We start from the raw sequence: 53,397 nt of genomic DNA on the forward strand, positions 1-53,397 counted from the left end.
TGCAATATGAAGCTAAGATTTTAGCGACCGGTACAAGTGTCCTCCATCATATCCCGATACCGCTTTTATAATCAAGCAACAACAAGCTGAAATATGTGCTGAATGGGCAAGGGCTAGAGGTGGTTCTAGCTCTAACTAAGCTTATGTAATATCTAGTATTTTATTTTAATTAATGCACTATGTATTTTAATTTCATTGTCTTTTTAATTAATGCACTATGTATTTTAATTTCACTGTATTTTTAATTAATGAACTATGTATTTTAATTTCACTGTTTTTTTTTTAATTAATGCACTATGTATGTTCTTTCCAATATAATTATTTTCATAGAAATACAATTACCAATAAAATTAAAATACATTGTAATATAGTTCATTAAAATACAACTCATAAAACACATAAGAACTTCTTGGAATTACATAGGAAATGCATTAGGAAATACTAATATACGTAAAATTGAATAGTTCTACTCACAAATAAGCGATGAAACTAAATGCAAGTAAAACTAAACTAGACTTTACTCACGGTTTATCAAAGTTTATTCTACTCTCGAATCTATCGAAATAAAGTTGGAGTAAAAGATTCGTTCCACTCCTAGTTCGTTCGTATTCAATGTTTTCTACGACTATCAATCTTATCCAAAATTAATGAGAGTAATGGTGGGAAATTTATACTACGATGCAAATTATACTAACAAGATATGAATTCAACTATGAAATGTTAAATTTAATCTATGATAAAGAATTGGGGGATTGATTCCACCTTAACTCGACTTAATTCACTAACAAAGAATCATCGTAATCCGAATTGAACTGCTTTCACATAACAATTGGTTCTTCCTAATCCCTAGTTGTTCATGGTAATCTCTACCAACTAACATTTAGCATGTAAAACAATCAAACCCATTCTCATGGTGAACTAATCGTTTTTTAGAATGGAATGGAAATTACGACTATTCTACGTTAACACAAATTAAGCTTCATCAAGGCTTCTTCAACCCCCTCTAATGGAGGTTTAGCCTAGAGTCATTAAACTATCATTTTCAATTGAATTTAAACTATACATCATATAAAGATTCTAACTTTACTAATATAAACTACAATAGTAATGATTTCAATCAAATTTAACAATACTAAAACTAAATAAGAATTTAATTGATAAACTAAATTAAGATGAAAATGAATACTTTATTATGAAACTAATATTTGATTCTAAAATAACAATCTACTTGTTCTAACTAATCTATTGCAAAGTAAAAACTAGATCTAGAACAATAATTGAAAACTAATTAATGGAATGTAAAAATCTAGATCTAGAATTCTCTAATGGCTACTCTCTACCCTAAGCTAATTTCTTAAGTGTTAAGTCTTCTCTATTCAAATGGAGGAGACCAAATCCACAATTTTGTGCATGGGCTAAGGAGTCATGTTTTGGGCCGGAAAATTGAGCCCAAAACCCAATTTCTTCAGTCCATAGAGGCCTTTTCAGCTAAATTTTGCTTCAACAGACTTTTCATCCACTTCTTCTCCTTTGATTGGGTCAAGGTGTGGACCATTGGAAACATATTTCCGAGCCGGTCGTTTTGACATAAGGTACGTCCAATTCCGAGGTTTGAGCCCAAAGATACGGTCTTCGGAAGTTCTGCTAACTTTTGTGTGATGTTTCTGCCCGCGTTGACTTTGACTTTTCAGTTTTGACCGGGCTTTTTAAAGGCTTTTTCTTCTTGAATCTTGGCCTTTAATCACAAAACTCCTTAGCAACCAACCCTTGCTCCTTTATCTCGCCAAAGTGACACATTTTTGCACATAATTGACTCCAAAGCCTGAAATACATAAAAACACGTAATCAGCATTAACTCTTATTTATTACTCGCATAATTGGTCTAAAAGTATTATTGTTAAGAGGTTAAAACTACAGTTTTGGGCTCTTATCAAATACATAGGAAATACATTAGGAAATACATAGGAAATATTTTGGAACTTCATAGTTCACATTAGGAAATACATAGGAAATATTTTAGAACTTTATAGTTCACATTAGGAAATACATAGGAAATAATTTGGAACTTCATAGCTCACATTAGGAAATACATATGAAATACACTTTCATTTCCATTTTAATTTTCCCCTCCTTCTCCCTCTTCTGGATCCGATCAATTTGGATCATAAATTGGTACCGGTACTGCTGTTTCTTCAATACCAGTCCAATTAAAAACATGCTCAACTAAGTCCTTTTGAAGATTAGTATGTATAACTTCATTTCTGATTTTATTTCTTGCTTGAATCATCTGATATACAAAATGATAACTATCATCTTCCTGAAAGAGCGCAGGTATTGTTTCTTTCCTCTGACCTTTCTAATTCCACACTCCACTTGCACGTTCATTCTCAACAATCATATTGTACATTATAATGCATGCCTTCATTATGTCTCTAAGAACAACAACACTATGACAACACGCAGAAGCCTTAATAATATGTCATCATGCCTGCAAAACTCCAAACGTCCTTTCAATATCTTTTCTTGCAGCTTCTTGATGTTGAGTAAAGATCTTTTCATGCTTATTTATTAGATAACGAATGGCTTGAACAAATGTGCCCCATTTTGGGTAAATACCATCAGCAAGATAATATCCCATATCGTAGTCATTACCATCACATTAAATACAACAACAGGAGCCTCACCTTGCTCTAATGATTCAAAAACATGAGAACGATGAAGCACATTAATGTCATTATGCAAACCTGGTAAGCCGAAGAAGCAATGCCAGATCCAAGTGTTTGTCTGCAACAGCTTAAAGTACCAAAGTTGGTTCCTTCTTGTACCCTACATGTTGTCCAGCCTATCCAGTTGGACAATTCTTCCACACCCAGTGCATACAGTCGATTAATCCAAGCATTCTAGAAAACCCCTTGCCGCATTTTCAGCTAATATCCTAGCAGTGTCTGCCTCAGTTGGTTGTCTCAAGTACTCTTCCTCAAATGCCGTGATTATTGCCTTGCACCAACGCTTTATAGATACAGCTGCTATGGAATCTCCAATTTGAAAATACTGATCCGTTGAATCAGATGAACAACTAATTGCTAATTGTTCAACTGCAGCTAATCTCTTCTGCAACCCAGAAGTTGCTTGCTGACCCAATCCATCCATCTTGTCTTTGAAGTAGTCATCGAATCCAGCAACAGTTTTCAACATATACGTAAAAAGCTCTCGACTCATCATGTACCTTCGCCTAAACTTATTAGGAGACCACCTACAAGGTGTTGTGAAGTAATTCCTCAGTATCTTTTGTTTACTGAAATCACCACCATCTCTAAACGTTCTCTGCCCATCACAGATCCACCACATTTGTCTGTATCCACATCTTCAATGGCTGCTTGAGTCATTAATGCCCCAGCAGTGGATAATAACTGCAACCTCCTCCTCCTCCTTCTCCTCATCATATCATTATGTTCATCTCTTACTTTTTCCATATAGTCATCTTCAGCGGAAGTACCAGAAGACGACCCGGTAAAACCATAAGACGAACTATTACTACTAGATCCTCCCCATAAATGTTGGTTGAATGCAATTCTATCTTCTCTAGACATTTTTTCAATTTTTAGCTTGGTTGTGGGGAAGAAGATGGATGTTTGTTTGTTTGATCTAAAAAAAAGAAGAGTAAAACGAAATATGAAAGGTAAGGTCACATGTGATAGTTAGATTTTGGTCCACTCTCTAATTGACAACATATTTTATCAGATGTTTGTTCACTCTCCAAGTGACAACACAATCTATCCAAATGTTTATCCAAATGTACCCTCAATAATTCCAATTTATGGGCCACCATCAATAATTCCAATCTATTGAATGAAGAAAAGGCACAGTGGCATGGACCTATTAACCAGACATGATGTTACATTCCGTCTCGGTTTAAATTATCAGACGAGATGTTACATTCCGTCTCGGTTTACACCATACAATATTCCTGTCAAAACCAACCCTGAAAAAATGAGTGATATTCCTGAAAAAAATCCCATCAGAACCAAGACATAGGAAATGAGTGAAATGCAACTTATATTTCCTGAAATAATTTCTGTCAGAACCAAGCTTGAAAAATTAGTGAAATGCAACTTATAAATCCTTCCTGAAAAAATTATACATTATACTTTGGAAACATACTAACTTATAATTCCTGAATTTTTTTTGCCATAACCTCATTTGTTTTATTGACATATTCATATCCAAAACCTGCTAATATACTTTGGAAATAATAAATAAGACAAACAACAATCCTGAAAAACACCCAAGTCTAACACAGAAACTTGGTAAAAAAACTAACTTATAATTCCTGGAATTTTTTTGCCATAACCTCCTTTGTTTAATGACATATTCATATCCAAAACTCATCAATATAAACCTGCTAATAAAGAAGTCGTTACAAACAACAATCTCAAACGTCATATGACAAGTAATGGTGCACAGTTATTACAAACTAGAAAAAAAATATCTACTGAGACCTCCTCCCCCTACGAGAAGGCTTGGTCAAAGAGCTCTCCCCTTGGTCATTGTCACCTCTCTGGTTGAGGTTGAGCTGAAGGTGTGGCATTTCCAGAATTCTCCAACTCTTGCACACATCTCTGAAGTTGCAAAGTTCGATTTCGCTCTTGCTGTAAGTACTCAAAACTTTGACGAGAGGACTCCATGAACAACACACACATGGCATAACTGAGAGAGTTGTAGTTAAGGAACTCCGAACAAATGCATGTTACATGTTATAGTGAATAATAATAACAAATCATGAATAAATTTAAATCATACTAACCATGGCTAACTGCTCAAACTGTTCTGACAAATCTGTGACCAATGCGGCATTTGCTGGTGGAATAGGTATGTTCATCTCTTGCCCCTGAGAATTAATCATGCTCTGGCCAAAGGTTAGACTCATCAAATATTTGTGGAGTTCTTTGTGACATCTCAATATCATGAAACACCCTGGGCTGTGACTGTGGCAACTTCACTCCTTCTGGGAAATGAATGTCAAGCTTCAATGCTTTGGAAGTAACCCCTTCAAAATTGGTGCCCCGGTATAACGCACCTAGCAAGAGACCTCAACCAACCCTCTTCCAATACAAGTTATAGTCTCTCGTAAAAATGAAAGCTGCTGCGTCTGGCCAATCATTTGGGTTTTGCTCTATAGTGTGCAAAAGTTACAGGAAAAATATCAGAGGCTGTCATATCTATGGGTGGTGGGTAAGGTATAACAATCTCTCCAGATACTTGACGCCAACATCTGTCCCCAAGGTACCATGCAGTTATTGACCCTACAAGTATCACTCGCCGCTGAGAAAGAAACCTTGCTCTATGACACATATAGGATAGTCTACGGTACTCAGTGTTCTCTGGAACATCTGGAATATCCACATAAGGGGTCTGAAATATGAAGGACTCGGCCCAGGATTGTCACTCAATTCGGGTAGCTTCTAAAAGCTCAATTTGTTGACAAGTGTTATGAATATTATGCGATAGATCCCCATACCCCCTCTGCCTACGATGAAGCCCCCATGCTTGAATACGTGGAATCAGGTCATGAGTCTCATTCTCTTCCAACCTCTTCAACACAGGATGCATCACACGAAAATGTTCGTACCACAAATACTAAATCAATAGATAAAATACAATATCAATATATATAAAACATATCAACATTAATAATTAGATAAATAAATGAAATGAAACAATAACTTAATAAATAAGACTTACTGGTATAATCCAAACAAAGCCGCACAAATTGCCTTTAGCGGCTTTCGTCTCAACTGCGAGGTCTAGACAACGGTAAAGGTATGCCAAGATGAATTGACCCCAGTCATAATCCCACATCTTCTCTACGTTTGAGACAGCGGCCATCCACCCGATACGTAAAAAACTATCAGCGTATCCGAATAATACCGCAGCAACAAAGTAGAAGAGGTAGCCACGTACATATTCTTGGATCGACTCCTCACCAATACGATAGTCTTTCGGCTTCTCCTTTAGCCTATTCAAGTATCTCGAAGTAAACCAACTCATATTTATAGCTCCTCCCTTAAACTGCTCAGCCGATAATCTTAAGAACCCGTCTTCCTCATCATCTTCTACCAAATCAAAACCTTCAAAGAAACTCATTGTCGTAGTAAAAACCTCCAAATTTGCATCAAAAGGAATGGCATCTCCATAGCCAATTGGGATACCCGTGAGCATTGTGAAATCAAGAGAGGTAATCCCAAACTCACCCCATGGGAAACGGAATGTGTGGGTAGATTTCCACCACCACTCAACTATCCCAAACAACAATGCTTGATCATTTTGTCCCAAATTTGAATTCAAAAAGTTCCCAAATGGTGTGGCGGCTATAATGTTGGTAACCGTGACAAAATTAGGATCCGTTTTTTATTTCAAACAACGTCACCATGACATAGCATTTGAAAGTGCACAACACACTTTTCATAGGTGTACTTCCTACATTCATATTACACACAATACAACAAACTATTCAATACGATATAATTTCAACTCAATTTTTTTTAACACAATGCAACAAATTCAAACTAATTACACAACAACAAACTTGATATAAATTAACATAAAAAATAATAATTAACATAAAAAAAATCTAAAACTTACTTGAGACTCCGCCACTCTATTTACTACGTGTTGGACCGATGTCGACGCTAATGGTGGGTGTTCCTCGATTTCACAACGCGGTGGAAAATTAAACCCAAGTTCAATTTCGTCCTCCTCGCCCACATTTTGCGTTCTTGACGACGATCCTTTTTTCCCTTTTTTTTTAGATATTTTATAACTTCCAAACCATCTACTACGCTCTTCATGTGGTGAGGTTGGTGGGGAATCATTAGGGGGTGGAGAAGTCATTAGGAATTGAAGAAATTGAAAAAAAATTGGCAATGGAGGCAAGAAAATCGCGATGGAGGTGCTGGAAGAAAGTGAAAATGGGCTTGTTTCGCGTCTGTGATATTTGACTCACCAGACAGGATGTTACATTCCGTCTCGTTATAAAAACCGAGACGGAATGTTACATTCCGTCTCGTTGTAAAAGCTCAGACGATATGTTACATTCCGTCTCAATCAAAAAGCCTCCAGACGGAATCCAACATCCCGTCCGAGATTTTTTTCACCTTTACATTGTGCAGTTTCACCTTGCTTTTCACCAAAACGGTGATAAGAGGGGGGGAAATTGCCTACATGGAGGTGATAAGAGGGGCAAAAAATTCACTTCCATTGGGAATGCTCTCAGTCATGAGGTGGAAGTTGGTATTTCCCCTCCCCCCTTCTTGTTTGACCAAGTTCTTGAAAGAAAATGGAAGGGAGCATTCTGGAATCAATTAGGGTAGAAATCATAGGCGTAATGTCCCTGGTCTCAATCTGTATGTTTCTAATCGTTCTCTTAAGTGCGTTTGTTATGATGAAAACACTATGGAAAGGAAAGGAAAATAAGAGTGGTCCACCTTTTTCATAGTTTTTAAGGTGTTTGTTTACCCATGGAAAGGAAATTAGCTTTTCCATATGGAAACAAAATCACACTACGTGAAAACAACATTTTTTTGACCCCCAGGCCGGGCAAGAATGGACGGTTAGTACATGTCAATAAATTATTTGACGGGTTTTGTGGGAATTCACAGTAGGTAACCATCAAGAAATTGGGAAAAACAATTGGACGGTCCAAATAAGTCAAATTATTTTCCCCGAATTTCCCCATCGAGCGCGAACCCTTCCCCCCCAATTTTTTCCCTACTCCAACTGCTCTCCTCTTTTTCGCGAACCCTTCCCCCCAATTTTTTCTCTACATCCAACTGCTCTCCTCTTTTTCACTGAAACACCTACCGTTTTTTCTCCACCAACAGCTTGAACGACTTCTTCTCTCTAGAACAGGAAGCTCCTTTCTCTACAATATATTCAACCAAGAGTATCTAGAAACGTTGGTAAAAACCATTCTTTGTCTAAAATACCTTCCTTTCTCATTTTTTTTTTTTTTTTTGTTAAACCCCCTTTATAAGTTTGTGAATTTTTGCAGATGTGTTGGAGCGAGCTTTGCAATATTTTCAGTTGATTTCGATCTCTTAAAGGTTCAATATTTTTTATTGTTTTAAATAAATTCTTGGCATTGAGAAACAATATGCGTCTTGTTTATAAATTAGTATTGTTTAAAGTTGTGATTTTTCATTGTTCTATTATCATCTTTGTCTTAACTAATATATTGTATAAAGTTGTAATTATTTTCATTGTAATACATCGTATAAAGTTCTATCTTAACTATTATCATCATTGTGTAAATTATTGTTATAGAAAGTTGTGATATTTTGTTCTTCACTTCTAATGCTCTCTTTTAGTTGACTGCACTTCTTCTTGGTTGTTGTGTTGGTTTTCGTGTAAGGCTGTTGTCCATTAATTTTGTAATTCTGTATTGTTTCTCTACGGAGGATGGCTCCATTGATAGTCACTTTTTCAATCTTGACTGTTAGTAACACTCTCACCAGAGAGTCAAACTTTGTGGTTTTGATGTATAACCCAATTAGTGAAGCCAAACATAATAGAGAGATTGAACTAAGAGAAGCCTCTCTTGTAGACACTATGGAACTAAGAGACATTATAACGTGACGATTAGTAAGGGGGGTAAGTAAGGTCGGTCACTGGTCGATTAACGTAACCTCATGGTTTTATATGTTTGATACGATTAGATACTTATTAGCTTGCAATTGATAATTCATGAATAGTGGACTGTGATTCTTTGAAGTACAAAACAAAATTATTTATGATTGATAAGGGACAAAATCACCTCTCTGCAACTCTTAAATATGTTAATTTTTAAGTCTTAATTGATAATTTTTAGTTTGATTGTTTAATACAAAACTATATATAAGAAGCCTTTGTCCTCATTTTGTGTTTTTTATTTGCACATTGTATATGTAGTTGGTCTATGCTTTATATACATTCGGTTCGGTGGCATAGAGAACTGGTAGTCTAGTACATTTACCTAAGTTGATCTATCAATTTTTTCAGTGCAAACGAATGATGTAGGATGTGCAAACCAATTGAATAGGCGCTTAATGATCTTGTGAGAGTCCAATCAGAGCGAGACGCTACCATTATGAGTCTGAGTTTAGAGCACTATTATTAGTAAGGGGGCCGGTAATCCGTGAACGAACGCCTATTCAATTGGTTAGCGTGCCTGAAGGCTATTCTCCTGTAATAAGGTGGCGCCTTACTATTAGCCCGGCCGGGCAGCCCGCGACATCACCGATTCGATTGAATAGTAAGAACTTAGGTCCTTCTCGCTAACGTGATAGACACAACTAAGAAGCGTCTAACGGAAATCAGATTAGAAACCCGCCGCTATAAAGTAAAAACCCAATAGTCGGTTAGTGCCGGCTAACTAGGAAAGAAAGTAAAAGTCTGTTGCCTAGATGGCATGGCCCCAATGAGCTAATGAGGACTTGACCTATGGCGGGACTCATTGGGCGGCTCCAAATAATCTACTTGTATGAGTAGCCTCACGCTTAATGCAAACAAACGAGTCAATTCTCGTAGCCCTCTTGGTGCACGCTTTAGGCAATAGCCGTACCTAACGCCGGACTTAAATTGTCTCCTACTAGCGATAGTCGGTTATTGGCGGGAGAGCCCTTTTTCGCCTCTCATTGTGTAGGGGGCCTCCTTAAGCGCTAAACTCTTAGTCACAGCCAGATTTCAGCCTCCTGTAAGTCAGTAGTTAGAGTTAGCCATTCAGATTTGGCTATTCATATTCATCGGGAACGCATTACCATTCAGATTTGGCAACTATAAGCTACGATCGCTCAGACTTCTTCATCGGCGAATCGGTGACGAATCGGGCGAGGGCGGTCTTGATCTAACGCGATAGCGGATTTCAGGTCGGCAATAACGGTATGGCGGGTTTAATAAGGACCAAACTCACTCATCCAGGACTACTATAGTAGTGTGAATCTTCTTCAAAAAGAGACTCAAATCCGTAGGTTAAGAATCAGATGCCCGTCACTTGAATACAAAGCTTATTGCGTAGTTGTTTAGACGCCAGGAATGACATTTTTTTCAGGCTTATGAAATTGGCCTCCTTTAATAGTCCAAGAAGGAAAGAGAGTGCGTTATTGATTCCACCAAGAGGCAACGCGGCTTCTACTAATAGTAGTTGCCGGCCGAATTCGATCAATCTGGTGGAGGCTGCTAAGGGTAGGAAGGCTAGTCAAGTGGCACGCGGTTCTTTCTCACCGCCGGCAAAGAGCTAGCTCCATCTAATGAGTGCTAATTCAATATATCTTGCTCTAAACCTCCAGTCAAGTAGCTACATGTTTCCGACTGCCAAGAACCAACAAGAGCTACCTCATCCAGTCTTTTCTTTCCTTGCTTATCTGTCCTTGCTTCCCATCAGAAAAATCTGCCAGTCCTGCTACCTCCATGGACGTATAATATTCGTTATTACTCCATTTTTGGGCTTCGAGTTCTTTAACACACCTCGTCTTAAAGCTGGGGTACTAGGCGCGCGACAATGTGGTTGTTGTTGCATATCTTCTAGCTTGGCAGTGTCATAGATTCTCTTACTACTATGCGCACAACATGTTTTATTGTAAAATGATGCATAGTTCTTTCTTTTGTGCAAATGTTTTTGAAAGCATATTAAATGGATGGTATAAGTTTAATTAACTTGTCTTCATGATATAATATCACTTGCTTGAGTATATAATACATATATATGCGCGCATAATACTAAAAGTCACACTTTTTCATTAATATGCTACCTTATTTGGTTAATAGCTTATTTGTTTGATAAAGATGTCTACGATGCTGCCAATTAGTAAGACATGGATGAAGTTGCCAACATTGTCTACTGGATTTATCGAAGGTGCTCGATCATTCATTAAATTTACACAAGATAGTTTGGGAAAAGAAATTGATTGGTACTGTTGTCCTTGTGTGCAATGCCAGAAACCTAGAGAAGAGATCGGTGAAGATATTTTTTCCATCGATTACAAAGGGTATGGTAACCTCTTATACATTGTGGGTGCAACATGGAGAGCCTTTTTCTAGAAATGATGTAAATGTTGGTGTTGGTGCTAGTACCTCGACTATTGTCAACGATGAAATTATATTCCCAAGGATGGTGGACATGGTGAATGATACATTTGGACGTAGTCATCCAAATGATTTAGAGGCATGCCTGGATGAAGTTGATGATAATGATGATGCTCGTGATATTAATAGTTCAGAAGATGATATTCAAAGTAATTTACCTGAGGATAATCGATACAAAAAATTAATGGATGATGCATTACTGCCATTGTATCCTTTGTGTCATGGCGAGGATACGAAGTTGTCAGCTACAATTGAGTTGTTGGGCATGAAGGCTAAACATAGGTGGTCCGACAATAGTTTCACAAATCTGTTGGAATTTTTGAAGAGGATTCTACCAGATAACAATACGGTGCCCGTGAAAACATCAGTGCTAAAAAATGATAAAGTCATTGCGTATGAAGTGCGAGGTTATCCATGCTTGCCCAAATGATTGTATTTTGTATTGGAAAGGCAATGTGGATAGAAATACGTGTCCCACTTGCGGTGTAAGCAGATGGAAACCAGTCGAAAAGTCCAAGCCAAGGGCTAAACCTATTCCACAGAAGAAGCTTAGGTACTTTCCTATAACTGAAAGGTTGCAGAAAATGTATAGCGTGCCATGGCTTGCAGAAAATATGACTTGGCATGCAAACTCAGTTGAAAACTCAAGTGATATGCGTCATCCAGTAGATTCTTCTTGCTGGAAATCAGTTAACTATCGGTGGCCTGATTTTTCTGGTGAGAAACGAAATGTTCGATTAGGACTAGCTACCGATGGATTTAATCCTTTTGGTAACAAGAACAGTATTCATAGTACTTGGCCTGTGATGATAGTACCTTATAACCTTCCTCCATCTTTGTGCATGCGCAAAGAGTTTGTCATGCTAACACTACTCATTCCGGGTCCAAGTAGTCCAGGAGATGATATTGATGTTTACTTGCAGCCACTTATTGAAGAATTAAGGAACTTGTGGTTGAAGGGAGCTGATACATATGATTCGTACAATAAAAAGATGTTTAACATGAAAGCAATTTTATTGTGGACTATTAACGATTTTCCCGCATTGGGCCATCTTTCGGGGTGCAAGACTGCTGGAAGGTATGCTTGCCCTGTTTGTAGTGAAGGGATAGATTAGAGATGGTTAAAACATGGGAAAAAATTTGCGTACATGGGGTGTAGAAAGTTTCTAAAAGACAAAAATCATCCTTTTAGAACTCAGAAATCCCAATTTAATAGAAAGGAAGAACATGATGAGCATCCTCCTCGTTTGAGTGGTTCAGTAGTGAAGCTGAAAATGAGTCAAATTCTGACTATATATGGTAAGGTGAATGGTAAGAAGAGGAAGAGGTCGCAAGAGAGGTGAAATTATTTGCTTGGTCAAAGGATTCTATCTTCTTTAAATTACCATATTGGGAGGTACTTACTTATTTTGTCCTTTTTTTTCTATATAGTATTACTATAATTCTGTATTCCATCTTGCTTATGATAACATCATAACATAAATGTTGCTTGCCACAGTTCCTTCCTATTCGTCACAATGTAGATGTGATGCACGTGGAGAAAAATGTAGCAGAAAACCTCCTTGCCTTGATCATGGACGCCCCCAAATCTAAGGATGGGATGGAAGCCCGTAAAGACCTAAAGGCTATGAAGATAAAAAAAAAAAAAACTGTGGCCAGTGGAAAAGGATGGGAAGTTATCATATCCTAAGGCACCTTTTGTCTTTCCCCGCTCGAGAGAGAGAAATTATATGAGAACTTTGCACCAATTGAAAGTTCCAATTGGATATAGTGGAAATTGGAAACACAATGTGAGCTTGAGTGATTTTCAGTTGAAGAGCCTAAAGTCACATGATTATCACATTCTTTTTTACAACACCTATTGCCGGTGTTGATGATGCACGATTCAAGAAGCATAAGCCATTCGTCAAGCTATTCGGACAGTTTTCATTGTTCTTCAATGTCTTGTGTTCAAAGGTTATTTGTCGCGTGGAGCTTGAAAATATGGAAAAACGTGTCGTGGAATCATTATGTGTATTTGAGAAGTACTTTCCGCCTTCCTTTTTCGTGTCCATGACACACCTTGTTTTACATTTGGCGGAGGAGGCTAAAGCTTGTGGACCAGTTAGATATCGTTGGATGTATTTGTTTGAGAGGTTAGTGAAATTTCTTATACAATGATTTCTTTATTTTGTTATGCTCGATATTGATTAAAGGTGACACAGGATGATGAAAACATACAAATGGTATGTTGGGAATCAGAAATTTCCAGAAGAGTGCATTACAGAGCAATACCTCAATGAAGAAGCAATGAGGTACTGCATGGAATATATCCCATCGAGTAAAAGAGAAATTCACAACAAAAAACAAAGGGATGCTTTAAATGATAAAAGTGAGTGTGGTTACCCTATTGATAAAAATGGAAAACACTACACACTTCCAAGTTTGCAATACCAGCAAGCACGCAAATGGGTTTTGCGAAAGTCGATTGAAAATGCTAATTGGGAAAGGTATTAATTATTTGATATTCTCTGTTTTCAATTTTCAGTTAATATATGCATGTGTATGCTTTTAATAATAATAGTTGATTTGGTTAATATCACAGCAAGTATGAGACGTACATCCAAAGCTTCAAATCTAAGGGTAAAAATCGTAGGGATGCATCAACAAAAAAGGAGATGGACTACATCCCTTGGCTAAGAAAGCAACTTGAGAAAGAAGAGATGTCTAGGTTCAAGAGGCTTGCTGATGGTCCATCCTTTTCTGCCAAGTCATATAATTCCTTTTCAATAAATGGCTATGTGTTTTCTACATACGATTCAGAAGTAAATATGACAACTCAAAATAGTGGAGTCTCAATGAAGGCATTTACCAACTTCAGGGCAAGTGCAAAGGACAAAAACTTAGTAGAAGACGAAGCCACTTATTATGGAGTCGTCAAGCAGATACTTGAGTTAGATTACCATGACTTTAAGGAAATAGTTTTCTTTTGTGATTGGGTGCGTATTGAAGATAAAAGAAATGGTTGTTATGTTGATCCAGATACGAACCTAGTTTTTGTAAGTCTAGAAAGGTGGAAAAGAAACTCAAATGAAGATGACGACCCATTCATTCTTGCTTCTGAAGCTGCTCAAGTTTTCTACTGTAAGGATCTTAGTAGAGATAGTTGGCATGTCGTCTTGCATGCTCCTAAGAGATTGAACCATGATGTGGATACTTATGAAGACGCCTTAGTCTTTGAAGCAATGGAAAACTTAGATGGTTCAACCGCTTTAATGGGTGACGTTATGGAAGACGATGGAGTTTCGTAGAGAGTGAAACCAAAGTTAGATTAGGGTGCATGTTATGTACTTGTTTTTTTGTGTTTGTTTGCTGGTTTTGGTATTTCTACTTGTGCATTTCTTTTGTTCTATTTTCTGCTATTAGGAGGTGAAAAGTGTCTAGATCATGTTTTAGATATTGGATGATACTTAATTTTGTACGAGTCTAACTTTTTGAAATATATTTAATCTTGAATGGTATGATCTTTTGTCTAAAATCAGTTTTCTTTTGTTATCCTAGGTTAGACTTTTACTAACATGCCTGGAATTTCGTGATTTTATTATTTAGTTTGGATTCAATCATGTCACAAAGCGGATCTGATCATGAAAGTGACTATGAAGAAAATGACTCACGTACCAAGAAAATGAGTCACAACATGAAGAAAGCGAGGCCCGAACCTACAGGTGAGAATATGATCATTATTTGTTTCATAATTGATGTCGTTTCATAATTGTATCATTTGGAAATTGTATTTCTTGTAATCTCATGAATTTATCTAAATGTTTAGGTCCAAAAACGCAAGTTCAATTCAATAGTAAGGGGCAACTTGTTGGTCCTGGTTCTGCACAATTTGTCTCTTTTATTGGTAGAATGGCTAGAATGCATTGTCCACCTACTTATGCTGATTGGCCCATTGTGCCGGAAACAATCAAGAAACACTTGTGGAAAACCGTCACAGTAAGTACAACATACTCTGTTGTTCGAATTTCTCTGGAATGTTTTTAGATGTTTGCTGTCTTTGGATGGAGTGGTGTACCTTTTTCAGCAAGTACACTGATGCTATTAAGGCTATCAAGGCAATGGTATGATGCCCCAGGCTAATGCTATGTGAGGTATGTGTTCCATGAGACCAGCAAGGCCGCTGATCTCAAAAAGCCCTTGGTTTTAGGATAGCAAGGGCTGCTCAGGGTGACATGTTTGCATTGTCATTGTCCTTGAGCAGCCCATCAACATTCAATACAATCCTGACTCATTCAGATCTCACTTTTTCGTATAAAGTTTAATTTTATTTTCATTTTTCATTCTGGTATCATATTTAAGGATAAATATGATCTGTCACCTGATCGTGAAGCTGGTATTTTGTTAAAAGCTAACATATCTTGGAAGGGTTGGAAATATAGACTTCGCAAGGTATATGATAAATTTGAAACTAATGTTGCACGTATGGAAACCTTAAACATACCAAAGCGTACAAAGAAAGAAGATTGGGAAAAATTTATTGAAATTTGCTCGACGGATGAGGAGAACATAAAGCGAGAAAAAGGCAAGTTGTCTAGGGAACATATGAAGTTGCCACACACATCTGGTAGACACGGATGCGCTAGGATTGAAGAGGAACTGGTATTTTCTATTTTTCGCTAATATTTTCTAGATTCACTGCAATACTATTTTATGCTTATTGGGTTTGTGTATTCGTTTTAGATTAAGGAAAGTCCTGATGGTATCGTCACAAGAACGCAACTATTTGTGGCTACACATACAAGTAAGGATGGGTCGTGTCCTTTTCCTGCTGTGAAGCCTTCTCTAGTAAGATTTACATTTTAGTGTTCTTTAAACTTTACTTTACGATGAAGCAATCATTTGATTTCTAGATTGGTGTGTATGACATTCATTGTTGCTTTTAGGATGAAATCAAGCGGCTTGTGAGCCTGGACCCCTACTTGGGAAACAAAGATTTAGATAATGATGCTGTGGCAAAGGTATGCTTGATCTATTGTTATTTATTTTTTGATTTGCATTGCCTAATGAATAACCACTTGATACGTATTGTTGAAAAGTGCCTTAAATGTCATAGTACTGGTCTTAGAACATGAGAAGAGTGTGGTCAACTGCATTCTGTTCTCGAAGCATGCTCCTTCTAGCCAGACCAGTTACATTTTCTCTGTAAGCCCCCTTTGTGACCTCAGTATGATAGATGAGGTCCTCCACCTATTTTAGTAAAACATCAGGTCATAGGAGACATGAGAATGAATAACTACTATCTTGATTAGTTTAGAGTTTACGCATTTACTATAGAATCAGACGAGATCTTGACGCCCTTGACATCCTCTACTTTATCAGTAGATGCTCGTCGAAGAAAAACGAGGTACAAACCAACAGTAATATCACTTAAGCTCCAATCTTGAATCCCAACTTTACTTCGTTGAATGCTTGCAATAATCTCTGAAACTGATCGAGTACTTGTTGGTATTTTGCTTCCATCGCCGTTCCCTTGGAAATGTACATAAAGTCAGTCTTTAGTTAATTGTTGAGTTCTCTTGAACTAAGTGTGCTACTTGTTGTGGAGTTCTCTTGCTCTTCTGGATCCATGTAGAATCGTGCACGGAAGGCAGCCAGATGAGCATAGTATGCAGGAGGCACTGCGCATGAAACAAGTAATCTATTCTTATCTGTGAATTATCATAATGTTCCTAATAAAAGATTGAAAGATTAAGGGGGTAAATCAGCACACTTAGTTCTTTAGATGGATTACAGAACAAGTTAGAGTTATATTATTTATATGCTATAACAATCAGATGAATCAAGCAAGGTATAGGTTGAGACTTTCAAGATTCTTATAACCTCATGCAGCAATTGCACTCTCCTGACAAGTCAGTATCTAACTGTCCTTATCTTGAATCCTAATCGACTGATTGGCGAACATCATAGCTAGAAACAATCATTCACTAAATTTCGAACATAAACTTGTTTCATAAGACTTTTGACTGTCAGAGTAACCTGTAGCAACAAATTATACAAATTAGCTCGACCAAACATTGAGTAAATCTAGTAAATAAGAAGAAAGATTCTCAATTATTTAAAAAAATTAGGGGATAATTATAGGTCATGTTGCAGACATTATGGCAAGTGTCTTGGAAAGTTTAGTCGATAAAGCATTACCTACGGAAACAGAGCGAGTGCACCGCGCATACCTGCGATCGCCAACTTAAAAAAAGTTATTATTTCTTACATGAAGATACAATATTAACTTGAGTGGAAAGAAATTTGCGTAGAGCTTACGTGTAACAGAGGTTGTTTGTAAGAGACTGTATTTCATCTGCAGTGAAATTATTCTCATCCCAGAGAACATGATAATGAGCTGGGCGGCCTTATCTGATCTGGTTGAGTAGTCTGACTTCGGCACCTCACCTGCAGTCGAAATCTGGCCTTAGTTTAGAGTTTGGAGGCAAGGGCGCTAGCGTGTGCCACTTGAATACTGGACTCCTAATGGTCTGAGTTATGTCGCAAGTGCAGTAGGTAGACCCTTGGATACGGATGCTTTGCAATGCATTTCGCAGAGAACCAGCTATAACGCCGTTAGATTAGCATGTCACTCCTAACCACAAGTCATCAAAGCACTATGCAACGTACATCTGTTCGGGCCTATATCCCTGCTCATGGCTAGATCATTCTTTGGGTACTTTCACTCTGGGATGTCGCTTTCAATTGGCTTACGAGATCTCTTCTCCTTCGGTGCTCCAATCAGGAGGGGATTGTTTCTAAGTCAGATGACGAACGGAAGGGAAGGCGCAAGGTTCGTTTCATTCCCAGCCTGGCATAGACATAGAATCTTAAAACCTTCCATCCAGACAGGAATTGGCTCCCCCCATCGTAGATGGTTCAGCCAAGCCCGGTGCCACAAAATGCTTGAGAACTACGATGGGGTCGAAATGCATTTTGTTCTTTGTATTCAATAAGTATTGCATAACCGAATAATTCCAGGAGGAGCACACTACAGGGAGGGTTTTTAGTCGATGAATCATCACTTTTTTTTTTCGGCCCTTCTTTTTTCCGGGTCTGGATTTGTAGCGTCGTTTCCGTGGTCGACGGGGAAGAAAGAAATGAATGAATGTTCTTTTTGGAAAATGTATAATAATACACCTACCGAGACGAAAGCCAAAGGTTCGTCTCGTAGGTGGACGTATCGAACCGAAAAAAGATCTCAGATTGACATCTTGATACACTGATTTACCATAATAATAAATAGAGTCAATGGTGACTCCGCCGTGGGAAGAGCCGCTTGATAGGGGGGCTTACATTCACCAGCGCAGACTACAAGTGCTCCCCAAACCGTGCTGGATAGTAACCCATCACACGGCTCGCAAACCCAACCTGTGGTGGATCCCGGGGGACAAAGTAAAAGCGCTTGATCCTTTGCCCCATACTTGGAGATGCTCCTCCCCGCCGATCAAGCAGCGACGCTGCTCGTGATAGGCGTTATATAATCGTGCGGTTTCTGGAAATTTAAAACCCGATTTCCTCCATAAATTCGCACGATTGATAACCCTGATTGATAACCCCGTCTGAAAGCACTATCCTCTTCGTGAAAGCGAGGGATACAATGTGTTTTCACTTCCGGAAATAACCTTAGTTCTTGACCTTCGGCTTGGTTACCCGCAGGAGTTACGAGATTTAAGTAGCTGCGCTAGCCAGTGCGCTCCTTTCCAAAGTCTCGCGCCAAGAGCGCTGCTGTAACCAGTTCTGATCTCAAAGTTCCCTGCCAAATAATTTACGCACAACAAATAAGATTTGCTAGACTCTCCTCTCCTACCTCCCCACTACTTCAAATATTTTTATATCGATCAAATTGATAACAATAGCAAAGATGAGCCATTCCCTTGGAAATGTACATAAAGTCAGTCTTTAGTTCAAAGCAGGTTCAAGGGCTTTAGTTAGCCAAGCAAGTTCTAAATTCCATTTGTTATCGGTCAAATCGTCTTCATCAGAAGTGTATTTACTGATGATACCTAGTACTAGTATTATTAAATGATTGTGTTAATTTTCTCTTTGATTAGGTTTATGGTCGTGATGGAAAGGATCGAGTTAGAGGACTAGGAACTGGTGTCACAAAGACTGTTATACATGCCGCTGCTCCTTATAAGAAAATTACAGATGAAAATGTCAGACTAGTGATGCAACGTCTTGATGAAGAGTCGACAGCACGTAAGATCCTTCAGGAAAAAATGGAGGTTTATGTGCATGATCATTCGGAGCTCGGAAATACTTCTCAGGTACTTAAATAAAGTTGGAAGACTAGACAAAATCTTGATCTATATGTTGGTTCTTAAGTTATTCAGTTTAAGCGTGCGCATCTTCCCTTTGAAATATGATTGTTTGTTGGTAAGAATCTTGATCTATTGTTAGGAACTTATCGCACCGCACTAAGTCATAGAACCAACAAAAAAGTAATAGCCCAAACTCACATATTTTCTCCTGGTTTGAAACACCGCATTATATGAGATTATTCCATGACATCAAAAGCACACTTTCTCATCTTCTTATACTACTTAAGCTTACACCAAGTGGACTAATTTCTCCGACCCAGCTTTGTATGGGATAAAACGACTGCATTTCAAATCCACTTTATTGGGTGAATGTAAAAGAACATTGAGTTGGGTGAATTACTGATAGATGGGCCTAGGCCCTAGGTGGAATAGTTTAATGGGGTTTGGCACTTTGGGCAGTCCCCTAACTGTTTATATTTCAAAATGATATGTCCTACTTTATTGTTCCTCAACGTATGATAGCATAGATTATCGAAAAAAAAACGTATGTTAGCAGTTGTTTGCCACTTTGCCTAGAGGAAGTTACTAAGAAGTGACCTGCGCCCTGTTTCAAAAAGAGCTGCCTGCCTAATTCCTGCCTCATGGATATGAGCACCAGTTGTCTATTTTACTGCATCAGCATCAAAAATCTTTTTTAAGTTTGTATCACTTTGCCATATTGACTGCTAGTGCTAGTGCTGACTTACTGTACTAGTGTATTGCTGTAAGAGCTAGTGTAGTGCTGACTTACTGTACTAGTGCTAGTGCTGACTTATTGTCTTGGCATGATGTCTAGCGTTACTGGCCACATGTTAGATGACCTTCAATATAATCACAAATGTTGATAGTTTGTTGTGTGCATTTGTACTTAGATTATACTTTTCATGTTGCAGGCAAGACGATCGCCACATGTTTCACCATTCACGCGCTGTCTTTTGAAGAACTTCAGAAAAAGAACTGTTGCACTTGGAAGTGTGTCTAGTGATGTTATATCTACTGATTCATATAGCATAACAATAGACGACATCTTTGATTGTACAGCTGAGTTGTATGTTGGGGAAAGAACACTTGCTGATATTTCAATTGGAGATACAATCACATGGCCCAAGACTTTTGTCGAGTCAATTTGATGTATGTTGGTTCGCTTTCTTTATCCACCTTAGTTCATTTTTTATATGCTATTAACATGAAGATGGGTATATATGGAGTAATGGAAAATACTCATGTATGTAATGAAACGTGAAATATTTTGGGGTTTTGAAGAATGAAGTGTCGAAGATGTTTGTATAAAAACTACGAAAAAAACTCTTGTACTGATACTTGAATTGCATTCTAGTAATATTTTGAGAAATGGAAGTGTATGTTTTGTAGAAATATTGAGTAAGGTAGTGTATGTTTTGATTGTAGTGTTATTTGATTACCTGATGAATGTATTTGGGTTGGCAATATTTGATTTTTGCAGGTGCAACGAATATATATACGCAGTTTTTATTTTTGTAGCATATTTTTTCCGAAAAAAAAAAAAGGTGTTCCCAAAAAATTGACGGCTTAAAACTATCAAAAACAAATTGACAATTCTAAAGTCAACGGATTTCCCCCGTCAAGAAAAACAAAAAAAACCAAATTTCAAAATAAATTTGGGCGTAATTGACAGGTGAAAAGAACAATTTTGACAAACATCACCCGTCAATAATATTAAAAATAAATGACGGTTTGGAAATGTCAATATTAATTTCGCTATTTGACTGGCATTAACCGTCAAAAAAAAATACCACGGGGGAAAACTTGACGGGTGTAATGACAGTTGATATTCGTCAAGAAAAACATTTTTTGACGGGTTCTGCTCGTCAAAAAAGTGTTGTTTTGACGTAGTGTCATGGAAATGGAAAAGGTTTTGTGTCCTTAGCTAACCCCTGAAAATTTTGTGGAAAGGAAAGGAAAGGAAATAGATAACTAGGGACTTACTACTAACACACCCATGACCCAACAATACAATTATTCCTTTCCATAGCTTTTGCAAACAAATATGATTATTCCTTTCTCCAGTTTTTACTTTCTTTTCCCCAGTTTACCAAACACATACCATTTAAAATTATTTCCTTTCCATTTCATTCCATAGTGGACCACTCATTTTATTTCTTTTCCTTTCCATGAGTTAAAATTTAACAAACACACCCTTAGTCTACTCTCTCTCTTCTCCCACACCAGTCTCCACCCCAATTCGAACTGCTGCCAATTTAGTCTACCTCGAAACCCCTTCGGACTCCACTACCCAGAAACTCGAAGGCGCTTTACTAAATGTTGCCGTCTTCGTTGACTGGTGAGCATGGAATGTTTCTTAGTTCTTGCTTTCCTACGTACTTGTTTCATTCTCTTTACAAATGGAAACGAGCAAATGACATTGGCTAAATTTTTCATTAGAAAGGAAGAAAGTGTGGGGCAAGAAGACATTCCATCCCATTCAAGCGTGTCATGTTACATCTGCAGTTGCAGAATCTCTGTTCTGTCATACTGGCACTTGAATATGCCTTTGGCACTCATAAAAATTATTCCGTGCAAATGAATTTTGGAAACTTTTGTAACAGCCCAAGTCGAGTCCCTTTTTCATATCATTTTCTCTTTTAAAAAAAAATACAAGGCTAAACAAATTCAAATTGGAAAGTGAAAATGTTACAACATCTTCAATCGTTCTCTAATCCCAGTTTTAAGGACAAAGCAGTTAAACGATCAAATTAAACCAAAGCATGTTCAGAGGATGTGCATGTTTTGCAATTCAATCACTATCGATCAGGTATGTTTAAAGATATTTTTTATCTGCATTTTCGTTGAGTGATTGGGTACATTGATTCCATAGTGGTTGATGTTCTCAGGAGTCTCAACTGTTGGATCCTAGTAGAGAACAGTGTTTACATTGGGTCACAAAATCAGTCCGAAATCAAAACATAGCTAGTAGTGGTTGATGAAGGTTGGTTTTTTTTTGGGCCTTGTATTGGGAACTCATCAAATCGGATTGGGCAACCCCCCAAAAAATATATATATTACAAGTTTTCCATCAAAGCCCAGGCCCAACAACTAATCCAACCGGTCTCGCCATAACAAACTCCTCGGGTCGTTTAAGTGGACCTCACCATGTAGTTTGAGCGTACACTCAAATGACCTCACCATGTAGTTTGAGTATACACTCAAGTGGTCTGTGCGTGTCATTTGAGACAAAACTCTTGGTTTTTTACTAGAAGATATGGCGGGGTCGTTTGGGCAATCTCCAGGACAACATGGCGGGGTCGTTTGGGGACTCTCTTGGGCGACATGGCGAGGTCGTTTGGGGACTCTCTTGGGCGACATAACTGGGTCATTTGGACTTAAATAATTCAGTTTGTTTGTCACGATGTTCATTTTAAAAATCAACTTCCACTTAATTAATCCAAACTCGAACTCAAACTCAAAAACAACTTCATCAAGCTTGGGCAAACTCGAACTCAAGTTTAATCAACCCAATCTTCCACCCAAACTTCAAAAAAAACATCAAGTTTGAAATCATCAAATTTAATCAACCCAATCTTCCACCCCAATCAAGTTTAATCTTCCACCCAATCAAATTTAATCAACCTAATCAAGTTTAATCAACCCAACCAAGTTTGAGTATATACTCAAACGGGACACGACTCGAATTGGGTAAAATCGCCAACTTCAATTCCCATTGTTGATTCACAACTCAACACTCGAAGTACGAACACGACAAAAAACTCGATTTTTTTTTTTTTTTTTTGGTTCAGTCTCGCAAGAGAGATGATACCGGCTACAAAAGGTTTGAAAAAAAATGGTAGCTGGTATACGTGGGGCACGACAAAAACTTCGATTTTTTTTTTTTTGGTTCGGTCTAGAAGAGAGATGATACCGGCTACAAAAAGGTTGAAAAAAAAAAATGGTAGCTGGTATAATGGAAGTGGGTATTGGGCTATTGTTGTTGGACTTAGTTGTCGGGCTTGAGCTGGAGGCTGCCCAATGCAATTTGATGAGTGCCCGATTAAATCACATTTCTTTTTAGTTGGGGGGGGATTGGAGTCTGCCTAACACAAAATGGGGTCCGTCAATAACAAGACTCTTTTTTATTAGAAAAGTATTGTAAACTACCTCCAACCACCATGAAGTCCATGAGGCACAATGTTTTTGTGGGAGGCACCATTAATACTGTTGAAGGAATTATCACTGTCAGTCAGCTTGCTATTGTAATGGCAGTTGGTTTACACAACATTCTTTCTAGGGTTTCTCTTCCAATGAAGAGCACTTCCAATGGTCAAGCTTTACTTACATTATTTGGAGAGATTTTTGTTGCAACTTGATGATCACTTTCAAACAACTTTAGTTTCAAAAATAATTTTGTAATAATTGTTATGTTATCCAATTACCTATATTTTCCTTATTAAAAATGTTATGCGTTATTTACCTATTTCCAAATGCTTTCAATGAATTAATGAATTTTTTTTAAAAGAAACTACTTTTCATCACTAAATAAGTTGTTATTTTTTAGCGCAATACACTTTTTGAGTTGCCTACTTTTCAAATCTCATTTTCTATTACAATAGACTAGGTATTACCCGTGCCTACGACACGATTTGTTATGAAGTGTTTATTATGTTGTTTATGGCATTAATCTTGGTACATCGTAGCCTAGTATTTTCATGTGTGGTAATTTGTTAGGACCAATGCACTTGATACAAAAAATTAACATTTAATTTGCATCAATATCGAGTCCTGTGTAAACAATTAAAGCATCAAACAAATATACCAATTAGTAAATTTTGCAATGGAAGAACACATTTGCATCTTGGATAGGATTGTGTGATCTTGCTTGCATCTTGAAGTTGGAAATTCTAACACCATCTAGAAGTGTATCAAGTTCGTGTCAAAATTCCACAACAAAACTTGGTCACACAATAAAGGGACTCAAAAAATGACAAAATTGAGTTTATGAACATATGCAACGAGTGCCTTAATAGCCCTGAGATATCATTCGATTTTTACTTAAGGCACTTAAATCTAGACATCCTCTCCACATGCATATGACACTACCATTACTTTTGACCACTTGAAACACCATCTGCAGTCGAATTAAGGCATGCCCACCCAAGGCTACGACCACTTGACACGCCTTCTCCACTAAAAACTTAATTTTAGTGCAGGCATCATAACACATTTAGAAAATCTTAAAACCCTCACATCACATTCACCTTCTTAGAGATTTTTTTTTTTTTTTTTTTTTTGAAATATTTAGAAAGTTAAGGCAGAGGCACACCGGTTGCATTGAAAGACCCATAGCCCGAAGGCTTACATTGCCCGAAGGCTCATCAACCCCAAAAGAAACCTAGCTCAAAAGCTCTCGTTGATGCGTCATTTTTTAATAGACCCAACCGCCTCCATTTTGTCCATAAATACTTGCTTTCGCTCCACCCATCGTAGCAACACTCTGTCTCTAGCTCGAAGGCTCACTTGGCCCAAAGGCCCATCACATAATTACACAATAAATAACTCACAACCAACACTTGGTGGGATTCGAACTTGTAGGTGAGGGGTACACAACCAATTAAGCTAGAAGCTCTTGTACCTTCTTATTAGAGATTGAAACCCACATAAACAGTCGTTGGAAAAATAGAAGTGCAACACAAGAGGCAAAAGGAAATAAATTAGTGTTGTACTATGGCTCTTACAAAATTTACCGAATTGAATCACATTTTGTATTCTATAGTTTGAATTAGAATCAACAACCTCATTTTGGCACGAGGCAATTTGCAAAAGTTGAATTGCTACATTCATTGTGTTTATCTGTAATGCACACAAATTTGAAGTTGTAAGCACTAATGTGGTCAATCATCATCATCATTTTTACTTTTTTGATCAGTTGAAACTCCGCTAATAAATTACAGTAACATTACCACTCCCTTGCTCCTAGTCCACATCCTATATAAATTTTTGGCCCATTTTAATTGCCAACTTTGTAGTCATAAGTATAAAATGCATGTGCAGAAAAAGAAAGAAAGAAATGCAAGCATAAGCCTCAAGTCCACAAAAGTATTTCTATTCCCAAAAGTCTTCACCACTCCCATTGCACGTTCTTCTATTACTACTTTGTTGCCTGCAATGCAATGCAATCCATATATGTTGAAGGTTTGTTGGCTTTGTAGCCTAAACACTTAAGTTGCTACTTTCACAATCCTAGTGATCCGAGCACAACAAGCCATATTTTTCTGTTTAATTTGTCAATAATACCATCAAGGTTAACCTTACAAAAATCTAGATAGAGGATGAGCAATCCATTCTTCCAGTTGAGGAATTTCAATGTTACCCATACTGAGGTAACATGCCCATCCATACTACAATAGTTCACTATGAGAGAGCCAAAAAATGAGCTTGTAAATGGCTTGCAAAGCGCCAAAAAAAATCTAACTCATCCAAAAGAGTATGCTCCTCAATTCTTCCTCCCAGCAAGTCCTAAAAGGCAAGATAATATACATTAGTTCCTTTATCTAACCCCTTCAAGAATAGATCGAGTTGATTCTTAACCCAAAACATAATACAAAGGCTGTAAATGTATGTGACTGTAACACGTGAGTTTATGGAGTTTACTGGAGTTGGCAGTTTTTAGAGCACAAATCCATTATCTGTTAAATAGACATACACCATTGCTACTAAACGGAATAATCCAACCTGACTCGATGAATCCTCCTTGAAGCAAGAAGCAATAATCACTATAGAATACAAATAAAACAAAAATCTAACATAGTTCTGTTTATGAAAACTTGAAAAACAAAAGTCCAACAACATAGTTAGGAATTGAAAAACAAAAACATAGTGTGTGTGTGTGTGTGTGTGTGTGTGTGTGTGTGTGTGTGTGTGTGTGTGTGTGTGTGTGTGTGTGTGTATATATATTGGCCAAAGTGCCAGATCTAATTAAGGTTATCAAAGGTAGGAATTGATATGACTTATATTGGAAGGTGGGGAACACTCGCAGACGGGTTACAGTTTAAGATTCTCCTTGTCAATATGGACAACCTATTGTGGCGATAATGGGAACCTGTGTTGGTCACCCTAAGTGGTGATCTGGTTTAACAAAGAAAACATTAAGATTTTAAGGTTTAATCAAGTGTTAAAAAGATGGCAACACACTTACACATAAAGCAAACACAAAAGTGAAATTCTAAATCTAAAAACAATTGAACAGACACTAAAAGGTAGTTTATCAAAACATCACATTATCTATTTGACCAAAAAAGAACCAACCAAAGAGTAGGTGTGGGCACACAGGCCTCTAAACTCCCTACCGCCCAAAAAATAAGTTCAGGTTTGTTGTCCCTATCAACACAAAAGTCCACATTTAATGCAACACTTTTTAACCTCAAACCACCATTCAGGAAAAAAGTGTTATTAAAAAGCAAATTTTGTATATGCGTCAAGTGGATCAAAGTTGTGCTCGCATGGTTGAAGTAGTAATGGAGCAGATAGTAACCTTAACTAAATCTTCTTGGTAAAAAAAAATTGTAAGGCATCATATTAGTATATAACAGCCAAGAAAAAACCAACTGTTTCTTGGGAAAATGAAATGAGTGGCTTTTAGGCATTGTAGTAGTTGCAGTGACCTTTGCACTCATATTTGAAAGATTATATGTGTCCACCAATACAGACCACCCACATATTTCCCTCTCCACGTGTTTTGTGGAAAGAAAAGAAGCAATCCTTCATGTACGTAATATTAAATAAATGAATTATAATTGAAAATACAAAAGATGATTGAATAAATGAATTATAATTAAAAATACAAAAGATGTGAACAACTTAGAAAAGATGTACAACCTCTTGATGGTGATTACAGACCAAGAGTGGTTTGAACTTTTTTTGACATGGCGCATTGTAGGATATATGTCATACATAATAAGCATATTCATCAAGAGCGATTATTGGGAACATAATAACTAATACGCAACTCCACAACAAACATGGCGGTGGTAGTTTTGAATATATATAATTCTTTAAAGCGGAATATATTTGTGAGCTAATATTCTGTTTTAGAAATATTTGCTAGAGAAGAGAGGGGGGGTGTCGAACAGAGACATTTTGAGTGTTTGGCCTTGAGTTTATGTTTTTATATCTGTTTTAAATATTATGTCGAACAGAGACATTTCTAATCAATATGGGAACCAAAGGTTTGGACTTCCTCGTGCAATCATATATCCATGCTTCCAAATCATGGACAGCTGAACGACTTCAAGAACATGCTGGTTGACTATACTCTTGCAAATTTAGAAGGTATAAGCCTAACGAACGTAACACTTCAATTCATTGTTAAGCTTACTTGATACCTAATTTTTTTGCAAATTTAGAAATAAATATAGGTATAACCCTAACGAACATAACACTTCAATTCATTGTTAAGATTATTCATTGTGAAGATTACTTGATACCTAATTTTAATACTATGTAAGTTGTTTACATGTATGCAATAAACAACACAAATACACAATATTATTTAAGTTCATACAAATTCATCAACCACCTTGAATGCAATAAACAACACAAATTCGCATCACCAATTTATAATTTGATAAACAATATACCAGGTAATTAAAGTGTAAAATATTTGAATTCAATTATATACTGTCTAAAGTATTAAATCAGCGAAGCACAAAAAATAAATGGAATCCTTGTACTTGACTACTAAAGAATAATGATGTGCTCAGTCCTCCCAATGGGTAACGATGAAGAATTTTCCGCAGAACTATGAATTCCAGTCAAGTGGGCAAAATAAGTGACAGAGGATTACACAAATTCTCACATACGAACTGCAATACCATCAAAGAAAAATGACAAAACAATTATCAAACAAAAATCAATAATAATATACGATTCAAAGGAAAAACAACACACACTTAAAGTTTGTAACACCAAAAGTGGTTTTAAAGTGAGATAGAAAAAACTAAAGAACTTTATCAATGTACAACACCAAAAGAAAATCAAGCGGAATGGTCAGAAGGGGTTACCATAAAAGTTAGAAAGATGATCGATACCTAGTGTTTGGAGGGAATATCGTGTATCTTTGCTGAAATGAATGAGGAAGTCTTCTCAAATTCGCGGCATTGGCTATGCCATTTACTGTTTTTTCAGCGAGACAAAGAGAAAACCATCTACCACCGGCTCTTGTTTTTTTTTTGTTGATGCGAGTCTTGGGGATTAAGCCTACTTCTGAAGGCCACTAAATTAGATAAAATTAGATAATGGCGTTTTTTTAAGTATGGAAATTAAATAATAAATTAATTCACCGTTATAAATTAATTAGGACTAAGAGTTAATATGGTGAAGTGTGCTTTAATAATATAATCGATGCATGTGAAATCATAAATCACACCATCGAGAATGTATCTTGACTAGTTGTAAACAAAAGTCCGTCATTCTTAAGAAGTACTATATTCATGAAACATAACCGCAAGCAGACTTGACAGGCAATCAAAAATAGCAAAAATACATAGGAACAGTAGAGAATACTAAAGGACACCAAATGAAAATTCTACTAACTGACATGTCACGAACTTGGCAGGAAGTGCGGCTAGAGCTATTCACTGGGAAATTTAGAATTCAGAAACTCCAAATCCTCCATAAATAGTTGCAGATTTTTGGTTTTCAGCAAGAAACCAATTGCTTCCTCTTCAAATTCCAACAGCCAGCCCAACTTGATCAGTTCACACAGTTCTGGAATCCGTTCAGATTTCTCCCATAAAATCCCATCAGCTATCACCTGAGAGAAAAACGTAGCAAATTCAATATTGGCTTTGTGTCCACATGACCTGTTTATCTTCTGAGTGAACATTTTGGAACTCTCTCTCTCCCAACGAATCATCTGGCTTGCCTTCACATTAACACTTTCTCCTGAAGACAACGATAAGCTATAACCTACTGTAATGGGTTTCTCAGTCTCAAAGACATTAACATCAAGAAGAGCCTGGACTATCTTTTGCCTCTTGTTCGCATCCACTTCGATAGAAGGATCAGCAAGAAATCCCAGTATGAGTCTTATAAGCTCTCTACAGATCAGAATTTCACTTGGATTAACCTGCTCAAAATCACCATCCACTTTAGAACATTCACTCTTTTCAACAGACTCAGAAACAACTCGAACACCAATACTACTGTAAATTTCATGCAGTTTAGTCCGAGGAATAGATGGTAAACTTGGCTGCGGATACCAGACGAATAACGGGTCTTGCGAAGCATTTTGCAGTAGATCCATCAACAGCAAATCATTGGGAATGAAAATGTCTTGTTTGTTGCACAACTGAATTACATCCGAGTTTGTGTATGCAGGCAGCTTCACCATTTCAGCAAGAAGATTTTTGGTCTTTGAAGAATTCCAGTGCTGCACAATGCATACCCAAAAAGCACAGCACTCTGCATGTGTCAACTGGCATTCTGAACTTTCCCAAGTCTTCCAAAGCCTGCAGTAGTCATCAACAGAAGGACTCTGCCTCACGTGCAAAGTCAAGGAGAAAAAAGACCATAACTTCTTATCATAGTGTCTCTCCAAAACATTCAACTGTGAGCCAAAGAGACCATCCTTATCATGAAGAACACATTCTTCAGGGCTCACCCACTGTCCCTTGTCACTTCCATCTGGAATCCAGATCCAGTTAGCAGTTCTGTCGTCTGGTTTATCTAATTTCCAGTCGTATTTTTTCAAATACGCATAGATGCGAGCAATGACAGCAAAATGAGAATGAGACTCAAGTTCACTAGCGAGTAAATGGCAGCCATTTTTAATATCAACAGTAACTCCAATTGAGTTCAGCTCCTTTCTGTAGGATGCAAGATCAAAGCCATAAAAATTTTCGTCAATAAAAGCACCATCTTCCAATTGTAATAGAGAATTCCAATCTGAACCAAATAGCAAACACTCGTTTGGAGGTCTGTAACCCATACGGGTCTTCAACCATTTCTTATTGATTCGCCGCATGAACTCTTGGGGTAAGGGGTCGTTTTCAACTTTCAGCATAATACGGACACATTCAAGCAGTGAAAGAACACTGGAAGGAGTTATATCCGTTGGATTGTGAGGGATCGTTAAACCAGCAGCTACAAACTTCGACCCCTTGTTGAATTCAAGTACCACCCCCATTGCCTTTAGCTCCTCTTTGTATTCTCGAATGGCAGTACCATAGCAATTCTCACTATCATCAATAAAGGGAAGCAATGCAATTGGAGAGAGATACTCCCAGTCTGAGGAAAAAAGGATAGACTCCTTCGGGCTTCTCTGTCCAAGACGAGTCCGCAGCCACCTCTCGTCACGGATACAGTTATGAAACTCTATTGGGATCCGGTGGCGAGATTTCGTTAGATCCCTGTAACATTTCAGAAACATGATCACGTTTTCTGTTGTGATGGAACACGAAGAAGCATGCTGCTTGAATAGACGAGCAAATGACTTAGCCGCCTCCTCAAAATCAACTACCACTCCCAGTTTCTTCAGCTCGTCTTTGTATGAGAATATATAATTTCCATAGGACTTTTCACAGATCAAAGGGAAACCACCAAAGATCTCAAGAAGGCATCCCCACTCAGAATCAAACAGGAAACATTCACTTGGAAATTTGTAGCCAACAGTTGTCCTTATCCATTTTCTACTTTTTAGTACACTGACAAGTTGATCAGATGATCTTGAATGACGAAGGCAATCCAGTATCAAGAGAACCTCATCCACTGTCATAGATGTAAACGATGTCGGCATTCTGAAACACTCAGTGAGACGCTGATAATCTTTATCAAACCCAACAACAACTCCCAAAAGCTGAAGCTCGGTTCTGAAAGTCAGGATTCGTTCTCCATAATACTGTTGATCAATGAAAGGAAGATTACAAATTTTTGAAGCAGCATTCCATTCTGAGTCATACAAAATGGATCCAACAGGAGATCGTTCTCCATGCTTAGTCCTTAACCAGCTTCCCCCTCTCACACTCTTGACGAAGTCATCAGGTGGCAAGTACTTTTCCCTCAAAAACTTGATGAAATTAAGGATCGAAAACACATTTGCCCTAGTTAGATTGTTGTTAGAAGCCAAATGCATGAGGTGCCTCCCAATGAACTGACATGCTTCCCCAAACTCGGACATGACCCCTATCGATATTAGCTCCTCCTTGTATTCAATAATTCTATTGTCATAGAACTGCTGATTGATCAAAGGGATATCAACCAGCTCAGATCCGTTTTTCAGTAGATTTCCCCACTCAGGAGTAAGTAAGAATGACTGCGATGGAGGCCTGTATCCCACACTAGTGCTCAACCAACTTCCATCTCTTATGCATCTCAAAAAAAATCCGTCCACCAAAGACCTCTTGCGTTTTAAGTTCCGAATCCAATTAAGAAGTAAGAACGTGTTCTCCTTGGTCAACGGAGAAGAAACAGTTGGAAAAGCATCGTCAGGAGGACATAAATCAGGTATATCTGAAGCACCAACATAATGTTTTAAGAACGTAACTAGCAGCTTCTCAGGTGAATGTACACCAGCAAAATTGCCAGCATGCAAGTAGTCTTCTCCTAATTCAACATAATTTTTCCTTCTCCATGGATTTGATCCAATCAGTCCCACCCACTTACTTCCTTTAGCCGGGACAAGAACCCCGCTTCTCTGTGTAGACACACAGGCATAGTTATCTAACAGGGGCATCTTATCGCACAAGCTTGCAGCTTCCTCTTGAGAAACATATTTATTCGCGAGAGAGTGGCGTAAGAAGTGAGCAAAGGCCACAACAAGCCTTCTGTCATTGTTCAGTGAGTTCAAGAGAAGATCAGCATAATCATTAACTTTAATAAAGCTAGCTTCCACATGCTCTGAAAGCCATTTCAATAATGTCTCTGCAAAACGGAATGACCGTATTGCCTCCTGTGTGCTTTTTGGCATGAAGAAACAAGCTATGGATCTGAACTCCTTATTCCAGTCAATCAGCCAGGAAATATGACGAGCGTCATAAGAAAGACACATTCTCTTTCCAACCCATTCGTCCACTTCATTAATACTGCACAGAAATACATAGCCGTCTTGACCGACATATTTCAGCAGGGGTATATTCTTCATGTTTGTATGCTGAAAATGTGACGACCACTTATCAGCGACAAAGAAGAGAAGCTCCAAGTAAACATCTTCTGAGAGTCCCGATACCATATTAGAACTTCGAATACACTTTGCATACCACTCAACATCCATGAATTTCACCTCCAGAAAGTTCAGTATGTCATCGTAATAGTCCTTATCAAATGCAGAATTCAAAGCACATATTCCATGAGATGACAAATTATGCAAGCTCACCTTTTGGTCCCTTGCCTTGAGCAAGATATTCCAAAAAGGAGGCATGATCCGACCTACATCACAAGGCTTGTAGAAGATCTTCTGTTCTGTGTATGACTCTGATAGCATAATGTGTTCCTTTAACAGTTTTTCTTTGATAGTCTCTCTCACAATATTCAGTTTCCCATATGAGGAGCTGTCAACTGGTAAGAATTCAAACACACGCGGTAGAGATGAAGCGGGAGCACCTCCTGATGTTTTCAATAGGGAGATGAAGGCATTAACAAAAGCTAACGGCACAGAAGCTAAAATCCCCAGGTTCCACTTGTTGTCTAGGAGGATTGTTTCCCTCGAAGATGCAAGAACAAAATCAGCTTGAATAATAAAGGGGAAATTTGTAACCATCTCCGTTGGTAGAAAAGCATAGATTCCAGGTGAATCCATCCCTCTATTGAGACGCTTCCCATTAGGAAAAGCCAGAGTGATTACTAACTCATCAATTCCCATCCTCCTTTCCACCATATTTTCCTGATTAACTGGAAATTTCTGCTTCCACATGTAGTAGCTACATTCTCTCTCATTGTCTTCACTATCTTCTTCAGCAGAAAGAAAAAGAGTGTACGACTCAGCGCCAACATTCTTCCTCGTAACAAGATCAGTTTCACTTGAAATTGAGATTGCACTAACGGTATTGAGCTTGGACTCCTCGTTATCTTCCCTAACAGAGAGCCTCTTGATCTTCGAAAGAAACAAAAGAACTTCCGGATGGATGTTTGAAAGCTGAATCTTTACAACTCGCTCCTTGTCAGGCTTCAGAGGAAGAATAATAGTCGTTGCTGGAAGAGCGTCACGACCGTATATCTTTTGTATGTCAGAAAGAGTAGGATTCTCATCAACCCACTCAGGAACAATATACCCAAGATTGCAGTGTGGGCAAGGATCTTCATTAAACTTTATCTGATACCCATTACTGAAGATGTAAGGCTGAGCCGTGATCAGAAACACACTCTTAAACCCAATTCCTGCGACATAAATTGAATATCAGTTGTGTTTACACTAACCAAGTCAACGCAAATCAGATACTATTCACAGGTACCAAAACACTCCTAATCTTATCACATACAAGAACAATCATTTGAGATGAGATTTAAGATAGAACTTAGTCATTACAATTACCAAGGAATAACATAAAACCTTGTATTCTTCACTATTAAGCACATAACATCTTATTGGACATAATGGGAAAGGTACCAACATTAACAACAACACAAACATTTTATGCCAACAATTTCAGTTAAAGGTTTCCCTTTTCTATCAAGCTATGAATTACAATAGAAATCATATATATGCAAAGACTCTTGTATGGGAAATCTATTACTTCTGCTCACACTTAAATGGTAGAATTATGTTTCGCTACTTCCAAGATCAACTGCTAATACACCATATTCCCAACTTAAACTCACTAATTGATCCCTAACTCACATCCGTTAAATTAAACATCAAAACACAAAAATGGAATAACAACTAATACAGAGTAAACCTCAACATAACATTTCAATAATCTAAAAAAAAAAAAAACATTTGTCACCTTTCTCTCCAATGTAACCGAGTTGTCGTTGTCCTTTCTTAGTAGACCTTCCAACACTACAAATCGACTCGATATTCTTTGCAGAAAATCCTTTCTCATTATTAAATATCAACAAAGTAGACGGTGCACCAGTTCCAGTTATATCACGTGACGTCACTATAAACTCCAACGATGGCTTCACTCCATCTCCATACACATTATCCTCCGCATTCTACAAGCAAAACATGCAAACTCAGTAAAAAAAACATATATACACAAATAAAAAATGACTAGTTACCTGAATGATCTCCATGAGGAAGTGAACATCTTTAGCGTAAAGTTCAGCGGAGAGGTTTTTAACTGACTGGTGAAGGTCTTCAGTTAATGGATTAAGTTCTCCACCTATGGAAAACTTACTTGTCCTTATTTGTTCAATGTGTTCTTTTGCTGTCGTCATTCTTTGATCACTAAAAATAATGTCTTCTGCTGTTGAGAAATGAAGAGTGTTTTTATAGTGAGAGAGAAGATGAAAAGCTTGCAGGCGAAGGAATGAATAGTAGAAAGAGGAAAGGTAAAAGTTAAAAAAGTAGATTCTTTTCTTATTTTTTTGGAAGAAGAATAATTGTACGGTATTGACTTTGAGTTGACGAAGACCTACGAGCAGTTAGTAGAGTTACGATGATTCGTTGGGAAAGAATGCCTTTTTTTCGTCTTTTACGTGACGAGGCTACTTGATTCAAGACCGTTGGATCTCTCCAACGGTCCGAAAATCAAAAACAAAAAGAAAGAGAGAGATTATGGGTTTGTTTTTTATTTTCGGACCGTTAGATTTCGGATCCAACGGTCTCGGCTGGCGTCTCTATAGGGATATCCTCGTGGTAGACGAACTCATAAAATGTGGGGAGTTTTCACTTTCAATACGATTTCCCACGCGCCACGTTTAGGTAACAGTATTGCTGGTGGGACCTACTTTTTTACCAAATATACACGGACACGTATCATTACTGGGAGAGAAAACAGGTGGGATTTGTGTGAGTGCTGACTCCGTCGAGTCTCGTTACCAAGAAATTGGGCGAGACAGTCTCATTTAAATAAAAATAAATAAATAAATAAACCAATAATTTTTTGGGTTTTAATATAGGAGATCAATAATTTTTTTGGGTTTTAATACTTTCTGTATTGTTTTTATTCTCATAAATGTTTTTTAATATAAAATCTTTATAATCTAAGCTTTTGACTAGTCAGCCACATATTATTTTTTAATATAATTTATTATCTTTTTCGCCCTTCTAATATAATTTACCTGTAGATATGATAACTACTAAAATAAGATTGAATAAGATAACTACCATAACAAAAATAGTGGATTTTGGGTTTGAATATAATTTAGATTTATAAGGAGTAAAACTAGTATACGCAAGATAGAGGGGGTGGTGTATTGAATCTAGGCCACTCATAATAGTAAAAAGTACTGGTGTATTGCTCCACAAAATACTATCCAAGGACCTAGAAGTATGTGCACGATTAAATAACTTAAATATATGTTTTAAAATGTTGAGTTTCAAAATAATTTAAATACATTTAAAATTTATGAATTTTTTAAGAGATTATGAGAAATGAAATCTGGTTGTTTCATATATTGTAGAAATAGTTGTAAATAATTAAATAGGATATTTTTGTCCATTGCTTCTAAAAGTGGTTAAACATGTGTCAAATTCTAGTTTTGGTCAAACTTGGGTGTAAAAACTACAAATATTATGCATGTCTTAGGAGTCCAAAAAATTCTTAGGGTAATTTCCCAATTAGTAACCCATAATGTCAATCTGTTCCCAAGTAGTAACCACTCTTCAATTTTGACTTTTCAACCTCACTTTTGACACTTTTGCCCTTCTCTTTATTTTCAAACAATGCCCACGTGGACATGTAACACTCTCTCTCCCCTCTTTACCTACTACGCATAACTCTGTCATATTGTACCTGATGAGTTTGACTTTACAGTGATGGACAACCGTTGGATCTTGATCAAGAAAACATGTTAATCAAAACATGTTGTAGTATCTGTGTTTGCTATAATGAATAAGCAACTGACTAATAAACTATCAGCAACTCTCAATGATTTTGGTTGTCAGTACCTTTACAACTTTTACCTCGTATTTTGAGCCAACCTAAAAAATAAGGACAAAAGCTCAAAGTTTATTTTTTTTTTCTTGATTGTTTCTTCTTCTTCCTCGTCATTGTCCCCTCCGCTTTTTGTATTTTTTAAGGTTTGACATGGAAAACATGACACATTCACATGATAAAGGTATAGTTTGTTGTTTTTTAAGCTATCTAGGGCCTTGGGTCTACGGTTTTGTTCCACGTAGTTTAGTGTTTTGTTTGTTTGATGTTTCATCTTTCAAGGAATAGGGTTTTGAAGACAGCTATGACGTCTCCATGCATAAATGCTTGTTGATTATATAGTTGTGGTAGAATGTTGGTGGTTTCCATGTTGATTCTATATTTAATGTTAGGTTTAATATTAAGGCATTTAAGATAGATTTTGTCATAAATGTCATAAAAGTGTTAGTTTAACTAGTTTGTGCTTAAATGTTTGAATTTACTTTTCAGTTTTTATGGTTTATGGTTAGGTACTTCTTTGTAACCATCGCTTTTTGGTTGTTTTTTTTATACTTACTGGTTAGGTACTTCTTTGGATGTTCTTATTCACTACAATGGAGAGATGAAAACGGACAAGTATGGCCGGATGAAGTATGTTGGTGGCGAGGTGAAATTGAGAGTTTGTGATGGGGGTATTTCATTTGAAGGATTCATGAGTACCGTGGAAGGTGTGTTGTCGAAAGAGATCTACTTTTTCTATAAGATACTTTGTGAAGAAGTCCCCGTGTCGAATTGATGAAGAAACAGATTATTTGAACATGATTATGAAACAAAGAAAGTCTCCAAGAAAAACAATGATGGTTTGGGTTATCAACGAAGTAGAAGTGGTAAGCAATGGACTGACCTAATGTTAAAAAGAAAGAAGTTCTTCTCGAAGTTGTTTAAGAAAGACGCGACTCCAAGCATTGTTTCTCCTGTGAAACACTCTTTTCTGAAACAGAAGGAGCTAGCTCGTCAGAAGCGTCCTATTAACTAATTTAAACTTGTCGATGAAGCAATTGGTAAGTAATGCAGTTCCATTTGGTTAGGTCATTATTAGCGAGGGTGGGTACATGCTTTATTTCCTGATAGTTATGAATCTTTGGTTTTCCAGAAAGTCCCCTTGACCAACCCTGGAGTGGGAAAGTGGGGACTCATCAATGGGAAGATGTGGAGATTCACGACGTCGAAGAACACATTCAACCTCACAGCTTGTCAACGTTCGAAAAGGTGATGGCAGGTAAGTCTTCGATATCAATGGGATATGTTGATAGATGATAGCTTACCTGTCGGCTGTCGCTGATAGTGGTGTGGAACTTACTGAGTGTTCATTGAAATATAGATATTTGTCCAGAGGGTGTTTCCTCTGAAGTTACACCTGAACCTTCAGTATAGAAAAGAGAAATGGTCACACCGCCTTCTCTGTTTATGGAAGGTACACTCTATAGCCTTGCAAGGTAACATATAGTTCCAGTTGTTGATAGTGGGGAGCTAATTACTGATATAATACAGGGACGGTCAATGATGGTGATGAGCAAGATGGTGTACTAGATCTTGATCAACCTAATTATGATGACTTTGATTCCCAAAATCCATATGGTGATACAGAGGACGTCCCTGAGGAATATAGAATTTCCATGAATCAAAATATTGACAATAATGAGGGTGATGATGATGAAGTTGAAATACTACATGAAGTTAATTTTGAAGAAGAAGAAGTAGTACAAGTAAAGGATGGAGCTGATGATGATGAAGTTAGAGTAGTAAATGGCGGTAATCAAGATGATGATGATGAAGTTCAATTATTGGATGATGATTGTGATGTATGGTCTACTCCTAACCGTAGTCAAGAGCTTTTTTGGGGAGGCACGCCTATGACTGTTAATGATGAGGAAGGCCAAAGTGAACCTGATATTGAAACAAATGGAATGGTTGATGCTACGCTATTCGGTGCAGAAGATCTCAATTCAGAAGACTTACATCAAGGATATGATCCTCTTCGCTCTCCCCCATAGTCCAAAACACCGCCTAAAGTGGATGTAACTCATCTTCATGTGAACTGAAGTTTGTTCCTCCTAAAGTAGGACAACACTATCCTACTCGGGATGATCTTATAAAAGACATGAAGTCAAACGCAATAGCAAACATGTTTGATTTTGCGTCGCGGCGAAAGCACTTCTCCCGAGAGGATTTATATGAAGTGTAAGTCTCCCCGGTTGCACATTTCATTTGTTTGCAAAACCGACCCATCGGTTCTCGATATATAGGTTATTATAACCTTGAGGAGAAGCACATACATGTTCACAAGATAAAGCAATTGCAACTAATAAACAAGCCGATGCAAAATGGGTTTGAAGTTGTGAAATCGAAACTTAGGGACAATATTGATATGGCTCAAACGATTTGCGAGTTGTAGGTTAAGGACGACACCGCACAAATGTGTCGTGATAAAGTTGCTTTGAAAGCAAAAGAAATTGCAATGCAAAAGGTAAGCCTTGGTTGGTTATATCAAGAACTAATGAACGCAATAGTAGCAACAACTAACTTATGTTTGTTCCGCTTTTTTGCGTCAGATAAGGGGAAGCTTTTTAGTCGGTCGTACCAAATGTTGCCAAATTATTGTAAAGAACTTAAAAGAGTGGATTCAGATTGTTTCACCGAGCTGCAAACGCCATCGCCCCCCCGAAAGCACAAGTTTGAAGCGTTTGTTTGTGAGCTCTGGCGTCACTATCCGAAAGCTTACAAAAGATGTCTTCGTCCATTGATTATGATTGATGGCACTTTCATGACGAGGTAGGTACAACTCAATCATACTAACGCTATCGCTTGGCTGATGGCGATAGCCACGTGTTTCCAATTGCATTTGCCATAGTCCCAAAGGAAAATAATGACCACCGGGATTGGTTTCGGAAAAGTTAAGAGACCTTGTTGTTGGACGGAGCAAAACTTTGTTCTTCTCTCGATAGGCATCTAAGCATTCTTCAAGCCCGTGCCTAAAATACTTCCTAATGCGGTCCATTGCTTTTTGTGCACAAACACATTTCAAATTGTATGACTAAGCAAGAGACAAAAGGGAAGGTGAAGAGAGTCATAAACTTATGAGCAGGCAGAATTTGTAAGACTTATGAGCCAAATTTATTGCGGCCGACAAAGAAAGGTTATGCAAAGATTGTAAAGATTCCGAAAGAGTCGTGGTGTTGTGCTTTTGCTCCAATGAGAAGGTATGGCATTTGCTACACAAATCACATAGAGAGCTGGAACAAGATGATACTTCCAGAGAGAGCTATGCCAGTGACATCTCTTGTCAATGGTATCAGGTTGAACATAATGAAACATTTTTATAACTACCGGGTGATGGCGTCAAAGTGAAGACAAACTGACCAAATCGGTGAGGAAGTGCTCATCTCGTCGAGATATTCGAGTAGACGTTTCACAGCAACAAAGGCAAGTGAGCACGTTTACTCTGTGCAATCACTAGACCGTAGTGACACCGTAGACCTTTTGGAGAGGACTTGCACATGCGGTTTCTTTCAACAGGTTGGTCTTCCTTGTAGCCATACTATGAAGGCAATCGATCACTGTAAGCTATGTGCATATGACTTTTGCTTGCATTGGTACACAAAAGAAACGATGATGGATACATATAGAGAGAACTGGACACTATTAAGAGGAAAAGAACAGTGGGTTTGGGTTTATGATGGCATCATCGTCCGTCCACCCGTTGATGAGGTGATGCCCGGAAGACCACAGAAAAAGAGAAAGCGCTCTAAAGGAGAGGGAGTCCCAGTGCAAAGAAGAAGGTGTACGCGTTGTGGTGGTCTTGGACACAATAAGGCAACTTGCACGGTTGCCAGTGATGATGCTGAGTGGATTGATTTTTCAGTTGGGATTCCACCAGATTTTGCATATGAAGAGTACATATGATTTTTCTTTTAACCAATCACCAATAGTGGCAGCTTTGGTTTGTTTGTTTGAAATTGGCACTTGCAGTTGCATATATGTTAGTGGTAAATTGGATAGTTTACTTCGGGGCTTTACTTCGGGGTTGATATTTTGGATAGTTTTGGTTGGCAATTTTGGTTTCGTAATTAATTTGGTTTGAACGGACATCTTCTTGTACTATTAATATCAGTAACTATAACAATGACATGGTCATCAACACTGATAACTATTAATATCAGTCTCTAATGGATAGTTTCTTTACAAGTAAGCTAACATCATCAACACTGCCCTCTATTTTCATTTTAATAGGACCATCAATGGTAATTTGCAACTGGTTTTCCTTTGTCACTTTTTGCTTCACTAAAGGTGCTTTAGCCTTATGTGTCCCTTCACCTTCTAGATCTATCCATTTAAAACCCTTGCATGGATCGCCCCGCATGAGAGAAACCTTCTTCCCGCACTATGTGGCTTTGTACTTACACCATACCTCATATTCAGACTTGAGCATAGCGGACGGTCGCGTAGTTGCCCATGGACGGTTGATCTTCCAAAGGCCCGGTTCCCCACACTCAAAACATTTGCTATAGTTGGTTAATGATGAACCAACATTTGTATTATTCTTGGTAGAATCCTCACCCCCACCCATTTTGAACGAGAAAAAAAAAAGAGAAAGAGAAATGGGATGGACCAAGAAAGGCAACCCAGTTTGTACTTATAAAGGAAACACACTATTTTCCCGCCCAAGTGGTGTTGGCGCCAAACTATTCCCGCCCAAAACATTTCCCACCTAAACTATACACAAATGTTTGATGAAACATTATATTCCAATAACCATATTGCATTCGGGACCTATCAAAGAACTAATTCCATAAAAAATGCTTCACTAAAAACTTAACTCATCACTCCATGAAAGCATGAAGCAATGAATGACAAATTCCATCATCACAAATTCGTAGCTGATGATATTAACGGCACCACAAAATGATATTACCATACTAAAATTAGACAACTAAACACAAAATAGAATAAGTTATTTGTTTCACTAAATACAAAATAGAAGAAGTAGCATCCACCAAGTTTTGTTTCATAGTGATTCCCCTTTCACGTGCGACTTCTTTAGCATCCTCCAAACTCTTCTCCAATTGCTCTTGTTATGCGCTTTTTGAAACAATATCCGGATTCAACCCACAATTAATTATATCCATTCCAATCCTCTTCCTCATTCGATGGGGTTGCATATCTATTTTGTTTACTTCCTCGGTACACCCCTCGGAAGGTCTAGATAGGCTAGGCAAAATAGGCCACAACTATTTGTATCCGGTTGTTGAGTAACAGCACAAACTCACGAGCCAAGGGGGCTCCCAAATCATGAGGTGACGATGGATCAAAGCACACCTCATGACATAAGTAAGACAAGTCTCTATAGCAAGTTGCTCATCAGAAACTTTCTTGAGACCAAGAGAATCATAGTTGTAGATTTTTCTCTTTCCAAAATTGTAGACTTCAAGAACCTAGTGGCTACCTTCAACTTGAAGAGGAATGATAAGACCCATTGCCCTGGATGGGTGTGCTTGATCTCTAATTCTTCCTTCATAAGGGTCTAAGTACTCTTTAACAACTTCATGTGGATGATACGCACCACTATCTACTCTGTCATCAGGAGTTGCACCACTGAAGGTTTGGTCTTCCATCTTCTTCTTAAAGTTTGTATACTCTCTGTTCATGAATTTCTACATCAACAAAATCATAAAGTACTTCATCAGTAAGGTGAACTATACAAAACAAATTCCATCAACCAATGAGATACAACTTACATAAAAGTATACATCCTCAATGATAGTATATGTTTCTTCTTCGGAATGCCATTTTCCTTACAATGTTGGATGTACCACCGATCAACAACTTTCACATATATGGTGATCACCGAGTCATAGAATTTTAAACATTATTATGCAGAAGTTCTTGATGGTTAATATGTTAGTTCTTCGATGGTTAATATGTTAGTTTCGCTAGTTAATATGTAAGATAATATGTTAGTTGTAATCGACCTCCCCATCTACCCACTCTCTTCCATGCAATGAATGGAAACTTTGCATTGAAATAGACTGGTTGTATCAAAACACTCTAGCATCTAAACAGTTTTGTGGACTGTACAACCTTGTGAACATCTTCAAATAGTGCTTGTGAAGATGCGAGGGAGGTCACCTTTGGTGGTGGTTTTCTTGATAAATGTTTTGGCCAGAGCAGACTTGATCAGTTCATCACATTCCTGTCCAATGTTTTCTTCCCATGACTGACCTTGCATCCCTTCCCTTCTCTTCTTTCTTCTTTGGTGTGTTTCTTCAGTTTTCTTTTCCATTTCACTTACCATTTGACTCTGTATGCGCACCACATCAGGGACCACCATTTCCCCCTCCACAGCATTATCATCATCTACATCATTATCACGTTCTCCCAACATCACATTATCATTTTTAGATTTCATAACAACAATAGATTTTAGCTGACTATCTACCTCAAAGGTTTGAGCGGTTGTGGGTGACAATACTGAAGCAAGTCGGGTTATGTCGATCTTCGCAAGAAAGTAAAGCAGAAAATGTGACCTTCTCCATTTCTGAGTTCAGGACTTCTTCCCCATCAATATCAACATCATCATTGGAGGGAACATCAACATTAGGTGTAGGCCAGGGACCATCACCAGGAGCAATGTCCAAGGGACTAATAAATGGCACATGCTCAACAACATCCATATTATAGACTTCCACTAGGGAACTTTGGCCAACCACATTGTCATCAACAGTCTCTTTCACACCCTCTTCCTGCACTTCATTGCTCAAAGACTCCTGAACCACATTCTCTTGACATTTGTAGGTATTTACAACCCTCTCTTCAACCTCCTCAACTAAAAACTCTGGAACACCCTCATCATTATCATAAGGGCCTTCATGTTCATGTTCAGGTTCTTGGAAAAAACCATGTACATGGTCTTCCCCCATCACCTGGTCATCATGAGGAGTCTTTGGTAACTCTTCACTAATATCTCTCAAAACATCAACTGCTGCAACAAGATCAGTTTCACTACCCTCTCCCTCTCCATCTTCTTCTTCCTCACCTAAACCAATCAAATTTCTTATTCTTTTTGGTTTGTTAGCTTCCTTGCTCTTAGCCTCCATGTCTTTTCTTTTCTCACTGACTTGACTTCTTTTCAAAATTGTTTGCCTTTTGCTAGCCTTTACAGCCTCTACTTTACTTAACCTTGGTGGCTGGACTCTCACTTGCTGCATACTATGTTTCTTTTCACCCCTCCTCCTTACCATTTTAAACCCCACATTCACTCCTCTTTTTCTATTTTCTTCAACCGCATGTGAAAGATCAAATGTTACTTTCTTAGAGGATGATGACTTCCTCTTAGAAGGTGGGGATGATGACTTCCTCTTAGAAGGTGGGGTAGACACACCTTCTTCCACAACAGCTTTAACCTTATTCTTAACAAACCGTGTAGTAGGTTTTTTGACAACAGCATCAGCATTGGTGTAGACACAGCTTCTTCCCCTTGTTTTCTTTGTTCTTGGTCCCTTCACAACCCCCGGGATGATGATGGTTCACCCAATCCACTTTTCTTCCCACCCTCAGAAAACCCCCCTTGCAGTATTGTCTCCATACCTGTCCTAATTTCAGACTTGATGTCATTCCGAGCCACCCTAACCTGTATTCAAAAGTTAGTTGAAGTAAGCATTGCCGGTGTATCATAGAGTCCTATCTTATGAGTCCTATCTACCTTATGAGCACTAACATAAAGTTCCTGATATATCCAGTTTACGAACCTATCTTATCAGTTAACATAAAACTACCATAGAGTTTCTGATATATCAAGTTTAAGAACCTATCCTGTGAGTCAACACAAATGTAATATATACTTCCTGATATTTTCAGTTTAAGAACCTTTCTTATAAATGCAACAGATGTCAAATGCATTGCTGATGTATCCAGTTGCAGAATATAATTAACAATGCAGAGTTTATAATCAACAATGCAATGCAGAGTTTATAATCAACAATGTAGAGTTTATAATCAACAATGCAGAGTTTCAATCATATGCTTACAAGGCCTTTCAGTAGGTGTGCCTGTCTCTGAAGCATCTCCCTTCCAAACCGGCAGCTTTGTGTGGCTTGTTGGTTGAAAGCCACCTTCATTACATCTTCATTCATTTCTTCTTCTTCAATATCCAAAGTGTCAAAGGCAACAACCTTACCCCTTAAGAGGCTCGAGCTTCTTCTTCCGGGTCGGGAGATGTAAGTTCTTGGAGGCAACTGAACCCAATCTAGTATTCTTGGGAATTTACCATTCAATGCCCCACGAGCCCCAAGAGAGGGATGTGAAGGTATGCCCAAATATCAAAACAAATAACACAACCATAAACCGCAAAGGAGTCCTTCTCAGCTAACACATTTTTGTAAATATCATCCAAACAAGATTCCAACATCTCAAAGAAAGGTGTGCCCCATGGAAACCGATCAAAAGCAGCTAGGTCCCTCTGCAAGATCAACATACCTTCCATCTACAAATTCCTAGAAGATCCAGGAAGCACAACTTGGAGCAGCACATACAACCTATTGAGCCTAAATATATCACTTTTATCTTCACTACCACTGGATTTTGCCATCACTAAAGCATCTAATATTTCTGTCTCACTAACAGTGCTTCCTTTAAAAAACCTAGCACGAAAGTCTGATGTGTTATTCTTCACGTCAATGGTGTAGAATGAGTTAGCAACAGAGTTTACACTAAGACCCATAATCAATGCAACATCACTCTTCTTGAATACCAAATCTTTGTTACCAATCCGATAGCAAAGTCTACCAACTTTATGGCTAACTATGGCACAAACTAGAGTAGTTGTTTGCGTGCATATATTTTTGGATTTGCAAAAACTTCAAAACAGAATTCTCAAAATCCTCCATTTCTTCCTTACTAAATCCACCAAATAATTTCTGCATTTTATCTAATGACATTCTACATGTCAGGTTAAGCTTCCTCATTTCTCCACCAATAATTCGAACCGTAAAGATAAAATGAGGGTGGGGTTATAATATGGAGATTGAAGTGAAACTAAAAATTAGGGTTTTCAAATTTAATTGAGCTTCACTAGGACAGTTTTCCCCCGAATTCCCAATTGATTTCTTTAAGTTTCGGTTAATGTGACACGTACGTTCCAAGGTCATTTCCCTCCACGTGTCAGACTTCATTGGGTACCTAACTTCATTTCCCGCCAAAATATTGATGTCCATGTTGATTCCTCTATCAAATGAACAAACATATTCCTACCCTAGAACTATCACCAACTTTACTATACATTGTCTAAATAATTAATTCTAATAAGGTTAAAAAAAAATTCAGTAAATTCAGTATAAAGATTAACATTCTACATGAAGCTTTTTAACATGCCGAAGCATGCTTGCCACTAGATATCATGAAATAAACATGGGTATTTGAAAAAAGAAAAAAAGGGTTTGATTGCCTTTAAATTGGGGACACATGTCAATCCTCAAATTTCCCGCCAAAATAATGATATTCATATTCGTCTGTCCAATGAATAACTATATTGTGGCCTTAAGACTATCAGTAACTTTCTTGTACATTGATAATTATTTATGGGTACCCAAATTATTCATTCAATCCATTTAGGGTCCATTTATGGGTTAATTCGGGTAATTTAGTCGAAGTTGCATACTTGCATGTCCTCTAATATGGCAACAAACGAATTACATTGGGTTTGACAAAGGGTCAAAATTCACTTCATTTTCTAAATTAATTTTGGTCTTGCCTGTCCCTTCATTGTTTGTGTGTCATGATGACCATTTACGGTAAGGTGAAAAGAAAACTAACCACCCCACATAATTACAACGCCTCGTTTCCCGCAAACATTTATATTTGAAATAGTCATCTAAAATTTGATCTCTCTCACATTCTAATATTCTTTCTATTAGCAACAATCTACCAAAGCAACAATCTACCAAAGTTAAATCTACCAAAGTTATCAACATGCCTCTTCCTGGATGTTCAAGCGGTGAAACCACTGATTACTCAAGTGACGAGTACGAGAAAATGTGGGATAGTTATTCTACTGATGACTACACTGATGAAGAAGAAGACGATGAAGAAGAAGAGATGCATGATCCTTATTTTGTTGAAGACCCTACTGATTACATGTGGGAAGACCAACATGATGATGATAGTTCCAGTTCTGGGGATGATGGCGATGATGAAGACGAGGAAGATGAAGACGATGAAGACGATGAAGATTAAGGGTTGTTATGTTCTGTTGTTATGTTCTGTTCAGTTTTTATGTTGAGGTTTATGTTTTGTCTTAGTTTCTGGTGCTTTTGCAATTTTTGTTGATGATAGTTGTAGAACCAGAACATGTCCTGTGAATGCTGTGTAGATTTTGCTTAGTTTTAAGGGTTTAATACATGGGTTGGTTTAATTCATGATTTTTATCTTGTTATTTTTACAAGAATCTTATCCATTATTCATGTTTTTTATCATTATTCTTGTTATTTTTACAAGAATCTTATTATTTCTACATTTTTCTTATTAAAAATAATTTTTTTATAATAAAAATAGTATATGAACAGTGTTAATGTCAATAACCGTCCATCTTAATGTTTATTTAATCTCGAGGCTTTTTAAACCACGAGATCGTTAAGTGACCGTTCATTTGCATCTTTTCATCTCTAAGATAATCTGTGGTATCTATCCACACACCCATCAAATCACTTCAAATAAGGAGAGAGAGAGAGTGTTGCATGTCCACGTGGGCATTGTTTGAAAATAAGGAGAAGGGCAAAAGTGTAAAAAGTGAGGTTGAAAAGTCAAAATTGAAGAGTGGTTACTACTTGGGAACAGATTGACATTATGGGTTACTAATTGGGAAATTACCCAAATTCTTAATAGACTCCCTTAAACTAATTTTCTGGTCTCATTACCCGTGTGGACACTCACCTTTTCCATAGACTAATTTTTGTCATTTTAAAACTATTTTTTATTTTTATTTTAAAGTTATGTTCATGACAAGGAAAAAAAAAGGTTTCCAAGCTAGGTACAACTTCATTCGTGCTCTCTTTATGCGCTTTGTAATAACATCATCTTGTTACCACATTCATTACTTTTGGTTTTTGATTATTGATGCAAGCTGGGAAATATGGAAAACATATAGTAGTCAATTAAATTCAATTGTTGTGGAGGTTGGAAGTAAAATCAAATAACTATCAAATTAAAAACAAATGCTTGAGTTGTTTGATACTCTAGTCAATTCGTGCCAAAATTTATTAGATGAGATTGGTTCAATTATGAGATACGTTATATATTTATCTAACATGTACTTTCATATAGCATTCTCTTTAATATTTACTAACAATTAAATCTCGACGTAAGACTGTTTCTCTTTTAAACACCTCTCAACATTCATGGATTCTACGACAAAATAAACGATCTTCAAGTTTTAGGCTTGCCAATTCGTATGGAAGCAAATGCATGCTTGAAGATTTTAAGCTTAATAGATACACGAGTCTAACCTCAAAGTTGAATTGTAGTTGGACTAATGGTCTATGCCTTGTAACATTTTTAAAAAAATATATATATAACAATTCATAGTTATTACTTGGAGTGGATATGATAGACAATTAGACATGGGTTGGGAAAAGATATTACAATATGTTTCTCTTGGTCTCGAATATAAAATTGCATTAAGCACCACCAAAGTATGTACAATATGGGAAGCGGCCTCTACCATATCATATTGAGATTGAATCACATGATTCAAAGCTTATATATATATATATAGCCCGGCTCCTAAAAGGACCTTAAATAAGGACCAAATCTAAAACACCCACAACTTTACCTACAAAATGATTTAAACCCTAATCTTTTGTGCATATGATCTACTAACCATAAAAAACATCTCTACAAAAATTCAACTCGTTTGATATCCTCTAACTTAGATAAAATTGTTTTCCACTTTTGAATATATATATAAAGGTCTAGAAATGTCTAGTTTTTGCAATCATCTTTTGTCAGTGTTAAAAATTGTCAAACGAGTTGAATTTTTGTAAATATGTTATTTATAGTTAGTAGATCATATGCACAAAAAAATTAGGGTTTAAATCATTTAGTAGGTGAAGTTGTGGGTGTTTTAGATTTAGTACTTATTTAAGGTATTTATTTAAGGTCCTTTTAGGAGCCAGACTAATTAAAATGCATCATTAAGGTAATGAAGACTTACGCATATACATTTAGGTAATATAATTTCTTTTTGCAGGTGCTGACTAGCAAAGTCGGTAATATACATATATATAATAATAATAATAATAATATATAATAAATATATATAAATATAATAAATAAATAAATATTATATATATACCTCGGGAGCAGCCTTAGAACCTTTATATATACTATGAATAATGCACGTGCTCTGCACATGGTGAAAAAAAAACAAAATCTTATAGAAACGTACGTGACGAGTGTCTTTTACCTTAGAAAAGTATACTACTAAGAGAGGTAAACTAAGGTTACACAATTAAGCAAAACTGAAGGGGCAATACATTGTACTTGGCACACAGAGTGCAATGTGTTAACTGTTTACATCAAGTTAATGAAATGAATAATCTACTACTGGTATAAAACTGCATACTTTTGCATATGTGTGGATGGTTGGCCCACACATTGTAGAAAATTGTCCTTTGAATGATCAAACCGTAAACCTGCTCCCACATAAATATTTCCTTGCTTGGTACTTTGAAGCAATAGTGCATCGCATAAGTTTCAAACAACCTGTATAATGGCTGTTGCAAGGAAGGTGTATATTTGTTAAGCAACCAAAACAACTAAAAAAGAATATCCATAGGTGGAACCATCATTTAGTTATCTTCTTTTACTTTGTAATGATGAACAAAAAAAATTATGTATAAAAATTCTATAATAGACCATATTGACTCCTATGCAAATGAGTTACATGGTCTGATCAATGAAACTTGAAATGGTATGAAGAATTGGACGACGCTTACCAACAAAAAATTATTAACGTGAAACATAGTAACACACCCTAGTTGTCCTGGGTTGCAGTTAGCGATGGAGGATGCCACCTGCACTACCTTATAGTTTCATGTTTGTAGTCTCTGGTTCTGAACCCCAGCATTGTGAGAGTTGTTGACTCCCCATTGTTCATGATGCCCTTAGCTACTTTGTTTGCACAGTGATCCAATATGTACCTTCCCTTACTACCATTAGCTAGAGTGACACCCACAACAAGTCCAAAATTCCCTAATAATAAAGCTCGAGTGCTTGACACTGGTATCTGCTCCTTGGAAGTTATTGAAATATTTGTCGAAGCGGAACACCATGCAAAACCATTGCCAAATCTCCCGTGTTATAGGATTGTCCCAAAAGTGGTGATGTACAGATGGAACTACTAAAACCATTTAGTGTCGGAAAAATAAAGTGGAGTTAACAAAAACTAAATAGAAAAGGTTTCCAACATAGTAAACACTTTATGCCATAGTAAACTGCAAATTTAATGGAACGGAAATGATATCTATTAAACAACAGCAAAAATGATATAAAATAAGCCATAAGGATTAAAGCAATTGAAAAGTTGAATGCCTAGAGATGGAGCAAACAAAGCAGCAATACAATGGCTGCAAAATGAAGTGCTTCCAAAAGCCGAAATAAAAAATAACAACATTGAACACCTCAAACATTGTAAGCTACAAATAGCTACAACTCTAAATTGAAGGCACCTAAAAGCTTTTCACTCAATTATGAACAAATGAACAAATGTTACGTTGAGAAATCAACTTTTATGGCTCAATAAACCAATGTATATAGGAAGCAAATATATAGACATTAAAGTTCAACAGTATTTTTGAATATGCATGATTACAATGTTTACTTATAGACTCATTGCTAAAAAAAATATGTACAATGACAAAAAAAAAATCTACTTCATTTAATTGAAAAAATAAAAAGCGAACCCCTAGAGTCGTTAACATTGGTTACTTGAAGTCCATGGACTACTTGCATTATTACCTAAAAGAGACAAACTTTCGCATATATTAGTTAACCAAGGGGTTCCAAGAAACTCCATTTAGTGATAATAAGGATGGGCTACTTCTTTGTGAGCATACATGAGAACATGTAAATGTTAGCTCTCCCAGGTTCATTCACAGTATGAGCTAAAATTTGCTATTGTGACCTATCCAATAGATTTCAACAAATGCGACAATGCAATAGTCTCTATGTTTCAAAGCACTGAACTGAATATTGATAACACAACTAAAAGGATTCAAGGTCTCAAAGAGAAAGCCTAAAGAGAGCCTCAACTTTAGTGGCAAACTTTCTTGGTTTAAAATGGAGCTCCAAATTGTATTCAAAAGATCAGTATGAAAAGTTGTATATTTGTCAGAGTTCAAATTGAAGAAATAGTAGCCTAGAACCTAATTGACACCCTATGGTCAAATAATCTTAAACACTAAAAGGAGGGGAATCAAAATCAAGGCCAAGAACTAACAATAAAACTAACACTCGTTTAGAACGAAAAAACGTTGATCAATCATTCTCCCATTCAAAATATGCCCAAAAAAATACTAAGGATAAAAATATTACTAAGCATGCAAACGAAAGCTACCTATCAATGCAATCAAATTAAATATGATCTTCAAAAAACATAACTATAACAACACCATTGCATTGTTTTTTAACGTCGCCAATGATGAGATATGCCAAACAGAAAAATCTACATTCTACAACACTCAAATAATGGTATTGCACCTAAATAAGAAACCAACAATTATAGAATTCATATACAACTTAAGAAGGCTTAACTGATATGTTTATCTAAGATATGTACATTTTTGGGTTTCCATCTCCTAAAAGGGAAATGATTAGTACAAAGTCACCTATATGCTTTTAATATCAGACTTTTTTTTTTAATCAAAAAATCTAATCGAATTAATACATCAGGAAATCAATTTTTTGTGCAACAGCATTTGTCGGTCAATGTACAAATAATATAATTCTAAAATTGATATAGTGATATTATAGTAACAATGCATAAACCCCTCTTACCTATTGCTTGTTCAACTCCTATGATCGTGGATGCGTAGAAGAATTGCTTCATGCTTGCAGAGATTAGATTTTCTTCACTGTAAAGTTAAAATGGTAAATGCAATACTAAGAAAAAGAATTATTATTTCACTTATAAATTCAAATTTCATGAGACAATGTATATCTAAAATATGACTGCAGGAAATACTAGAAGGTGCTTGTCACAAAAAAATAACTAAACGGACAAATGATATGAATCAATTTGTTCATAGATGAAGGGGAAGACATTAATATGAATAGAAATTCAAAAGTTAAAAAACGTTAATTCATCAAAAACTCTGTGAATAGTAGAGTGGAGGTGTGTCTTCGATTTCTGTGAAATTTAAAGAGATTTCATGTTCAGTTGGTGCTTAACGTACTGTTTCCACTTCTGACCCAAATTTAACACAGAGCCTATTGGTATTATGATGTTCACCACATTTTTCTTACTAACAAATTCAACGAACCCACGATTCACATATCTAAGATAGTGGAATTCATAACACAATCACTTCCGAACAATTAAGACTAATTCCAATTCACTAAAACGAAGGTTAAGTGCTAATCAAATTAATTATACATTCAAATCCTATAGCTTAGCCGCTTCCCACAACTGCGTTTAATGCCTCTCAAATATATAGCCATATTTTATAACTTGAAAGCTATTATTACCGGTTATTGAAATGTTATATTTGGTGTGATCTACATTTCAATAGAGAAGTTATAAAATCATTACCCATCTTCAAATTCTAACTATAATCTTTGTTACCTGCTTTCAACTCTACATTACCCATGTTTTGTTGAGTATAGCTATTCTATACACGAAATGGCTAACCAGTGAGAACCCAAAGCTTAATCAATTGAAAAAAACTATTTCTGAAGCTACCTAAAAAGAGTTCGATATATATTTGGAGAAAAAATTAGGAGTTAAAGCTCCTACCCCTTTCTCAAAGAATCCTGAAAGATCAAGGCATGAAGACATTCCAATTAGCTCAAAGGCATTGATTAAGGTAGGTAAACCTGGCTGCTTTTCAGTATATGTTGGCTTCAGAAAAGAAATTGGTTCCTTACAGTTATAAACATAGTCATACTATAACACTGAAGAATGAACAAAACTAATGACCACTAAATATTTTGTATAAAGTCTATACCTTATCCTGTATTGAAACAACTTTATCGTCAATATAAATACCCACATCTTCATCTTCGGGATTAACTGGAGTGTAGTCTGGCTTGAGCCAATCATGTTTTTTTTATCTCAACTACCGTTATTCGAGTTTTCGGATTGGGATCAAGTATTCTCTTTATCATGTTTTGGGCACACTGAGAAAGCCATTAGGGAATCTTCACATCTCCTCTGAATATCTAGTTCAAACATAAGATAAAAATCATAAGTACTATTCCTGGCCTTAAGGGTGGTGTTTGTGTATAATAATGATCAAAATAGTTTCCTTTTTATCTTAACTATCTTTTGGTAAAGAACTGCAAGATTCCGATCATCAAATGGTAGATAAGCAGTTAGAACCACATACAAAATGACTCCACACGACCAGAGATCAGATGTGAAACCATGGTACCCTCTATTGGCAAGAATCAACACATTAGAGAATCATACTTTAATAAACTGCAACAAAGCCACATTCAAATAAGCATGGGCGCAAACTAAGGAAATGAAAAAAGACTGGTATGGAACCTCAGGAGCAACATAATTGGGGCTTCCACAAGTTGTATGTAGTAACCCATCATCCTGAATTTTAGGTACACATGAATTGAAAATCAGTAACTAGTTAAGTTGAGATACATGTATGTATGTAGTACGCCCCTTGACTCTGCCCTTGTTGATGATAAAA

General features: G+C 37.0%; 2 protein-coding genes, 3 long non-coding RNA genes and 2 pseudogenes across 6 annotated transcripts; 4 read left to right on the forward strand and 3 right to left on the reverse strand.

Annotated features, from left to right (window-relative positions):
* Positions 1 to 10,847: 10,847 nt before the first annotated feature.
* LOC147515359 (uncharacterized) lies at positions 10,848 to 12,461 on the forward strand (annotated as a pseudogene).
* Positions 12,462 to 13,820: 1,359 nt separating this feature from the next.
* LOC147515360 (uncharacterized) lies at positions 13,821 to 14,408 on the forward strand. The gene has a single exon (XM_086592882.1). The coding sequence runs from the start codon at positions 13,821 to 13,823 to the stop codon at positions 14,406 to 14,408; it is 588 nt and encodes a 195-aa protein (XP_086449008.1).
* A 1,177-nt stretch (positions 14,409 to 15,585) lies between these two features.
* Positions 15,586 to 16,736, forward strand: LOC147515361 (uncharacterized). Its single transcript, XR_015210300.1, has 2 exons — positions 15,586 to 15,759; positions 15,841 to 16,736. It is a non-coding gene; the product is annotated as an uncharacterized LOC147515361 (long non-coding RNA).
* LOC147515362 (uncharacterized) lies at positions 16,240 to 17,553 on the reverse strand. Of its 2 annotated transcripts, XR_015210297.1 has the most exons (4): positions 17,419 to 17,553; positions 17,299 to 17,330; positions 16,430 to 16,778; positions 16,240 to 16,347 (listed from the first exon to the last, which is right to left on the reverse strand). It is a non-coding gene; the product is annotated as an uncharacterized LOC147515362 (long non-coding RNA). The 2 variants fall into 2 exon arrangements; XR_015210296.1 differs by having other exon boundaries at positions 16,240 to 16,778.
* A 305-nt stretch (positions 17,554 to 17,858) lies between these two features.
* Positions 17,859 to 20,825, forward strand: LOC147515363 (uncharacterized). Its single transcript, XR_015210299.1, has 3 exons — positions 17,859 to 17,932; positions 19,194 to 19,409; positions 20,336 to 20,825. It is a non-coding gene; the product is annotated as an uncharacterized LOC147515363 (long non-coding RNA).
* Positions 20,826 to 28,876: 8,051 nt separating this feature from the next.
* On the reverse strand, positions 28,877 to 34,873 carry LOC147515364 (uncharacterized). The gene is made up of 3 exons (XM_086587091.1): positions 34,626 to 34,873; positions 34,349 to 34,559; positions 28,877 to 33,782 (listed from the first exon to the last, which is right to left on the reverse strand). The coding sequence occupies exons 1-3, from the start codon at positions 34,782 to 34,784 to the stop codon at positions 29,041 to 29,043; spliced, it is 5,112 nt and encodes a 1,703-aa protein (XP_086443217.1). The 5' UTR covers positions 34,785 to 34,873; the 3' UTR covers positions 28,877 to 29,040.
* Positions 34,874 to 52,985: 18,112 nt separating this feature from the next.
* The window catches only part of LOC147515365 (allene oxide cyclase, chloroplastic-like), a 2,530-nt pseudogene continuing 2,118 nt past the window's right edge, over positions 52,986 to 53,397 (reverse strand).

Source organism: Coptis chinensis, chromosome 2, assembly GCF_015680905.1.
Source record: "Coptis chinensis isolate HL-2020 chromosome 2, ASM1568090v1, whole genome shotgun sequence".
Classification (NCBI taxonomy): Eukaryota; Viridiplantae; Streptophyta; class Magnoliopsida; order Ranunculales; family Ranunculaceae; genus Coptis; species Coptis chinensis.

Bases quoted from the DNA above. Each gene is read 5' to 3' on its own strand.
- LOC147515360 (XM_086592882.1), top strand. From the start codon at position 13,821: ATGTCTAGGTTCAAGAGGCTTGCTGATGGTCCATCCTTTTCTGCCAAG.
- LOC147515364 (XM_086587091.1), bottom strand. From the start codon at position 34,784: ATGACGACAGCAAAAGAACACATTGAACAAATAAGGACAAGTAAGTTT. The intron at 34,560-34,625 runs GTAACTAGTCAT...TTTTGCTTGTAG, and splicing joins TCCTCATGGAGATCATTCAG to AATGCGGAGGATAATGTGTA. The intron at 33,783-34,348 runs GTGACAAATGTT...TTTATGTCGCAG, and splicing joins CGGTTACATTGGAGAGAAAG to GAATTGGGTTTAAGAGTGTG.